General features: G+C 44.5%; 3 protein-coding genes across 7 annotated transcripts; 2 read left to right on the forward strand and 1 right to left on the reverse strand.

The window, feature by feature from the left end:
• Window positions 1-21,658: 21,658 nt before the first annotated feature.
• On the forward strand, window positions 21,659-27,168 carry LOC123044268 (U4/U6 small nuclear ribonucleoprotein PRP4-like protein). Of its 4 annotated transcripts, XR_006419908.1 has the most exons (3): window positions 21,659-23,295; window positions 24,210-24,281; window positions 25,385-25,482. XR_006419908.1 is itself a non-coding variant. In XM_044466967.1 (2 exons), the coding sequence occupies exon 1, from the start codon at window positions 21,726-21,728 to the stop codon at window positions 23,265-23,267; it is 1,542 nt and encodes a 513-aa protein (XP_044322902.1). In that variant the 5' UTR covers window positions 21,659-21,725; the 3' UTR covers window positions 23,268-23,295; window positions 26,490-27,168. The 4 variants fall into 4 exon arrangements, 3 of the variants coding, with proteins under 3 accessions (XP_044322902.1, XP_044322900.1, XP_044322901.1); XM_044466967.1 differs by lacking the exons at window positions 24,210-24,281; window positions 25,385-25,482 and adding an exon at window positions 26,490-27,168; XM_044466965.1 differs by having other exon boundaries at window positions 24,210-25,482.
• Window positions 27,169-28,705: 1,537 nt separating this feature from the next.
• Window positions 28,706-30,350, forward strand: LOC123044270 (probable 6-phosphogluconolactonase 2). The gene has a single exon (XM_044466971.1). It carries the CDS (start codon window positions 29,708-29,710, stop codon window positions 30,050-30,052), a length of 345 nt encoding a protein of 114 aa, XP_044322906.1. The 5' UTR covers window positions 28,706-29,707; the 3' UTR covers window positions 30,053-30,350.
• A 1,796-nt stretch (window positions 30,351-32,146) lies between these two features.
• Window positions 32,147-37,884, reverse strand: LOC123044269 (probable 6-phosphogluconolactonase 2). 2 transcript variants are annotated; one of them, XM_044466968.1, is made up of 4 exons: window positions 37,589-37,884; window positions 34,868-35,102; window positions 34,616-34,751; window positions 32,147-32,991 (listed from the first exon to the last, which is right to left on the reverse strand). In XM_044466968.1, exons 2-4 carry the CDS (start codon window positions 35,050-35,052, stop codon window positions 32,473-32,475), a joined length of 840 nt encoding a protein of 279 aa, XP_044322903.1. In that variant the 5' UTR covers window positions 35,053-35,102; window positions 37,589-37,884; the 3' UTR covers window positions 32,147-32,472. The 2 variants fall into 2 exon arrangements, with proteins under 2 accessions (XP_044322903.1, XP_044322904.1); XM_044466969.1 differs by lacking the exon at window positions 37,589-37,884 and adding an exon at window positions 37,280-37,559.
• Between the last annotated feature and the right edge of the window lie 34,205 nt (window positions 37,885-72,089).

Genomic DNA, 72,089 nt, shown 5'->3' on the forward strand with positions numbered 1-72,089 from the left:
CTAAGTTTCAATAAAATCCTACCGAGTGGCGAGCCAGACTCCCACTCGGGGGCTTAGCTGCAGTCCAAGTACTCGCCTAAGTTTCAATAAAATCCTACCGAGTGACGAGCCAGACTTTCACTCGGGGGCTTAGCTGCAGTCTAAGCACTCGCCTAAGTTCAAATTCAACGTGCGCTCGCAAGGAGGACGAGGTGCAGGTCGACTGCGACCCTCTCCTCTGAGCTACGCCACAAGTACAATGCGCGGTCGCAAGGAGGACGAGGTGCAGGTCGACTGCGACCCTCTCCTCTGAGCTACGCCACAAGTACAATGTGCGGTCGCAAGGAGGACGAGGTGCAGGTCGACTGCGACCCTCTCCTCTGAGCTACGCCACAAGTACAATGTGCGTCGCAAGGAGGACGAGGTGCAGGTCGACTGCGACCCTCTCCTCTGAGCTACGCCACAAGTACAATGTGCGGTCGCAAGGAGGACGAGGTGCAGGTCGACTGCGACCCTCTCCTCTGAGCTATGCCACAAGTACAATGTGCGGTCGCAAGGAGGACGAGGTGCAGGTCGACTGCGACCCTCTCCTCTGAGCTACGCCACAAGTACAATGTGCGGTCGCAAGGAGGACGAGGTGCAGGTCGACTGCGACCCTCTCCTCTGAGCTACGCCACAAGTACAATGTGAAAATCCTACCGAGTGGAGAGCAAACCTCCCACTCGGGGGCTTAGCTGCAGCCCAGTGCTCGCCTAAGTTATAAAAATCCTACCGAGTGGAGAGCAAACCTCCCACTCGGGGGCTTAGCTGCAGCCCAGTGCTCGCCTAAGTTATAAAAATCCTAACCGAGTGGAGAGCAAACCTCCCACTCGGGGGCTTAGCTGCAGCCCAGTGCTCGCCTAAGTTATAAAAATCCTAACCGAGTGGAGAGCAAACCTCCCACTCGGGGGCTTAGCTGCAGCCCAGTGCTCGCCTAAGTTACAAAAAATCCTACCGAGTGGAGAGCAGACCTCTCACTCGGGGGCTTAGCTGCAGCCCAGTGCTCGCCTAAGTTTTTGAAAATCCTACCGAGTGGAGAGCATGTTTCCCACTCGGAGGCTTAGCCGCAGCCCAGTGCCTGCCTAAGTGAATTGAGGAACAAGTCGATTGCAATGAGCACCTTGCTTTAACCTGCAAAAGTCATCTCAAGCCAAATGCAAGCATATTCAAACGTCGAATCCAAGTTCAGATGGATACCTAACGGAACCAAAAGTGCTCAGGCGCTAAGCCTGTTAAGGTTTATCGGTTACAAAATCACTCGGCATACCGAGGCAAATTTAAAGTGTTGATCTCAAGAAGTTTTTTACCCCTCCTGTGGAGGGCTGGAAGGTGCAACAAACTCATCAAGGTCGATCCATCTGCGATCCGAGTGGCAGCGGCGATGAAAGTCTCCATGAAGGACCGAAATCATGCTTCTTGGTGTTAGCCACCCGAAGGGCCGCCAACTTATCTTCACGCGCATCCTTGCAATGGACTCGGGCCAGACACAGAGCGACGTCTGCACCACACCTGGCAGAAGACTTCTTCCACTCTTGCACTCGACCAGGGACTGTGTTTAGTCGAGTCATCAGAGACTCGAGGTCATTTTGGAGCGTCTGCTTGGGCCAGAGCATAGAGTCAATACGGGAAGTGGCGACCTTCAGCCGTGCAAGATAATCAGTGACAGCAGCAACACGAGACTCAAGCCGGAGCATGTTCATGGTGACTTCATCATTCACCGGAGAGTTGATGGGGTCCAGGTTTGGCTCCAGTCGACCAGTCTCCTCTTCAAAGTTTTGGCAAAATTCTGCAAACACAACCACCGAGTCAAGACAACAGTCGAATGGAAAGAACACTGTAAAAATACTTGCTTGGTGCAAAGGTTTACCTTCGAGCATGAGGAACAGCTTCTTGGCGAGTCCGCCCAGATAAGCCTCCAAATCTTTCTTCTTCCCAACCAGCTCACTGGCTTTGTCGTTCAGGGCAATCTTGTCGCTTTTCAGTCGACTCACTTCTTTGTTGGCAATATCAAGGGCAGCTTTCAGATTGGTGTTTTCTTCTTCAAGCCTGGTGACCGAAGCCAACTTCTCGTCTGCGAGCTTGGTCTTCTCTAAGGCTGTCTTCTGCATCTCAGCTAGCTCAAGGTCTTTCTTCTTCTGGGCCTCCTTCACTTTGCCTGCAAAGTTACAGCAAGGTCAGACTTTGAAACAAACAAGGGGCAAAAGCAGTCGTCGAGTCCTCACCAAACATACCTTTGGTCTCCTCCTTTGCCTTCGCCAAGTTCTCCTGGACCAGCTTCAGATCAAGCTCAAGTTGGATATGTTTGTTCTCCAACTCTGTGTAACAAGCCGCCAGGTCACAGGATTTCTACGAAGAACCAATCGACAAAATGTCAAAGATAATTCACTTCCGAGTGACCGAGGAAAAATCATACGTTTCTAAGACTACAGCCGAATACAAACATTCGACCGTAGTCTCGGGGACTACACCCAGTGGGTGCACTCAGCGTTCCCCCACTAGTTCTATCGAGATAGAGTCGACCAGTCGACCAACAAAAAAAATAGGACATATTCTTCAAACTGTAGCCAACTGCCAGCAGTCGACCACAGTCTCGGGGACTGCACCCAGTGGGTGCACTCAGCGTTCCCCACCGGTTTGAGAAATCCATTCGACCTAGTTGAATGAAGGAAGAACTTAACTTATAAAGCCTATGGTCGACTGCCAGCAGTCCACCATAGCCTTGGGGACTACACCCAGTGGGTGCACTCAGCGTGCCCCCACTAAACTGGGATTTTAATCGACACACCCAGTGGGTGTAGGACAACTACAGGTTTCGGAAAGAAGAAATTTCAAAGATCATATCCTAACAGAACATGCAATGACCGACTGACCTGAACGTTGCTTTGAAGAGCGGAACTGGCGTCATAGGCTGCCTGGCTAGCCTCTCGGATGGCTTTCACCTGCTCCATCATGACTCCCGCCTGGCGTATCGCTTCTTTTGTAGCGCTGGCTTGGTCCTCTGGGACGTAGCGGGTCGAGAAGAGTGAAGGTTGTGCGGCACTCGACGATGCGGGTTGAGCACTCGTTAACGGCACCATGAAAGATACGGTGTGTCGAGTGGTGTTCTCCCCCTCCGCGACCAATGTCTCGGGTGCTGGCACGTCCTGAGTCATCCTCCCAGTGGACGCTTTCCTGCTCCTCCTATGCTTCAGCGGTTCCTCATCGTCGTCGTCGTCAGGAAGGGTGATAACGACATTGGATGGAGCTGTAGAAAAGAATCAGGATTATAGACCAAGAGCCAATCGACTAAAAGACGGAATTACGAGTCATACCGGGTTTTGAAGTGGCAGCGTCTTCCATCTCATGATTGTCAGCCTTAGCTGAGGTGTCAGAAGTAGCAGCACTGCGATTCCAAAAGACAGTCGGTTGATTTATGAGTCGACCAAAGATAAGTTCATGGGGAACGGAAAAACTCAAGCAACATCATTACCCTGAAATAGTGGGGATCGACACCTTCATCTTCGGCAAGACCTTCGCCGGCTTCGATGGCGCCATTCGAGACTGCTTCGGAGCCTTCTCAGTCGGCGCCGGAGAAGTGGTCTGAGGGCGCTTGGTCGACTGCGCGACAACCGCAACCCCCTTGCCTCGTTCAGTCGCAGGGTCATGGGCAAGCTTCGATCGCCTTTCCGAGCGAGGCGGTGCAACTTCCTCCTCTTCCTCCTCTTCTTCCTCCCCATCAGAATCATCATCATCATCGTCGTCAGCAGCATCCAAGTCCCAGTCCTCCTGGCTTTCACCCCCACTACCTTCTCCCTCATCAGTCGGCGTCTGAGCTCCATTGGGCATCGAGTATAGTTCAGTGAGGGCCTGACAGACAGCAAAATAAAGATCAATCGACCAATTTACAGCGAAAGCAAAATGAGGATTGCACGATTACGATTGGAAATAAAGTGGGCATACCTTGTCTGGAATGCTGGAATGGTCGAGTGGTGGAATCCTTCTAGATCCTCGAGGGTTGTCTTTGTTCCCTGTGACCGCGGCCATCCACCTCTCCAGCGTGGCGTCGTCGACTGCTTCTGGATGGACCCGAGTCTCATCCTCAGTTCCACAGTACAGCCACATACAATGGCCTCGATACTGAAGTGGTTGGATGCGCCGCCTAAGGAAGACCTCCAGAAGGTCCATACCCGTCACTCCTTCCCGAACTAACTGGACTACGCGCTCCATCAACATCTTCACTTGGGCTTTCTCCTCCGGGAGCACCTTCAGAGAAGAAGGCTTGTTTGCTCGGTCCATGGTAAACGGAGGGAGACCACTCGACTGCCCCGGCGTCGACTCATTCTGGCAGTAGAACCAAGTCGACTGCCATCCTCTGACCGACTCAGGAAGGGTCATGGCCGGAAAAGTACTCTTGCTTCTCATCTGGATCCCAAGACCCCCGCACATCTGGATAATCTTAGTTCTATCGTCATCGGGACTCACCTTTTTCACTGTCTGAGAACGACAAGTGAATATGTGTTTGAACAGACCCCAGTGCGGTCGACAGCCCAGGAAGTTCTCACACATGGACACGAAGGCAGCTAGATACGCGATGGAATTTGGGTTGAAGTGGTGGAGTTGCGCCCCAAAGAACTTCAAGAAACCCCGAGAAAAGACACTCGGAGGCAGAGAGAACCCACGATCGACGTGGGTAGCCAGAAGAACACACTCACCCTCTTCCGGTTGTGGTTGCCACTCGTCCCCCGGGAGCCTTGCTGCCCCGTGGGGGATCAAACCCTCGTTGGCCATCTCCGTGAGATCTTTCTCGGTGATGGTCGACCGGATCCAATCTCCTTGGACCCAGCCGTGCGGCAGACGGGATCTTGACAAAGATCCGCCCCGACTGGTCGCTCTCCCTTTCGCCTTCCCCTTCGCCGTCGCCTTCTTCGCACGCTCCAGAGAGGACAGGGGGGAGAATGGAGAGATACTGTTCAAAAACCCTCGCCGGGCGCCTTTATAAGAACACTTCCGAGTGGATGACAGGTGGGCCCATGCGATCCAATCACATCCCGAAATAGTCGCGCGTACGCGATACGTGGCGAAAAAGGTGGCGCGGGAATCGAGGCGTCTATGCTCTATCCCATTCGAGCGCCGCGGTCCGCTCCGCTTCGCGCGCTTCCCCAATATTCGGATCCCACAAAATCCGCGAACGGCAGATCAATCTGTCAGACGAGAGATTTCCTGCGATCCGTCGCTCAGAGATTGTTAAGTTCAAAAGTTCACTCGACGAAAGAAAAGAATGGATCAAGGCGACTGAAGAGAGAAGTTGCTGGTATCCACAAAGAGATTATTGGTTCAAGATGATACATGTCAGAACACAAAAGCAGGTCGGAAATATTGTCAACTCCTTCCTCACTCAAACCTCGATCCATTCGGGGGCTAATGATGAAGTCATGTACCTAGGGTAGGGTCATAGACCTGATCAAAGTACCCTACCCAAGGACACCCTCAAAAGAAACTACCTTCCAGTCGACCAAGAGAGACTTCACTCGACGGACTCGAAGGACTCGACCATGAAGACTCGCTCGACCACCAGAAGGTCAAGAACCACTCTGCATCGTAACGGTCTGTAATTAAGTAGTCTTTATGGCATTTAGGACACTTTATGTAAGGCATTACCAGTAACGCCTAGACTTAATGTACTTTAAACCCGACATTACTGAGGGCCGGAGGGGTCTGGCAAACACTATATAAGCCACCCCCTCCTCAGTGTAAAGGGTTCGCACCCCTGTAATCCAGACACATATAATCCACTCGACCGCCTCCGGGCTCCGAGACGTAGGGCTGTTACTTCCTCCGAGAAGGGCCTGAACTCGTACATCCTTGGTGTTTACAACTGCTCCATAGCTAGGACCTTGCCTCTCCATACCTACCCCACTCTACTGTCAGACTTAGAACCACGACACCCGCTGCATGGCCCATGCAATGATCGACGTGACGATCAGCAGAAGCAGGTCTGAGCATCTCCTGTTCGGCAACGAGCTCCAGGCGAGCGCCATGCCCCGTTCCTGCATCGTGGTTAGGTAATAGCACAGGCGAATATGCAACATCCTCAAGTTGATCAGGCAAAACACGAGAAATATTAGTGGGTGATGACAACCTGGGAGAAGATGGCATATGCGAAAAAGGAAACAGATTTTCGTCAAACACGACATCACGGGAGATATAGACTCTATTTGTTGGAACATGGAGACATTTGTAGCCTTTGTGGAGAGCACTATACCCAAGAAAGACGCACTTTTTGGAGCGAAACTCAAGCTTGCGACTGTTGTAGGGCCGAAGATGCGGCCAACAAGCACAGCCAAAAACCTTGAGGAAAGTATAGCCAGGGAGTTCATTAAACAACAGTTCAAGTGGTGTCTTCATTTTTAATACTCGAGTAGGAGTTCAATTAATCAAGAAACAAGCAGTGGTAAAGGCATCACTCCAAAACCGGAACGGCACGGAGGCATGAGCAAGAAGTGTAAGGCCAGCTTCAACTATGTGACGGTGCTTGCGCTCAACCGCACCGTTCTGCTGATGTGTATGTGGGCAAGAAACACGATGAGATATCCCAAGCTTATTAAAGAAAGAATTGAGGTTGCGGTATTCACCCCCCAATCAGACTGAACATGAATGATCTTATGCTGTAGGAGTCTCTCAACATGCAATTGAAATTGTAAGAACACATTAAACACATCAGCTTTGCTTTTGAGAAGATAAAGCCACGTAAAGCAACTGTAGGCATCAATGAAACTGACATAATATTTATGACCACTGACAGAAGTTTGGGCAGGGCCCCATACGTCCGAAAACACAAGTTCTAATGGAGTAGTAGCAACTCGAGATGAAGACACAAACGGTAACTGATGACTTTTTCCCTGTTGACAAGCATCACAAACTGACAAATTTTTGGAACTAGACGACGTAGGAAGTTCATGTCGATGCAAAACATGACTAACTATGGGTGACGCAGGATGTCCAAGCCGGGCATGCCAATGAGACGGCGACGTGCGAACGGCGGTGAAGGCCTCCGGAAGAGATGGCGCCTCCAACGCATACAAGCCCTGATGGATGCGACCTCTAAGTAGAACCTCCCGTGTGGCTCGATCCTTAACGAAGAGATGAAACGGATGAAATTCACAGAAGACATCATTATCATAAGTAAACTTACGAACAGATAGCAATGGACGAGTGACATGTGGAACGTGAAGGACATTACGAAGGCGAAGGCGACGAGAGGAACTAGACAAGAGGGAGGCCTGACCAACATGAGTAATGGGCATACCTGAACCATCAGTGGTGCGAACCTTGTCACGCCCACGGTAGGGCTCCTGCGCCTGGAGATGACCAGCCTCATTGGTCATGTGCTCTGTGGCGCCCGTGTCGAAGTACCAGGCGGGATCGATCGGATACGACGGGGTGTACCCACCTCCGCCACCAGGATGGGTACCGCCGAGAGGAGCAGCAGAACTCTGTTCGGCGATGGCGGCTTGCTTCTCGTTTCCGCGCCCGTCGTTGCCAATGCCAAGAAAATCCCGTTTGAAGCAGTGGTGGCATTTGGAGGCATAGTGCCCGTGGATGCCACACAGCTGGCAATCAATGTTGGGCCGACCGTGGCGATCCGTGGTGACAGGAGGGCCACGGGGTTGCTGTGGTGGAGGAGGCTGACGACCACCACCGCCCATGTTCGGGCCAGCAGGGGGGCGAGGTTGGCGATGACCGCCATTGGCAGCACCGCGATATGCAGCATGTGCCTGGGGATCGTTCAGCTTCATGGCGGCATGGCGGGCGTCAATGCGTTGCTCAGTGGAGAGGAGGCGCGCATACAAGTCCCGGGAGGACAGAGGCATCTCACGCCCCCGCACCGCTTCAACCAGAGTGTCGTAGTCTTGGTCAAGGCCCCGAAGAACGAAGTCAGTGAACTCCGTATTGCGAAGCGGCTCCCCAATCGTGGACAGGGTGTCGGCGATCGTCTTAATCTTGTTGAAGTAGACATGCGCGGAGGAGTCGAGCTTCTTGCACTCTTGAAGTTGCTGACGAAGGGCCGACGCGCGAGCCGAGGAGTGAGCCGGGAAGCTATCCGCCATTGTCGCCCAGACGTCGAGGGACGTTGCGGCGAACACCACGAGGCCGGCAACTCCTTCCGTCAGGGAGGACTGAAGCGCGGACAGGATGGCCTGGTCCTGTGCGACCCAGGCTCGGTACGCCGGATTCTCGGCGGAGACACGGGCTCCGGCGGCCGTGACCGCAGGGATGAGGCGGGGCGGGCACGGCAGGCTTCCGTCGACGTAGCCTTCAAGATGGCGGCTGCGAAGGAGCGGTAGGATCTGTGCCCGCCAGTACAGGTAGTTGTCTTGCGTGAGACGCACCGTGATCAGGTGCGTAAGCTGGTAGGGACCATGACCCGGGCCGTTGGCAGCCGGGGATCCTGCAGGTGCGACGAAGTCGACCGCTGTGTCGTGGACGTGCGGCGTCGTGATCTCAGACGACGAGGCATAGGGCGCGGAGGGGGCCGGGGTTGGCGCCGCGCCAATCGGCACGAGCGACGCCGAGGCAGGGGACGGCATTGGAGGGAAAAACCCAGGAGCAAACTACGAGGAGCCAAGGTACAGTGGGCGCGACGTGGTTGACGCAGCCATGTGGCTAGTGGTGCTCGCGGCGAGGATCGCGGCAAGCTGTGGCGGGATGAAGGGCGACGCCGCAGGGGCGGTGGCAGAGAGGGCAGCGGAAGAGGATGAGGTGGCGGCAGAGGAGCTCATGGTGGTGGCGATCTTGGTGGCGGCGCGGCAACAGAGAGAGGCGGCGGCGGCGGCACCAAGGACAGGGGCGGCGGCTAGGGTTTTGCGAAAACCTAGTCTGATACCATGTTAAACTGTGGTTTGGTGGAAACTGGCTCAACGCATCTGGCCTATCTCTTTATATAAGGTACCAAGAGGTACAATACAGATACAAATACAGTTGTCGTACAATATACAGTCTAACAGGATGTAGTACATTTATTTCAAAAGGAAGTAAGCTACTACGGAGTAGGATATAAGCATTAACAATAGATTCATTATTCCCGGACTACACAAACTGAAGATGCATACAAAATTACAACACCAGGTGTATTATTTCAAAACGATAATGACCATGTTCATTACCAATTCAACAATGCTCATCAAACATTTTTAGCACAATCATATTCATGTACTACCAGCACTGACATTCCCGCAAACAGTTGGTCTTTAAGAACCATTCACACACCCGCAAAAAAAAATAAGAACCATTCACAAGCATGTCATCGTCAACTTCATAAAGCTTGAAAGTTGTAACAAAACAAGCACTGGTCATCAAGAGGACCATTCAAAGGTCTGCACACAACAGAACTTCTACTCCCTCCGTCCCATAATATAAGAACGTTTTTTATACTAGTGTAGTGTCAAAAATGTTCTTATATTATGGGTCAGAGGGAGTACCATACTTGGTGCAAAGAAACATCACTTTAGCTAGATTTCACTAATTTACTCTCTTAGAAAACATTATTTGTTTCATTATGTTTAGTTTTTAATTCATTTCCTGTTTTTAAGGATGAAACCAATGCCACTAATTTTGTTCCTTGTTTAAAAACTTTGTTTTTATGTAAAACTCACTATTATATGTTTATTCTTACATCTTAAAAGGTGCAATTTATGTTTAAATTGTGTGCAAATTGTATCATTATTATTTTTACTTTCTTTCTACTTAAAGGGCGTGGTACCAATGCCACTATACTTAATTTCTTCTTAGAGAAATTTTTATTTTTATTTTTGTGTTTGTAAGTAAGTATGCACGCAAGTATGGTATACCATGTGTGTTAATTATAGTAGAGAGCAAAAATTGCACTGTGTATCCATATTTTTGCATACTACAAAAGTGCAATTTCAGAGCATACTTCTGTGCAAGTTATTTTTTAATTATCTTTCTTCTTAAAGGGTTTCATTTTCCCCTAGAAAACTCCATTATTTTGTTTTTGTTTTTGTTTTTATATGTTTTTTCTTCTTAAAGGGTTTCATTCTTACATAGAAAACTTCATTATTTGGTTTTAGTTTTAGTTTTTGTATTTTTCTTTCTTAAAGGGTTTCATTATTCCATAGAAAACTTCATTATTTTGTTTTATTTTTTTCTCTTTCTTCTTAAAGGGTTTCATTCTTCCGTACAAATTTTTTATTATTTTGTTATAATTTTAGTTTTTGTATTTTAGTTCTTCTTGAAGGGTTTCATTATAGCATAGAAAACTTCATTATTTTGTTTTAGTTTTTTCTCTTAAAGGGTTTCATTCTTCCCTAGAAAACTTCATTATTTTTTTATTTTTTATTTCCTTCTTCTTAAAGGGTTTCAATCTTTCCTAGAAAATTTCATTATTTTGTTTTAATTTATTATTTTCTTTCTTCGTAAAGGGTTTTATTATTCCCTAAAAAAATTCATCATTTTGTTTCATTTTATTTTTTATTTTATTTTATTTTCTTTCTTTAGCGGTAATTCCAATTTCGTTCCTCTATTATATGGTTATCCTTTTGCATTATAAAAAGCACAATTTCTATGTAAAATGTGTGCAATTTTTTTTTGTGAAACCCTTATGTGTAAGTTTTGTCAATATTTGATTTATTTTTTATATTTTTCTTTCTTTTTAATGATAAGACCGATTCCACTAAATCATTCCTTCTTAGGAAACTTCTTTTTCGTGAAAATTTCACGATTATATACTTATTATTGCATATTAGAAAAAATGCAATTTCTGGATAAATTATATGCAAAATTTACCAATATTTTATTTTTATATTATGTATATATTCATTTCTTTCTCTAGAATACTACAATATTTTTATTTTGTTTCAGTTTTTATTTCATTATGTTTCTTCCTTAAGGAAATACTAATGCCATTAATTCATTTCTTCCTAGAAAACTATTTTTTGCGAAAAATGCATTAGTATATGCTTATTCTTGCATATTATAAAAAGCATAATTTGTGTATAAACTATGTGCAATTTTTTTTATTTCTCTTTTAAGGGCAATACCAATGACACTAATTCATTTCATCTTACAAATCTTTTCTTTTTGCAAAAGTTGCATTTTTACTTGCATATTATAAAAAGACGCAAATTCTATGTAAATAATGTGCAAATTTGGTTATTATTATTGGGGAACGTAGTAATTTCAAAAAAAATTCTTACGCACACGCAAGATCATGGTGATGGCATAGCAACGAGAGGGGAGAATATTGTCCATGTACCCTCGTAGACCGTAAGTGGAAGCGTTATGACAACGCGGTTGATGTAGTCGTACGTCTTCACGATCCGACCGATCCAAGTACCGAACGTACGGCACCTCCGAGTTCAGCACACGTTCAGCTCGATGACGATCCCCGGGCTCCGATCCAGCAAAGCGTCGGGGATGAGTTCCGTCAGCACGACGGCGTGGTGACGATGATGATGTTCTACCGGCGCAGGGCTTCGCCTAACCTCCGCGACGATATGACTGAGGTGGAATTGGTGGAGGGGGCACCGCACACGGCTAAGAAATGATCCGTAGATCAACTTGTGTCTCATGGGGTGCCCTCCTGCCCCCGTATATTAAGGAGCAAGGGGAAGGGGGCGGCCGGCCAAGGGAGGAGTCCTACTCTCACCGGGAGTAGGACTCCCTCCTTTCCTAGTCCAACTAGGAGAGGGGAAGGAAGGGAAGGAGAAGGAGAAGGAAGGAGAGGGAGGAAGAGTAGGAAAGGGGGGCCGCCCCCCTAGTCCAATTCGGTTTGGGCTAGGGGAGCGCGCGCCCTGCCTCCTCTCTTCCACCACTTGGCCCATGAGGCCCATTGCTTCTTCCTCGTATTCCCGTAACTCCCCGGTACCCCCGAAAATACCCGAATCACTCGGAACCCTTCCGATGTCCGAATATAGTCATCCAATGTATCGATCTTTACGTCTCGACCATTTCGAGACTCCTCGTCATGTCCCCGATCTCATCCGGGACTCCGAACTCCTTCGGTACATCAAAACTCATAAACTCATAATATAACTGTCATCGGAACCTTAAGCGTGCGGACCCTACGGGTTCGAGAACTATGTAGACATGACCTAGAACTATTCTCTATCAATAACCAATAGCAGAAACAGGATGCTCATATTGGCTCCTACATATTCTACGAAGATCTTTATCGGTCAAACCGCACAACAACATACGTTGTTCCCTTTGTCATCTGTATGTTACTTGCCCGAGATTCGATCGTCGGTATCCAATACCTAGTTCAATCTCATTACCGGCAAGTCTCTTTACTCGTTACGTAATGCATCATTCCGTAACTAACTCATTAGCTACATTGCTTGCAAGGCTTATAGTGATGTGCATTACCGAGAGGGCCCAGAGATACCTCTCCGACAATCGGAGTGACAAAAACTAATCTCAAAATATGCCAACCCAACATGTACCTTCGGAGACACCTGTAGTACTCGTTTATAATCACCCAGTTATGTTGTGACGTTTGGTAGCACCCAAAGTGTTCCTCCGGTAAACGGGAGTTGCATAATCTCATAGTTACAGGAACATGTATAAGTCATGAAGAAAGCAATAGCAACATACTAAACGATCAAGTGCTAGGCTAACGGAATGGGTCATGTCAATCACATCATTCTCCTAATGATGTGATCCCGTTAATCAAATGACAACTCTTTTGTCCATGGCTAGTAAACATAACCATCTTTGATAAACGAGCTAGTCAAGTAGAGGCATACTAGTGACACTATGTGTGTCTATGTATTCACACATGTATTATGTTTCCGGTTAATACAATTCTAGCATGAATAATAAACATTTATCATGAAATAAGGAAATAAATAATAACTTTATTATTGCCTCTTGGGCATATTTCCTTCACTCTCCCACTTGCACTAGAGTCAATAATCTAGTTCACATCACCATGTGATTTAACACCAATATACACATCTGTATGTGATTAATATCAATAGTTCACATCGTCATGTGATCAACACCCAAAGGGTTTTACTAGAGTCAATAATCTAGTTCACATCGCTATGTGATTAACACCCAAAGAGTACTAAGGTGTGATCATGTTTTGCTCGTGAGAGAAGCTTAGTCAACGGGTCTGTCATATTCAGAGCCGTATGTATTTTGCAAATATACTATGTCTACAATGCTCTGCACGGAGCTACTATAGCTAATTGCTCCCACTTTCAATATGTATCCAGATTGAGACTTAGAGTCATCTGGATTGGTGTAAAAGCTTGTATTGCTGTAACTTTTTACGACGGGCTCTTTTATCACCTCCATAATCGAGAAACATATCCTTAGTCCTCACTAAGGATATTCTTGACCGCTGTCCATTGATCTACTCTTAGATCAAAATTGTATTCCTTTGTCAAACTCAGAGCAAGGTATACAGTAGGTCTGGTTCACCGCATAGCATACTTTATAGAACCTATGACTGAGGCATAGGGAATGACTTTTCATTCTCTTTCTATTTTCTGCCATGGTCGGGTCTTGAGTCTTACTCAACTTCACACCTTTGCATCACAGGCAAGAACTCCTTCTTTGACTGTTCCATTTTGAACTATTCAAAAATTTATCAAGGTATGTACTCATTGAAAAATCTTATCAAGCGTCTTGATCTATCTATATAGATCTTGATGCTCAATATGTAAGCAGCTTCACCGAGGTCTTTCTTTGAAAAACTCCTCTCAAACACTCCTTTATGCTTTGCAGAATAATTCTACATTATTTCCGATCAACAATATGTCATTTACATATACTTATCAGAAATGCTGTAGTGCTCCCACTCACTTTATTGTAAATACAGGCTTCACCGCAAGTCTGTATAAGACTATATGCTTTGATCAACTTATCAAAGCGTATATTCCAACTCTGAGATGCTTGCACCAGTCCATAGATGGATCACTGGAGCTTGCACATTTTGTTAGCACCTTTAGGATTGACAAAACCTTCTGGTTGCATCATATACAACTCTTCTTTAAGAAAACCATTAAGGAATGCAGTTTTGACATCCATTTGCCAGATTTCATGAAATGTGGCAATTGCTAACATGATTCGAACAGACTTAAGCATCGCTACAGTTGAGAAAATCTCATTGTAGTCAAGACCTTGAACTTGTCAAAAACCTTTTTGCGACAAGTCGAGCTATGTAGATAGTAATACTACTGTCAACGTCCGTCTTCCTCTTGAAGATCCATTTATTTTCTATGGCTTGCCGATCATCGGGCAAGTCCACCAAAGTCCACACTTTGTTCTCATACATGGATCCTATCTCAGATTTCATGGCCTCTAGCCATTTTGCGGAATCTGGGCTCATCATCGCTTCCTCATAGTTCGTAGGTTTATCATGGTCTAGTAACATGACTTTCAGAACAGGATTAGCGTACCACTCTGGTGCGGACCGTACTCTGGAAGACCTACGAGGTTCTGTAGTAACTTGATCTGAAGTTTCATGATCATCATCATTAGCTTCCTCACTAATTGGTGTAGGAATCACTGGAACTGATTTCAGTGATGAACTATTTTCCAATTCGGGAGAAGGTACAGTTACCTCATCAAGTTCTACTTTCCTCCCACTTACTTCTTCGAGAGAAACTCCTTCTCTAGAAAGGATCCATTTTTAACAACGAATATCTTGCCTTCGGATCTGTGATAGAAGGTGTACCCAACAATTTCCTTTGGGTATTCTATGAAGACGCACTTCTCCGATTTGGGTTTGAGCTTATCAGGATGAAACTTTTTCACACAAGCATTGCAGACCCAAACTTTAAGAAATGACAACTTGGGTTTCTTGCTAAACCACAGTTCATATGGTGCCGTTTCAACGGATTTAGATGGTGCCCTTTTAACATGAATGCAACTGTCTCTAATGCATAACCCCAAAACAATAGTGGTAAATCAGTAAGAGACATCATAGATCGTACCATATCCAATAAAGTGCGGTTACGACGTTCGGACACACCATAACGTTGTGGTGTTCCAGGTGGCGTGAGCTGTGAAACTATTCCACATTGTTTTTAATTGAAGACCAAACTCGTAACTCAAATATTCGTCTCCACGATCAGATCGTAGAAACTTTATTTTCTTGTTATGATGATTCTCCACTTCACTCTGAAATTCTTTGAACCTTTTCAACTATTTCAGACTTATGTTTCATCAAGTAGATATACCCATATCTGCTCAAATCATCTTGTGAAGGTCAGAAAATAAGATACTTGCCACGAGCATCAACACTCATTGGATCGCATACATCGGTATGTATTATTTCCAATAAGTCAGTAGCTTGTTCCATTGTTCCGGAGAACGGAGTTTTAGTCATCTTGCCCAAAAGGCACGGTTCGCAAGCATCAAATGATTCATAACCAAGTGATTCCAAAAATCCATCTTTATGGAGTTTCTTCATGCGCTTTACACCGATATGACCCAAACGGCAGTGCCACAAATAAGTTGCACTATCATTATTAACTTTGCATCTTTTGGCATCAATATTATGAATATGTGTATCACCACGATCGAGATCCAACAAACTATTTTTATTGGGTGTATAACCATCGAAGGTCTTATTCATGTAAACAGAATAACAATTATTCTTTAACTTCAAATGAATAACCGTATCGCAATAACATGATCTTATCATATTTATGCTCAACGCAAACACCAAATAACATTTATTTAGGTTTAACACTAATCTCGAAAATATAGGGAGTGTGTGATGATGATCATATCAATCTTGGAACTACTTCCAACACTCATCATCACTTCCCCTTCAACTAGTCTCTGTTTATTCTGTAACTCCTGTTTCGAGTTACTAATCTTAGCAACCGAACAAGTATCAAATACTCAGGGGCTATTATAAACACTAGTAAGGCAAACATCAATAATCTGTATATCAAATATACCCTTGTTCACTTTGCCATCCCTCTTATCCACCAAATATTCAGGGCATTTCCGCTTCCAGTGACCATTTCCTTTGCAGTGTAATCACTCAGTTTCAGGCTTTGGTCCAGCTTTGGTCTTCTTTACGGGAGTGACAACTTGTTTGCCATTCTACTTGAAGTTTCCCTTTCTTTCCCTTTGCCCTTTTCTTGAAACTAGTGGTCTTGTCAATCATCAACACTTGATGCTCTTTCTTGATTTCTACCTTCGTCGATTTCAACATCACGAAGAGCTCGGGAATCATTTTCGTCATCCCTTGCATACTATAGTTCATCACGAAGTTCTAGTAACTTAGTGATGGTGACTAGAGAATTCTGTCAATCACTATCTTATCTGGAAGATTAACTCCCACTTGATTCAAGCGATTGAAGTACCCAGACAATCTGAGCACATGCTCACTAGTTGAGCGATTCTCCTCCATCTTTTAGCTATAGAACTTGTTGGAGACTTCATATCTCTCAACTCGGGTATTTGCTGGAAATATTAACTTCAACTCCTGGAACATCTCATATGGTCCATGACGTTCAAAACGTCTTTGAAGTCCCGATTCTAAGCCGTTAAGCATGGTGCACTAAACTATCAAGTAGTCATCATATTGAGCTAGCCAAACGTTCATAACGTCTGCATCTGCTCCTGCAATAGGTTTGTCACCTAGCGGTGCATCAAGGACATAATTCTTCTGCGCAGCAATGAGGATAAACCTCAGATCACAGATCCAATCCGCATCATTGCTACTAACATCTTTCAACACAGTTTTCTCTAGGAACATATCAAAATAAACATATGAAAGCAACAACGCGAGCTATTGATCTACAACATAATTTGCAAAATACTACCAGGACTAAGTTCATGATAAATTTAAGTTCAATTAATCATATTACTTAAGAACTCCCACTTAGACAGACATCTCTCTAATCCTCTAAGTGATTACGTGATCCAAATCAACTAAACCATAACCGATCATCGCGTGAGATGGAGTAGTTTTCAATGGTGAACATCACTATGTTGATCATATCTACTATATGATTCACACTCGACCTTTCGGTCTCCGTGTTCCGAGGCCATATCTGCATATGCTAGGCTCGTCAAGTTTAACCTGAGTATTCCGCGTGTGCAAAACTGGCTTGCACCCGTTGTAGATGGACGTAGAGCTTATCACACCCGATCATCACGTGGTGTCTGGGCACGACGAACTTTGGCAACGGTGCATACTCAGGGAGAACACTTCTTGATAATTAGTGAGAGATCATCTTAAAATGCTACCGTCAATCAAAGCAAGATAAAATGCATAAAGGATAAACATCACATGCAATCAATATAAGTGATATGATATGGCCATCATCATCTTGTGCTTGTGATCTCCATCTCCGAAGCACCGTCGTGATCACCATCGTCACCGGCGCGACACCTTGATCTCCATCGTAGCATCGTTGTCGTCTACGCCATCTATTGCTACTACGACTATCGCTACCGCTTAGTGATAAAGTAAAGCAATTACAAGGCGTTTGCATTTCATACAATAAAGCGACAACCATATGGCTCCTGCCAGTTGCCGATAACTTCGGTTACAAAACATGATCATCTCATACAATAAAATATAGCATCACGTCTTGACCATATCACATCACAACATGCCCCGCAAAAACAAGTTAGACGTCCTCTACTTTGTTGTTGCAAATTTTACATGGCTGCTACGGGCTTAGCAAGAACCGTTCTTACCTACGCATCAAAACCACAACGATAGTTCGTCAAGTTAGTGCTGTTTTAACCTTCGCAAGGACCGGGCATAGCCACACTCGGTTCAACTAAAGTGAGAGAGACAGACACCCGCCAGCCACCTTTAAGCACGAGTGCTCGTAATGGTGAAACCAGTCTCGCGTAAGCGTACGCATAATGTCGGTCCGGGCCGCTTCATCTCACAATACCGCTAAACAAAAGTATGACATGCTGGTAAGCAGTATGACCTGTATCGCCCACAACTCACTTGTGTTCTACTCGTGCATATGACATCTACGCATAAAACCAAGCTCGGATGCCACTATTGGGGAACGTAGTAATTTCAAAAAAAATTCTTACGCACACGCAAGATCATGGTGATGGCATACCAACGAGAGGGGAGAGTATTGTCCACGTACCCTCGTAGACCATAAGCGGAAGCGTTATGACAACGCGGTTGATGTAGTCGTACGTCTTCACGATCCGACTGATCCAAGTATAGAACGTACGGCACCTCCGAGTTCAGCACACGTTCAGCTCGATGACGATCCCCGGGCTCCGATCTAGCAAAGCGACGGGGATGAGCTCCGTCAGCACGACGGCGTGGTGACGATGATGATGTTCTACCGGCGCAGGGCTTCGCCTAAACTCCGCGACGATATGACCGAGGTGGAATATGGTGGAGGGGGGCACCGCACACGGCTAAGAAACGATCCGTAGATCAACTTGTGTCTCATGGGGTGCCCTTTTGCCCCCGTATATAAAGGAGCAAGGGGAAGGGGGCGACCGGCCAAGGGAGGGCGCGCCAGGGAGGAGTCCTACTCTCACCGGGAGTAGGACTCCCTCCTTTCCTAGTCCAACTAGGAAAGGGGAAGGAAGGGAAGGAGAAGGAGAAGGAAGGAGAGGGAGGAAGAGTAGGAAAGGGGGGCCGGCCCCCTAGTCCAATTCGGTTTGGGCTAGGGGGGGCGCGCGCCCTGCCTCCTCTCTTCCACCACTTGGCCCATGAGGCCCATTGCTTCTTCCTTGTATTCCCGTAACTCCCTGGTACCCTCGAAAATACCCGAATCACTCGGAACCCTTCCGATGTCCGAATATAGTCATCCAATATATCGATCTTTACGTCTCGACCATTTCGAGACTCCTCGTCATGTCCCCGATCTCATCCATGACTCCAAACTCCTTCGGTACATAAAAACTCATAAACTCATAATATAACAGTCATCGAAACCTTAAGCGTGCGGACCCTACGGGTTCGAGAACTATGTAGACATGACCTAGAACTATTCTCTGCCAATAACCAATAGCGGAAACTGGATGCTCATATTGGCTCCTACATATTCTACGAAGATCTTTATCGGTCAAACCGCACAACAACATACGTTGTTCCCTTTGTCATCGGTATGTTACTTGCCCGAGATTCGATCGTCGGTATCCAATACCTAGTTCAATCTTGTTACCGGCAAGTCTCTTTACTCGTTACGTAATGCATCATTCCGTAACTAACTCATTAGCTACATTGCTTGCAAGGCTTATAGTGATGCGCATTACCGAGAGGGCCCAGAGATACCTCTCCGACAATCGGAGTGACAAAACCTAATCTCGAAATATGCCAACCCAACATGTACCTTCGGAGACACCTGTAGTACTCGTTTATAATCACCCAGTTACGTTGTGACGTTTGGTAGCACCCAAAGTGTTCCTCCGGTAAACGGGAGTTGCATAATCTCATAGTTACAGGAACATGTATAAGTCATGAAGAAAGCAATAGCAACATACTAAACGATCAAGTGCTAGGCTAACGGAATGGGTCATGTCAATCACATCATTCTCCTAATGATGTGATCTCATTAATCAAATGACAACTCTTTTGTCCATGGCTAGGAAACATAACCATCTTTGATAAACGAGCTAGTCAAGTAGAGGCATACTAGTGACACTATGTTTGTCTATGTATTCACACATGTATTATGTTTCCGGTTAATACAATTCTAGCATGAATAATAAACATTTATCATGAAATAAGGAAATAAATAATAACTTTATTATTGCCCTAGGGCATATTTCCTTCAATTATATCTTTGAGTTTCCTTTGCATCTTCTTCTTCTTGGAGGGTAATACCAATGCTAATTCATTTTTACTTAAGAAACGTCATTATTTTGATTTTGTTTGAGTTTTTATTTCATTTTCTTTCTTCATTACGGGTAGAACCAATGCTAGTAATTCTTTACTTGTTTGGAATTTTTTGTTTGAGAAATTTCACTATTATATGCTTATTCTGCTATATTATAAAAGAGTGTAATTTTCCGTGCACATTGTGTGTAAAATCTGTCATTATTATTTTTTGATTGTTTTCATTTCCTTTTTTCTTAAGGATAATACCAATGATTACCTTCCAAAAAAATTGTTCCAAAAAATGTAGTACTAATGGCACTTATCCATTTCATTTTAAAAAACTTTTCTTTGCAAAAAAGTCCACTATTACATGCTTATTTTTGCATTTATAAAAATGCGCAATTTCGGTGTAAATAGTGTGCATTTTTTGTCATTATTTGTTTTAGTTGTCTCTTATTTTTCATCTTTATTAAGGTTATTCCCAATGCCACTAATTCATTGTTAGAAAACCTATTTTTTCTCCAAAATTCCACTAGTATATAATTATTCCTGCATATTTCAAAAAAGTGCATTTTCTGAATAAATTGTGTGCAAATCTTGTCATTATTTTTCAATTTTTTTGTCTTCTTAAAGTGTAATACTGAAGACATGAATGTATTCTTTAAAAAAACTTCTTTATGGGTGATACTAATGAAACCAATTCGTTCCGTCTTAGAGAACTTTCATTTTGCAAAATACTCCTCTATTATATGCGTACTAGCAATTTTCCATTTTTGTAACCATGTCTTATCAGTCGGGCTCATCTCATCTCATCTCATCTTACACACGCATAGGACAACTCACCGCTTGCTTATGAAACAGTATGAGATTAAAGAATTCGGTGACTCAGCTTTACTATTAGTTGGTAAAGGACAAGCATGCATCGGCCGGTCCACTACTACCCAAGGGAAGCTAGTACATAGATCGACTGAAACAAATTGTGGTCAGCCAACTGACCCAAATATTGTTTTCAGTCAACTGTCATCTAGCCGCTCGCAGGAAACATACCTCCCTCCCTGCCTCCGCCGTCCGCGTCTCCTTCCCCTTCCATAGGGTGGTAGCGCCGATAGTCGTGTTGCACGTATTGAGCCTCTGTTGCCACGGCCTCGCCCATGGCCATGCTCACGGTCTCCTCTACCAAGTTGCTTTCACTGCCAATGCCACCGACTGCCTCCACCTATCGCCCAACACCATCGCTCTTCACTGCATCCCCCCCCTCCCTCTGATCCATATGTCGATGACGCCACATCATTCGGATGTGTCCTGGTCGCCGGAGACAACACCAATGACCACGAGTTCGAGCTCCCTCAGACCGCAAGTCGATGGAGCAACGCCTCACCCCCTCCCCGACCGTCCATGACAAGAAGAGAGAGCGTCGGGTTGCCAGAGACTTCACCAATGCGCACGCGGTCAAGCCTCATCCGGGCGCTGGTCGATGGAGGGGCGCCTCGCCCCCTCCTCCGCCCCCCATGCCAAACGACGACATGCAACTTGCACACCCCCGAAAGGATGCAGCGTTTGTGCTGCCGCCTCGCTCGAATCACGTCGCCGCCAGCGGCAGAGAGAGAAGAGGAAAGAGAGTGGCGCGGGGTTGTGGCCTAGGTTTCGTGTAGTGGCTGTGAGGTTTACTTATGTTTTTTTTTGTGTGTGTGTGGCGCGGGGGTATGTGTGTTTTGCGGACGGGCTTGGCCAGATCCCAAATTCAAATGCAGGCCGAATCTTTCGGGCGGTCGGTATTCTGAATAGCGACCGGAAAGGCAGGAAACAGGACCGACTTCGAACTCTATTTCGGCAATAAAAACCTTGGTCACAGATCGCCGCTACCACCACCGCCGCCGCCGCCTCGCCGCTCAAAACCCTACCCAAACCCCGGCTAGTGTCGTCCATGGAGAACCCCAGGCCCCTGCCCCCTGCCATCACCCCTCCCATGGCTCCCCTCCCCGTCCACCCACCCATCGCCCCCGTCCCCGCCCCACCCCGCGCCCCCGCCCCCACATCCGCCGCTGCCGGAGGCGGAGACGATGACGAGGTCGGCTACGAGGTCTCCGACGACCACCGCGCCGCGCGGGAGCGCCACGAGCGCGCCGTACAGGAGCTCCTGCAGCGCCGCCGCGCCTACGTCATGGCCGTGCCCACCAACGACTCCGCCGTGCGCGCGCGCCTCCGCCGCCTCGGTGAGCCCATCGCGCTCTTCGGCGAGGGCGCGATGGAGCGCCGCGACCGCCTACGCGCGCTCATGGCCCGCCTCGAGGCCGAGGGCCAGTTCGACCGCCTCCTCCGCGCGCAGGAGGACGAACAGGGAGCCCCGGGCGACGACGACGAGGGCACGGAGCAGATCAAGTACCCGTTCTTCACCGAGGGGACCAACCAACTGCTCCAGGCGCGCGTTGACATCGCCATGTACTCACTGCCCCGCGCCAAGGCCAGGATCGAGAGGGCCAAGCGACGCCTCGCCGACCCCGACGAGGACCCCGAGGCAGAGGCCGCCCTTGCTGTGAAACAGGCGGCGGACTTCGCGCTTGAGCGCAGCGAGATTGGAGATGACCGCCCGCTCACCGGCTGCTCCTTCTCCCGCGATGCCTCAATGCTCGCCACAAGCTCCTGGAGTGGGATCGTCAAAGTGTGGAGCATGCCACAGATAACCAAAATTGCAACCCTGAAAGGCCATACAGAACGTGCAACCGATGTTGCCTTCTCCCCAGTCGATAACTGCTTAGCGACAGCCTCAGCTGATAAAACTGCCAAATTGTGGAACAGCGATGGGTCACTTCTGATGTCTTTTGATGGTCACCTGGATCGTCTTGCGCGCCTTGCTTTTCATCCATCTGGAAAGTACCTTGGTACAGCTAGCTTTGACAAGACCTGGAGATTGTGGGACATCAACACTGGAACTGAACTTCTACTCCAGGAGGGACATAGCAGAAGTGTATATGGTGTCAGCTTTCACCCAGACGGTTCTTTAGCTGCATCTTGTGGGTTTGATGCTAGTGCTCGAGTTTGGGATTTAAGGTCAGGAAGATTGTACTGTACCCTCATTGGACATGTCAAACCTGTCCTAGGAGTCAGCTTCTCACCTAATGGTCATCTGGTTGCAACCGCAAGTGAAGACAATTTCTGTCGAATATGGGATTTGAGGACCAGACAAATGCTATATTCTATACCAGCACATAAGAGTCTCATCTCGCATGTGAAATTTGAACCACAGGAGGGTTATTATTTAGCGACATCTTCCTATGACACTAAAGCAGCGCTATGGTCAACTCGGGATTACAAACCAATTAAAAGCTTGTCAGGCCATGAGTCAAACGTTACTAGTCTGGATATTAGTGGAGATGGACAACAGATTGCGACTGTTTCACTTGATAGAACGATAAAGATCTGGTCATGCAGAGGCAGCGCGCGGGATGATGAGATGGAGTTGGATTAAGCATTGATTCCACCGTTGCTGGAAACAGGTTGTGCTAGTCTGTCCTTTTGCTGATCTGTCGTTCCAAGCTCTTTACATTTGATGATGCTATTTTATTGCGTCTATAACCCTTGGCCTTTGAAATACTAGATTACCTGTTGCGCCAAAATATTTGTATTTGTTAGTAACTTTAGGTTTAGGGTACGAATTGTAATCCTTTTATATGAAAAATTAAGAAAGACTTATATTTCAAAATATATATTTGAGCATGCATAATTAGTTATGTTATTCGGGTAACATGCAGCGCCAAATGGCGCAAGGTCCCATTTAAAACCCAGAGTGCTTTGAAAAGGATGGTCTTTCTTGGTAACATTAGGTTTTAGCAACCACTTAGGGCATCAATTGAAACCCTTGGATGAAAATTTAATGAGGATTTCTCTTTGTAAAATATATACTTGAGTGTGCGCAATTTGGAATCGATCACATTTGGAAACATGGGGTTGAAATAGCTGTAACATAGTTAATAAGATAATCAACGGTACCCTTCTTCCATAAGGATTCACTTCATTACATGGAAACATAGAGCCAATAAAATATTTCTTCACCAGGAAGTGTCTTTGATTTGCTCTTCATTTGCTATTGAAGCGGCTGGAACAATGCTCTCCTTGCAGCTCTTTGCCCAGACATCTTTGGTATTGGAAAATGAAGTAGTCATTACTTCAGCTGGTGGTATGTTCAGCCTTTTTCTGTTAAATGGAAGAGCTGCCTCCGACGATGCCACTAATTGTTCATTTGGTTCCTGAAGAGAAAAGTTCTCTCAACAAAGCATCCGACAGAAATAACCATAAGAGAAACACAAGCAGTCCATAAGCCAAATAAAAAACAAATGGCCCATCCCACTATAAATGTACCACAATGTGCACAACTTATTGATGCTTTCAGGCTAACACATGTTTTTCACAGCTAACTTGGCAGCACGTATAAACACAGAGTTGCAGACTGGGAGAACTGCAGATCGAAAAGCATATCTGATAGGTATGTTTGCCAGGCATGTCATACATTTTCTATAGTACCTTAGTGGAAATTCCACCAAAAATCATTGGAAAAGATTGCGAGTTTTCAGTTAACATTATATCAGTACAGAAGATGTAAGTATTTAGACAAACATAATTGAATGAGCAGCAGTGCACACTGATCTTTAGACGTAACGTCGTACAGAGAAGCTGGATTGATTCATGTAGCAGAAGTTATGTATCATCTGGAAACAGAAGGGTGGAAATACATAGTAATTACCGGAATGGTATAATTTTGATACATCCCACTGTCTCACGTATCATCCTAGCATAGTTGCCAGTCTAGGAATGCGTCCTGATCTTGTGTATGTGTTTTTCTCTAAACGCATGCCTGTAGACATGCCTACCCGCCACCTCTTAAATGTTGACAGGGGTTGTTCATAATCTCATCATCCACAACGTTTTTCCTGAAGGACAAATTAATTGCAGTCATGTTCGTTTTTTTGCTCAGAAAAGGTATTAATATATTCAACTGCAAGTTACCACCACCTGGCCTTTATTTTGGCTGCAATTATTCTCATGTGACAGCAATATAGAACAGCATCAGAATCTTGACAGTATATATCTTGACTTAATAGATGTACTCCCTCCGATTCATATTAGTTGACGCACACTTGGTACAACTTTGTATTAAAGTTGTACTAAGTGTGTGTCAATTAATTTGGATCGGAGGGAGTATGACACTTTCAAACCAAAGATTCCTAGCTGCTTTTTCAAATTATGTCAGTGTAAGTGTTCAATAGGGAATTTACTACTGGTGTTGGACCGTCAAACAAGGAAACCTTAATTACTGTGGTATCTCTCCGTTTGTATTTACATAGAAAATAATTCCCTTGGAAAAAGTGGGGAATCCATAAACAAAGAGGAAATCATTTCTAGATTCCTAATTAACCAATGAACTAAAAATCAAGAGGGGTTGACTGGCTGTACCCGTGTACTAAATTGGCAGCCTGTACGCATGTGTTTCTCTAAATTTTATTCCTATCTTCTGAATACGAATACAATTTTGGATTTAGCTACAATTGTAAAAAACTTGATGGCGAGAACTAAGTAGCAACCTTGCAGATCCTATATCCTAATGGTAACCATGGTAAACAACAACCTAGTCGACAAACAAAGGAGTAGCACCAAGCAGAATGTACCTCAACCGCAGCAGAGGCTGATGAACAGAGGGAACAACAACCACACAGGTACATGTTATTTCCTTGTTTATAGTTGTTAACCTTCCATCACCTGCAAGATAAAGCTGCAACCACAGTAAAACACCTTGCAGATTCATTATTTCACAATTCGTCAAAACTATCAAGTTTTAAATACAATCTCTCCTTGACCCATTGCATGGCTACTGCCAGTGCCAAACTATCAAACTGCCTTTTTCAGCTCCGCAGCATAAAGAAATCCATTTACCCCAAACACCTAGATTCACAATACAGCAACACCAATGGGCCAACTGAGTGGTGTCACCAGCAACGTAACCTACACTCCAAAAAGTAAAATATGATGCCACCAGCTAGATTGCTGAACAAACAAACTACTTGATTCTAATGAATAATGACTGGGTGCATCCTAAGCTCATACAGCATGATTTATGAACATAGTTTTTTTTAAAGCATATATGAAATAAATTAACTAACTAATTTGACCAACCGCTGTCGCCATCTTCTGAACTTAATCACAGGAAATGGCTGCATAGAGCAAAAATCCAAATCACATCAGCAAAGAAAAGCTATTTCTATGAGGCGCAGTAGAAGTGGTTAAGAGAGGAAGCCGTAATATCCTCATCCCTTGTTCCCTGAGAATAATAGAAGATCAATTATATATATAGAAACTCTATTAGTGACCCAGTTATTCTTCACCCTGATCGATCGACCGGATGAGGGTCTGGGTCTGGCTAAGCCTCCACAGATGTTATGTTAGTTAATTGCTATTGAATATTTCTATTTGGTTGGACAGGATACTGCAAATTGGCTTCTGCAAACATCCAGAGTTAGTCCATGTAATTCTTTAAATTTATTATACAAGTAGTCGTTTCTGTCAACCAAGTGCCAACAAAATATGGCATCCATTTTTTTTTTTGCATGATTTGTAACCGCACTTGGTCGGTCTGCTATGTGTTATCATTGTTGTGAAACCAGCTAGTAATGGAAATATCGCTTGCCTATTTTGTTAGATTGACCCAGCCAATTGTAAGAGCGTCACTTCTGGATTTGGTAACTTTTCCTGAAAGAGCAAAGGGGCAAAGGGTTTCTTCGTATTGCACTTTGATCTATCTGGCTGGTTCTGCTTCAGCTGAGGCTATCGCCGATGTTGCCCTCTGCTCTATGGAGCCATGGAGGTTGTAAAGGTCCGTGTTCAAACACAACCTGCCTTTTTGCAAGAGGTTTGTCTGATGGCCTCCGTAAGTTTGTGAAGGCTGAAGGATATGCTGGGTAAGTTGAGGCAAGTGACTGAAATATTGAAATCTATTCTTCTCTGTAACTGTAATCTCGCTCTTCATAAACAACTTTTCGTATGCAGCTTGTACAAGCGAATTGTTCCGCTCTAGGGCCGACAAATTACTGTTGCTTAACTTGTAGCACGAGGGATAGAGTGTTGCTTCCGTGTACTGAGTTCAAACCTGTACGATGAACACCAAATTCAAACCTGTACGATGGCAGTGAAGTTGCGCCTCCGAATCTCTTCGCATCCTGATGTAATTAGTTCGTTAGAACTCAATTCTGTAGCAGTAATTATTTCTGAATTTCTCCTGCTGCTGGTTACCGAGTTCCAAGTGACATTCAGTTGTTCTCTAAACGAATTTTTTTTGTACTACTAGTAAAAATGATTTTTATTACATGAGATATTTTCCAGAACCATCAGTTACTCTTCAACGTGGAATCTATTTATTATATGGATTTGTTATTCCTGGGCCATGTCGTTGATTATATGATTTTATGTTTTTCCACTATTGGGAAACTGCAATCGCGAGTGTAGTGGGTGGCGGCAGCAGTTATGTTTTGCCAGTGTTGGGGAATTGTAAGCGTGAGTGTTGGTGTTATATGGATCAAATTATATTAGTAGTATTAGATCAACATGCAAAATAATACTCCTATAAACAAATATAATGGTTTTAGATAATTAGGTAGTGATCTAAAATGTCGTTTCTAAATATAAGTCTTTTTAGAGCCGTATGTAGTGCATATTGAAATCTCTAAAAAGAAAAAGACTTATATTTAGGAACGGAGGGAGTATTTGCTTATAGAGGGAGTAGTTGATAAGGAGGAGGGGGAACACTTCGGGTGTGACCCAGATTCTTTTTTAGTGGCACAATTCATGTTAAAGTAATATTTGAGGGCTAAACTGGAAATATGTCAAAGTGATAAAGCTAAGTTACGAATGGAGTAATGTTCTTCCGTTAATGGAGAACCCCTCCGCCGCTCCGCGTGTGGAGGCCGAAACAGGCTTGCGCCCCGCTATATTAATATAGCAACTGAAGCACCAACAACACAACCGCGCCCAAAAGAAAAAAGAGAGAAAGCATAAAAGGAAACAACTCGCATCTAGGGTTCATAGCGCCGCCGCCGGCTCCCCCAGCCAGCACGTAGCCGCTGCCGTCGCCGCAGTCGGAGTCCGCCGTTGTCGCCAGCCCCCTCACCCCTTCCCGACCCCTTCCTCCCCGGCCCATCCCTATGCCCCGAGCGGCGACCGTGGCGGCACCGCTCGCCCGTGCTCCTAGCGCCCATCCTCCCCGCCCCTCCTTGCCGCCGCCCGGGCGGTGTCTACGGCGTCAGGATCTCCCTTCCCCGTGTGTCCTGGCCTCCCACTCGAGGGTGAGTCCGGATGGTGGTGCTACTCGGACGGCAGGCGGTCCGGCAATCCCCGGGTGGCTTGTCCGTGGTGGTGCTGCCCCTTGGCGGTGAGGTAGTGGCCGCCGGTGAGCTGGTCCGACGCGTCGCCCCCGGCCCAGATCTGGGCCCTTGGGCCCCATCTGGGTTATAGGCGGGCCGGTTCGGTAGTGGCCGCCGGTGAGCTGGTCCGACGCGCCGCCCCCGACCCAGATTTGGGCCCTTGGGCCCCATCTGGGTTATAGGCGGGCCGATTCGGTAGTGGCAGCCGGTGAGCTGGTCCGACGTGTCGCCCCCGACCCAGATCTGGGCCCTTGGGCCCCATCTGGGTTATAGGCGGGCCGGTTCGGTAGTGGCCGCCGGTGAGCTGGTCCGACGCGTCGTCCCCGACCCAGATCTGGGCCCTTGGGCCCCATCTGGGTTATAGGCGGGCCGATTCGGTAGTGGCTGCCGGTGAGCTGGTCCGACGCGTCGCCCCCGACCCAGATCTGGGCCCTTGGGCCCCATCTGGGTTATAGGCAGGCCGGTTCGGTCCTCTGGCGCTGTCGGATGGAGATGCGCTCCTGCTCGGACGTGGAGCGCAGAACGATGGTGTGCCTGCTGCATCGCGATGGCGGGGGCTTCACGGGCCCCTCCGAGGCTTGGTCGGACCTGCGGGCCCGCGGGACTGGTGTGCTTCTGCTGCTGCGTCAGGTCGGCTACTGCCTCGATGGTGGAGGTCGGTCCCTCCCGCGTATCTACGGTGCTGCTGCTCCTGGTCTCCAGCAAAGGTGCGTCCCTTTTTTTCAAGCATTGCATATTAGCTTCGGTGAGACGGCGTCCACGATGACAAGGCCATGGTGGGGTATGTTGGTTGATGGTGTGTGTGGTGGAGGGCTTCGAAGCGTCTGATGGCGGGGTGAGGGTCGAGAGAAATCCGTGTCGAGGTTTGACGCCGACAATGGGGACGTCTGCGTGCGCCACCATCCCTTCCTGAAGGGCGTCAGTTTTTACCCCTACCCAACTCCCTCGGCGTATCAGGGGAAACCCCGGGACTTGTCCGGGCAGCAGCGTCGTCGCCGTCGCTTCCCCTCCTGAGTGTGTTGCTTGTTTCGCGTGGTTCGAAGCACTAGGAGCGTGGTGGGACAACTTTCACATCGCGTGTCTTCTTCGTTTTGTTGATCCGCCTTGTCGGCGTTGTTTTGTTTTCCGCGTGCGGAGGCAGCCATTGGCCACCGCCGGGATGCGTCGCGCGCTGGGGTTGCCGCGCCAGGGCCGGGAGATGAGGGCCTTGTGCCTCTCGTGGCGCTGCCTCCTAATTTGTACTGAGGCCAATAGTCGTGGTCGCGCCAGGAGCATCATCGGGCCGAGGGCTGCCGCGTGACGCAGCGGCCACGCCATCGCCTCGCATTGTGCATTGTGTGGCGCCTCCGTGTGGGCTGGGGAACCGGACCTGACCGCGGGCTGCCGCGGGAGGTTGCCTCCGCGTCGTGCGGCTTGGAGGGAGGGGCTCTCCGCGATTCCGCGCCTTGAGAGGGTGTGGTCGAGCCGTCATTTGGAGGAACAGCCTCCATCTACCTGGGGGATGCGGCCGTCGTTCCACGGCTCGGCATCGTGGACGTCATCTCCGCAATGGCTGGTGCTCGCCGGTGACTCCCCGCGGCCTCCACCCGAAAGAATCGCCTTCGCCCTCCATGTAATAAACTCGGCATCAAACATAGCGATCCTGGCGACGGGCGTAGACAAGGCAAAGGCCGTGCATTTGGCCGTGTCTGACAGCAGCGACGGTCCAGACGCCCCCGCGTCCCTGCCTGCCAAGATGGTCCAGCCAACGCACGGGAAGCCGGTGTGGTTTCTGGACAAGGCGGCAGCCTCATCACCCGAGGCGCTGCCTGACGATGCGTACGAGCAGCAGCATCGTGAGTACTAGCTAACTGAGAACAAAGCGGGGATTCCTTTGCTTTGAAAAATGGAGGTGTGTAGGTACTTAGGTGCGTGGATCATGTGATGGAACAAGGTTTGCTTCGTCCGACGCCTTTAGTCCTCTTCGTGTTAGTCCGACGCATGGTTCCTTCCATGGAATCGGAAGGGCCGTCAGTTCTGGCGGACGACGGAGATGGTTTCGTGCGGCATTGATGTTTATGCGCGCGTTGTGGCCTCAGAGTTGAGAACATTAAAACCTGAATTGTGGCCAGTTTTTATGGTATTGTGAACCCCATTCTATCTAGCTAAGGTTAGATTCTTCCGCAGGCATGTTTTTCTTTGTATGTACTCCCTCCGTTCCAAATTAGTCTTCGTAGTTTTAGTTCAAATATGAACTAAAACCACGACGAGTAATTTGAAACGGAGGGAGTAGCTGGTATGGTCCTGTGCGTTGTTTGGAGCACCACCTAGAACCAGGGCTATAGATTCGTCTCGTTTTACCTGATGTGGGTTCTGTGTTTTTCTGCCGTGACATTTCTCGCGATTTCTTGTCTTTGCCAGATAGAATTTGGTTCGATGTAATTTTGGTGAATTGCTGCCCAAAAGGTTCTGATCGTTCTTCAAATAGGTGGCTGTACAATGCATTGCCATTATCCGCATTGTTTTTTGCCACTTTGCATACTTGTCCCAGGTCAGTCTGGTTGAGATAATATAGGCAAAAAACCAACATCTACATGATGATTGGTTGTGTGCATACTCTTAAACACTCTGATGCGGCTATTTTTGTAACCCGCCACTTGTTCATCGCATGCTTCCCATAAACTGTAAACCCTCGGAACTCTTCCTCGAAACACCACATACCACTTGTCCTAATATGGCAGAAGAGCAAACAATTCAAGCAGTAAGCATGCATGATCATACAACACAACAAGTTCATCCTATCACTAGTATGGTGTGATCCTACTATCAAATCCAAAAAATGGTGTCATCCTACTACCGCTAATTCGTCATCGGCATGAGGGTTACTATACTACCTCATAGAAAATATGCAGGCCAACATCAAGAGTTTATCAATCCCTTTTCAAATTCATGTTCTTTTTAAAATTCATGATTTTTTTATAAAAATAGAATATTTTAAAATCAATTAAGAAAATAAAATTGGTGAACTTTTTTTATCTTCGTGAACTTTTTCCAAATAAACAGTCATTTTCTAAATTTTGATTCTTTTTAAATTCGTAATCTTCTTGCAAACTTTCACCAAATTCATGATTTTTTTCTCTAATTTGTGATCTTTTTTCAAATTCATGAACTTTTTAAAATTCGTGACTTCTCTAAACCTACATCAAGCAATGAACTTTTTAAAATTCATTTTATGGGGGATTGATAAACTCTAGATGTTGGCCTGTATATTTTTTATGAGGTAGTATAATAACCCTCATGGCGATGACCAATTAGCGGTAGTAGGATAACGCCATCTTTTGGATTTGATGGTAGGATGACACTATAATAGTGGTAGGATGAACTTGTTGTGTTGTATGATCATGCATGCTTACTTATATTTCATGTCTAGTGTGCTCCATTGCTTGATGCTTGAATTGTTTGCTCTTTTGCCATATTAGAACAAGTGGTATGTGGTGTTCCGAGGGAGAGTTCTGAGGGTGAGTTCGGAGGGTTTACAATTTACGGGAAGTATGCGATGGACAAGTGGCAGGCTACAAAAATATCTGCTTCAAAATATTTAAGAGTATGCAGGCAACCAATCAACATGCAGATGTTGGTTTTTTGTCTGTATTATCTCAACCAGGCTGACATGGGACAAGTATGCAAAGTGGCAAAAAACGGTGCGGATAATGGCAATGCACATGCTTGTACAGCCACCTATTTCAAGAATGAAATTTCAGAACCTTTCCTTTTGGGCAGCAATTCAGCAAAATTACGTCGAACCAAATTCCATCTCGCAAACACAAGAAATCACGAGAAATATGACGGCAGAAAATCACTGAACCCACATCAGGTAAAACCAGACGAATCTATAGCTCTGGGTTCCAGGCAGCGCTTCAAATAACAGACAGGATCAGCCACACACAAGAAAAAACACGCCTGCAAACGAATCCAATCTTAGCTAGATAGAATGGAGTTCCCAATACCATAAAAACTGGCCACAATTCAGGTCTTAATGTTCTCAACTCTGAGGCCACAACGCCCGCATAAACATCAACGCCGCACAAAACCATCTCCGTCGTCTGCCGAAACTGACGGCGCTTCCGATTTCCCGCAACAAACCATCCGTCGGACTAACACGAAGAGGACTAAAGGCGTCGAACGAAGCAAACCTTGTTCCATCATATGATCCACCCACCTAACTACTTACACGCCTTAATTTTTCACAGCAAAGGAATCTCCACTCTGTTCTCACTAAGCTAGTACTCACAGATGCTGCTGCTGGTAGGCATCGTCAGACAGCGCCTCGAGTGATGAGGCGGCCGCCTTGTCCAGAAACCACACCAGCTTCCCGTCCGTTGGCTGGACCATCCTGGCAGGCAGCGGGGCGGCGGCGTCTAGGCCGTCGCTGCTGTCAGACACGGCTGAATGCACAGCGTTTGCCTTGTCGACGCCCGTCGCGAGGATCGCGATGTTTGACGCCGAGTTTATCACAGGGAGGGTGAAGGTGATTCTCTCGGGTGGAGGCTGCGGGGAGTCCGTGATGTAGGTGACCCAGTCGTCCTTCAGCTCGAGGGCTTGGTGGTTAGGGAACAATGAGGCCACATGTCCGTCGGAGCCCATGCTGAGGAGGATGAGATCAAACTTGGGGCAGTCGTTGCTCTCTGAGACTCCTATAGTGCGGATCTTGACCAGCTGCCTGATGACAAATTCGTAGTCCGTTGCTGCGTCCTCCACCGTGGCGCCGTCATTTATGGAGTAGACATGGCCACTCAGAATAGGTACCTAGAAAAAATTTAGATACAGCAGATGGTTAACTTGGTGCAAACAAATGAATTCAGTATCACGGCGGAACACCATATTCTTGTACTACTAAATAATGTCTGCATCTTTTTTGCTTGTTGGTGCAAGATAATAAACCAAATAAAGTGAAATCATGGAATCTATGTAACATAAAATGGCAAGGGCACTGGTATGCAGGGGAAAATACACATGATCAAAGACTTTGCACAAGAACTGATTTCACCTGTCTCATGGGAAAAAAAAAGATGCAGACTTTGCCTTAAACTCCTTCAACTACATAAATCATGTGGTTGGTGCAACTTAAGACAGGTGTGCCAGAGGCAATCATCATGTTCCAATCAAGAGTACTCATTTGGATAAGCTCTTAGTCTGACAATAAAGACTGGAGATGACCCTGAGAGAAGATAGGGTGTGGTTGGTGGTGGGGGTTGCAAGAGTAGTTGGAAGTTGGAACTACTGAAGTAGCTGTTAGGAAGTCTTAATCTGGTTCCCATGGTTGCCAAATGATACCGAACAATCTGAACATAGCAGACTACCAGGAAATGGTATAGCAAAATGGCCTACCTGACTCACAAGCTACCAGAACAACCACTTGTATCTAATATGCAGAATGTACAGAAGGGTGATATTCTTAACTTACATAATAATAATATTGCATATTTGTGTCTTTCACCATGTTAAAATACCAGTATGAAAGCACAACGAACAGTATTCGGGCAAGTAAAATGTACTACTCCCTCCGTTCCTAAATATTTGTCTTTCTAGAGATTTCAACAAGTGACTACATACGAAGTAAAATGAGTGAATATACATTCTAAAATATGTCTACATACATCCGTATCTTGTAGTCCATTTGAATGTCTAGAAAGACAAATATTTAGGAACGGAGGGAGTATATGCCAAATGAGAAAAAAGACATGAGACTGCAATACAACTCTGAGCCAAGGCATGTTATATTTTCCAACTCTAAACCTGGTCTTTCTTTGAACTTTTTTTATTGTAATAGAGAACATGAAATATTTGATTATTAATATATTATTGTAGCCCATCGGTTGGTCCTTACTACTGAATTCTTCTGGCCAACACTTACACTTTTGACTACTGAAATTAACTCTCAAAAGTCCAACAACTTGGACATTTATCAAGCACCAAATACTCAGAACATTCGGCGAACAATAATAGTACGAAGTCACAGGTCCATCGTACAATCAATTGGATTGACAGGCAGGATAATCTACTAACAGTGGACACCAATAATAATACTCCATTACACATGGCACTTGATTTGAGATATCTACAGTGTAACAATTTCAAATATACCCACTTCAGCTCTTTTCCCTCATAGCTGATACGCAAATTGTAATCTAACACCATATGCAGTACAGAAAAGGAAAAGGAAAAGGAAAACCCTGAATGACCCATCTGGGAACTGCTATTGGCTATTTGACTTGATATACTGAAGAAAAGTACTATGCATGATGGATCTCATGCAAGGTATAAATAGCATCTCATAAGCACAATGTAAAATGAAACTCAGGCAACAAATACCCAGAAACTAATATATGCTCTAGGTTATACAGCAAAATTTCTCCTAAAGTCCACATACCTTTGATAGAAATTCTTCTTTTGTTAACTTATAGTTACTGTCTGCATGGTTCTTTGCTACAGCACGTTCGTCAGACCAGAAAATGTACCATTTAGACCAATCCAGGGTCTTGTTGTATGGCACTTCACAAAGTTTCCTTTTCATAAATTAAAAACAAGATATTTCAGATGCAATAATGCAAACTGTATTGAAAATTCTTGCACAGAAACATATATAGCATATTAGCTAACAAAGAATAGCAAAATTCATTACCTCAAAAAACTGACAAGGGGCCCTCCAGATAGGGCAATAGCGAAGTATCCCCTTTCTTTAACAGAGATTTCTGAAACTTGGGAGATATACTCAGCTAGATCTGTTACTATCTCATCTGAACTCTCAAAAATCCTTATTTCACTGTTTAGTTTTGGCTCATATGAGGCAGCCATTTCCCTCTCCATTGTTTGCTTCAGCCTAGAACTCTACCGAGTTATTACCACACCAAATAATCCTGCACAAAAAGCACCAATATATTATCAACAAGGAGGTCCAGCAGAAGTGATCCAACTCGTGCACAGAACATCAGAATTTAAGAAAACTGCAACATAGTTACATAATCTAGCTTTCAGCAAGGCACCAAAATCTTGAAAAGCAAAATAAAATCTATCCTGCAAAATATCATGTACAGAACATCAGAACTTAAGAAAACTTCAAAGTTCAATCATGGAAACAGTTCTTAAGTTCCTAATAGTTTCATGTTGAAAAAGAGAGATAATCTCTAATAGCTTCAGCCAGAAAGATGCCAAAACGGTGAACAGAGGCATGTGATCAATCCTATACAATATCATCACCTAATCCCATACACCCTGTTATCCTATATAGTGCATATCACCATCATAGCAGCGCTTTCCTTATTAACTGGGATGTCACAATTGACAATTGGCAGTGAAAGATAACCTCCATCAACCAATATTAAAACATGCATCAGCAAGGCTATTTTGTCACTTTTATGTTAACTGACTATACAATTAGAAATATCATGCATAACCTCAAATGTGTAAAATAAACCTGCGGTAGAATATTACAACATGGGGCCACCTTCTAGAACACAGAAGAGTGACAATCGAGGAAACTGGAAAAGCAAGTAGATAACATGTTCATTTTTTTAATATGGCATCCTTCTACAAGCTATGTTTGGACTTTCAGATAGCATAACAGGACAAATTGCCAACTTGCAGGGGAAATGGTTAGAGAACTACTACTGTGTTTGTAGAGCTTGACCAGAAGGAAATAGTTTTAAAGAAAAGAGTTTGCACACAACATCAAAACACCTAAAAAAAATGAACATAAACGCCTTTCACGTCAACCTGAGGAAGCATAGATTTGCTGTATAATATGATGTGACAGCAAATCTAATTCAATTTGCTAATATACATGAGATGATAGATCTACCATTGATCTAAATCATTCTACTAATCTACTTTGGCATTCCCTGTAAATTTTGGAACAGCTGGAACTCACTGTCAACCCACGGTTGGCAGAGTAAAACAGAGCACTGCACATGAACATGTCGCCAAAACGACAGATCCGAAATTCAGATGCAAATGATCTCTTGTGAACTAATACACGTGGCCCTAGGTTCCCAAACCAATTAAGATAAAATGACATAAATCCAAAGCATCGTAGTATAGGCGTAATCACCAAAACTGAACCTCCAACGATATTACTCTGAAATAAGAAAAGGCATAGCAGCATGAGTAATCTCAGCTTTACACACAAGAGTATCACACAATTAGTAACACTGGTCTAGAGAAGTAGAGAGCATAAATACTGGAGTACCTCCGTCCCGAATTATAAGATGTTTTGGATATTTCAATATGGACTACCAACAGACTAAAATGAGTGAACAAACACACTGAAACGCGTCTATATACATCCAATTCAAAAAAAAAAAGTTAGAACAGCTTATAGTTTCAAACGAGGAAGCAGGTCATTAAAAGATAATACGCTGGCTTCTACTGGTGCTAACTGCTAAGCTTAACTCAACTCTGTAAACAGCATTGGGGAAGAAAAACTAGCAAGGGAAAGTGCAGCTGCAAGGTTTAGCGGACACCATTTGAGCCGAGACGAGTTGAAAGATTCCAAAGCATTGTTGCTGTGGAGTCGCAACAAAAGCGCACCAGTGAAAGAAAAGAGAAGAAAAAGGCAGGAACGCCGCAGTGAAACCCGCTCTAGATGCCAGGCTGAAAAAGGCGCCGCTTCCTTTGGCCCGTTCCGCCCTTATCCCGCTGGGAAAAAGAAACCCGGAGGAACTCGGATGACGCCACACCATTGCCCGTCAGATGGAAGAAAGCAGCCAGATCAAGAACTGACCCTCCACCCGTAATTCAGCAGTTCGTCTCCAAATCGAGCTTCCGGTTCCACGGCTGCACCGCACCCCGTCTAAAACCCCGCTGCGGCGGAACGAGCCAATCGGCCGTCATTCCTCCGCGCGGCGACGTTCTAAGGGCTGCTCGAGAATTTCGAGCCACGATCCGTTCGAGAAGAGCAGGGAGAATTGCGGTCCATGGCCGCTAGCTGCCTGGCGCTGCTCCGGGCCATCTCCGCCGAAAATCAAGAACCAGCCCAACACCCAGGTGAAGAAGGAGGAGGAAAAGGAGCCCTAGCGCCCGGATCCAAAGGACTCACCAGCGCTGCGCATTTGCTTCCCCCTCCTCCTGCTGCTGCTGCTCTCTTCATGTCCTCCCACCCAAAGCCGCAGGGAAACAGAGGAGGGGTATAAAAGGAGAGGGCGGGGCGAGCCTACTGTACGCACATACGCATGGAGCAGACGAAGAAGATGGCCTCTTTTTTCTTTCTTTCTTTCTCGGCGCATATAAAATTATTACTCCCTCCGTATCCGTAAAGAAATACAAGAGCGTTTAAATCACTGAAATATCAGAGGAGAAAAAGGGGTCGACGACGTCTGCGTCAGAGAGAGGGGAGAGGGATATAAACCTTTGCTTTGATCTGAATTCTCTGCGGTCGTGCTTCCTTCCCCTCCGGCGTCTCCCTCCCTCCTCGCTCTTCTTTCCTTTCCTTCTGCTCCTCCGCTCTGCTCTGCTCTGTGGCGTCTCCGCTCTACGAGTGGCTTTATCACACTCTCCTGTTTGTTGGCATGGATGCTTCCATTAAATTTCAGTTGGGTCCATCTGTCGAGCCGCAGGGCACGTGCGGCTGCCCTCATCCTTATCTCCCCGCCTCGCTTGTCGCCTACCTCGGCGCGCTGATTACCGCTCGCGCTCACGCTTCCGCCCAAAACCCATTTACTTTCTCTCTAAGCAGCGTGCACTCCATCCATCCGTTTCTAAATATAAGTTTTTTTAAAGATTTTAATATGAATCACATGCCGATGTATATAGACGTAGTTTGGAGTGTAGGTTCACTCATTTTGTTCATATGTATCTCCGTCCAAAACCCATTACTTCCTCTAAATGTGTACTCCATCCACCCGTTTCTGAATATAAGTTTTTTAGAGATTTTTTAATATAAACCACATGCGGATATGTATGTAGACGTAGCTTATAGTGTAGGTTTACTCATTTTGTACGTAAGAACTTTATTTAGAAACGGAGCGAGTATTTCCAAAACACGACGTTATTACAAAGAGCCGTAGACAGCTCTACTGCGTCACGAGGACTAGAGCCGAGCCAAGTGAAAGGGCATCACGACACCCGATGCTGAACGTCACCGAGCAGCTGGTTTTGCAAATCGATGTGCCATGGACATAGTTTTTTTTTAAGTAGTAACGTTGTGATTGTGTGCACATTATCCTGTTTCTTTTTGTCTAGCTTTTTATGTGTTCCATTTCATTTTTTGGGTCAAGTATCTGCAGTATTTTTTATTTTTTTTGGAGTTGCCATATTGTTGATGCAAGTTGAAGGGAACTTGCTGTCCCGCTCATCTTTTTGGGGAAAACGATGCAGCCCCTGTCTACATCCCCAACTGATTAAGGAGGATGCTTGGTTAAACGGGCTCCTTGAATTAGACATCCATTTGCTCCGTGCATGTTCGTTTGAGTCACCGCGCACAGAAAAATGGGTCCAATGTGCCGACCCAAATTAACGCGCGTCTGGTTTTTGTCTGCCTGCCGATCCATTTCTGGCCCAAATTTAGGTCTCATTTGCGTCGGTGCAGACACAAAGCAGAGGCGGGCGACGCGCGGCTACTCCTCCCCCTGGCCCATCAGTCGGTGTCACATTGGCCATTCCCTTCCACCCCTATCGACAGCAAGCCCTTGCTGCTCCACCCGTCGCCGTCGCCGCCTAGTTCCGACGTCCCTGCCAACAGTCCACGCCCACACACCTCCCCCGCACCCCGCCACCTCCCACGTCACCACCGTGACTGCATCGTTGCTGGGCCACTGCAGCTTCCCACCCCCACCTCGACATCGCCGCAAGCACGAAGTTGCCCCCCGCGGCCCCGACCAGCTCCTTCATCTGATGCCGCCGTGCTCGCCTGACACCGCCACGCTCGTCGGACGCCGCCGGGCCAGCTACCTGGTCCAGGGGAGGCGTGCATCTCTTCGCCGACCAGCTTCTTCGACGACGCCGACAAGTTGTTCGATAGTTTGCCCCCAAGGTACAAATGGACTCCGCCGACGAGTTCTTTTTCCATAATTTTCTCTACGACTCCGACGATTCCTCATACGGTGATGAGGAGATTGTTGGGAAACGTAGCATGCAATTTCAAAAATTTCCTACGCTCATGCAAGATCTATCTAGGAGATGCATAACAACGAGAGGGGGAGAGTGTGTCCACGTACCCTCGTAGACCGAAAGGGAAGCGTTTGACAACGCGGTTGATGCAGTCGAACTTCTTCTCGTTCCGATCGATCAAGCACCGAACGTACGGCACCTCCGAGTTCTGCACACATTCAGCTCGATGACGTCCCTCGAACTCTTGATCCAGCAAAGTGTCGAGGGAGAGTTTCGTCAGCACGACGGCGTGGTGACGGTGATGGTGAAGTGATCCGCGCAGGGCTTCGCCTAAGCACTACGACAATATGGCCGGAGGCGTAAACTGTGGAGGGGGCACCGCACGCCGCTAATAGATGTTTGTGTGTTCTCTAGGCGCCCCCTCCCCACATATATATAGGTTGGAGGAGGGAAGAGGCAGCCGGGGGGCGCCCAAGTAAGCCGAGTCCTACTTGGGCTCCCACCCCAATTGGGCCCCCCTTCCTTGTTTTGGCACTAGGAGAAGGAAGGAGGAGGTGCCCCCCTTTCCCTTTCTCCCTTGAGAAGGGGAAGGAAAGAGGGGCTATCCCTCCTTCCTTGCCTTCCCTAGGGCTGGCCGGCCTGGTGGAGGGGTGCACCAGCCCCCTCTGGGCTGGTTTGTCCCTCCGTAGGCCCATTAAGCCCCTATAGCTTGTCGGGGGTTGCCCGGAACCCCTTCCGGTGACCCAATTTGTACCCGGTACCCCAGGAACACTTCCAGTGTCCAAAAACTATCGTCCTATATATGAATCTTTACCTCTTAACCATTTCGAGACTCCTCGTCATGTCTGTGATCTCATCCGGGATTTCGAACAACATTCGGTCACCAAATCACATAACTCATATAATACAAAATCGTCATCGAACGTTAAGCGTGCAGACCCTATGGGTTCGAGAACTATGTAGACATGACCGAGACTCCTCTTTGGTCAATAACCAATAGCGGAACCTGGATGCTCATATTGGCTCCCACATATTCTATGAAGATCTTTATCGGTCGAACATTATGACAACATACGTTATTCCATTTGTCATCGGTCTGTTACTTGCCCGAGATTCGTTCATCGGTATCTCCTTGCCTAGTTCAATCTCGTTACCGGCAAGTCTCTTTACTCGTTCCGTAATGCATCATCCCGCAACTAACTCATTAGTCACATTGCTTGCAAGGCTTATTATGATGTGCACTACTGAGAGGGCCCAAAGATACCTCTCCGATACTTGGAGTGACAAATCATAATCCCGATCTATGCCAACCCAACAAAAACCTTTGGAGATACCTGTAGAGCATATTTATAATCACCCAGTTACGTTGTGATGTTTAATTGCACAGAAGGCATTCCTCGGTGTCCGGGAGTTGCATAATCTCATAGTCAGAGGAATATGTATTTGACATGAAGAAAGCAGTAGCAATAAAACTGAACAATCATTATACTAAGCTAACGGATGGGTCTTGTCCATCACATAATTCTCCTAATGATGTGATCTCGTTCATCAAATGACAACACATATCCATGGCTAGGAAACTGAACCATTTTTGATCAACAAGCTAGTCTAGTAGAGGCATACTAGGGACATGGTGTTTTGTCTATGTATTCACACATGTATCAAGTTTCCGGTTAATACAATTCTAGCATGAATAATAAACATTTATCATGATAACAACTTTATTATTGCCTCTAGCGCATATTTCCTTCAGTCTCCCACTTGGACTTGAGTCAATAATCTAGTTCACATCGTCATGTGATTACACATTAATAGTTCACATCGTCATGTGATTAACACCCATAGTTCACATCGCCATGTGACCGACACCCAAAGGGTTTACTAGAGTCAATAATCTAGTTCACATCGCCATGCGATTAACACCCAAGAGTACTAAGGTGTGACCATGTTTTGCTTTTGAGAGAAGTTTAGTCAACGTGTCTGCCACATTCAGATCCGTATGTATTTTGCAAATTCCTATGTCTACAATGCTCTGCACGGAGCTACTCTAGCTAATTGCTCCCACTTTCAATATGTATCCAGATTGAGACTCAGAGTCATCCGGATCAGTGTCAAAGCTTGCATCAACGTAACTCTTTACGACAAACTCTTTATCACCTCCATAACTGAGAAATATTTCCTTACTCCTCTTAGGTAACTAAGGATAACTTTGACCGATGTCCAGTGATCCACTCCTGGATCACTATCGTACCCCCTTGCCAAACTCATGGCAAGGTACACAATAGGTCTGGTACACAACATAGTATATTTTATGGAACCTATGGCTGAGGCATAGGGAATGACTTTCATTCTCTTTCTATTTTCTGCAGTGGTCGGGCATTGAGTCTGACTCAACTTCACACCTTCTAATACAGGCAAGAACCCTTTCTTTGACTGATCCATTTTGAACTTCTTCAAAACTTTATCAAGGTATATGCTTTGTGAAAGTCCAATTAAGCGTCTTGATCTATCTCTATAGATCTTGATGCCCAATATATAAGTAGCTTCACCGAGGTCTTTCATTGAAAAATATTTATTCAAGTATCTTTTTATGCTATCCAGAAATTCTATATCATTTCCAATCAACAATATGTCATTCACATATAATATTAGAAATGCTACAGAGCTCCTACTCATTTTCTTGTAAATACAGGCTTCTCCGAAAGTCTGTATAAAACCATATGCTTTGATCACCACATCAAAGAATATATTCCAACTCCGAGATGCTTGCACCAGTCCATAGATGGATTGCTGGAGCTTGCACATTTTGTTAACACCTTTAGGATCAACAAAACCTTCTGGTTGCGTCATATACAACTCTCCTTTAAGAAATTCATTAAGGAATGCAGTTTTGACGTCCATTTGCCAGATTTCATAAGATGCGGCAATTGCTTACATGATTCGGACAGACTTAAGCATCGCTACGAGTGAGAAAATCTAATCGTAGTCAACACCTTGAACTTGTTGAAAAACTTTTGAGACAATGAGCTTTGTAGATAGTAACACTACCATTAGAGTCCATCTTCCTCTTGAAGGTCCATTTATTCTCTCTAGGTCACCGATCATCGGCAAATCCATCAAAGTCCACACTTTGTTCTCATACATGGATCCTATCTCAGATTTCATGGCCTCAGCCATTTATAGGAATATGGGCTCATCATAGCTTCTTCATAGTTTGTTGGTTCATTATGGTCAAGTAACATGACTTCCAGAACAGGATTGCCGTACCACTCTGGTGCGGATCGTGCTCTGGTTGACCTACGAGGTTCTGTAGCAACTTGACCTGAAGTTTCATGATCATTATCATTAGTTTCCTCTCCAGTTGGTGTAGGCATCATGGGAACGGATTTCTTGGACGAGCTACTTTCCAAATTGAGAGAAGGTACAATTACCTCATCAAGTTCTACGTTCCTCCCACTCACTTCTTTCGAGAGAAACTCCTTCTCTAGAAAGGTTCCATTCTTGGCAACAAAGATCTTGCCTTCAGATCTGTGGTAGAAGGTGTACCCAATTGTTTCCTTAGGGTATCCTATGAAGATGCACTTCTCCGATTTGGGTTTGAGCTTATTAGTCTGAAGCCTTTTGACATAAGCATCGCATCCCCAAACTTTAAGAAACGACAACTTAGGTTTATTGCCAAACCACAGTTCATACGGTGTTGTCTCATCAGATTTTGACGGTGCCCTGTTTAACGTGAATGCAGTTGTCTCTAATGCATAACCCCAAAACAATAGTGGTAAATCAATAAGAGACATCATAGATCGCACCATATCTAATAAAGTGCAATTACGACATTCAGACACACCATTACGCTGTGGTGTTACAGGTGGCGTGAGTTGTGAAACTATTCCACATTGTTTTAAATGCAGGCCAAACTCGTAACTCAAATATTCACCTCCGCGATCAGATCATAGAAAATTTATTTTCTTGTTTACGATGATTCTCCACTTCACTCTGAAATTCTTTGAACTTTTCAAATGTTTAAGACTTGTGTTTCATCAAGTAGATATACCCATATCTGCTCAAATCATCTGTAAAGTCAGAAAATAATGATACCCGCCGCGCGCCTCAACACTCATCGGACCACATAAATCGGTATGTATTATTTCCAATAAGTCAATGCCTCGCTCCATTGTTCCGGAGAACGGAGTCTTAGTCATCTTGCCCATAAGGCATGGTTCGCAAGCATCAAATGATTCGTAATCAAGTGATTCCAAGTCCATCTGCATGGAGCTTCTTCATGCGTTTTACACCAATATGACCTAAACGGCAGTGCCACAAATATGTTGCACTATCATTATCAACTTTGCATCTTTTGGTATCAATATTATGAATATGTGCATCACTACGATCGAGATTCAATAAACCATTTACATTGGGTGTATGACCATAGATGGTTTTATTCATGTAAATAGAACAACAATTATTCTCTGTCTTAAATGAATAACCGTATTGAAATAAACATGATCCAATCATATTCATGCTCAACACAAACACCAAATAACATTTATTTAGGTTCAACACTAATCCCGAAGGTAGAGGGAGTGTGCGATGGTGATCTTATCAACCTTGGAATCACTTCCAACACACATCGTCACCTCGCCCTTAACTAGTCTCTGTTTGTTCTGTAACTCCTGTTTCGAGTTACTAATCTTAGCAACTGAACTAGTATCAAATACACTAGTAAGGCACACAATAATCTGTATATCAAATGTACCTTTGTTCACTTTGACATCCTTCTTATCCGCCAAATGTTTGGGGCAGTTCCACTTCTGTAGCGACTAGACCTCAAACAGTCCGATCTCTGTGCATCAGTGTCATCCCTGGATCAGTAATGCTGACACGCACATTACTTGAAGGATTTATAACAGAGTGGCAATCACACACTTATTACATCGAATGTCTCAAAAGAGAACTTATTACAATAAATATGGCTTAAGGCCATCTAAATATGATAACAGCGGAAGGCTTGGAAGATAAAGTGAGTCCATCAACTCCAATGGCATCACTGAGTGAAAGATCACGACCTAAGGCACCTTACCCGTCGTCTGAAAAGTCTGCAACATGAACGTTGCAGCCCGGAAACAGGTCAGCACATGGAATATGCTGGCAATGTAACACATAGAGAGTAATGAATAGAATAAGGCTATCACTACATGCATATATGGCTGGTGGAATAGCTCTATGGTTACAGTTTTGCATAAAGCCAATTTTTCCCTACAACAATGGAATAAATTTTATTTAACTACCATGGTGGTTGTTAAACATTGAGAAGGTTCACCCAACTCAATCCCAATTAAGCATCATCATTAAACCCAACAAATTAAATTAAGTAACATGATGAGATTCACATGATAATCCAAGTACTAGATACTCAAAACGTCCATAACCGGGGACACGGCTAACCATGATCAGTTTAAACACTCTGCAGAGGTTTGTGCACTTTTCCCCACAAGACTCGATCTCCTCCGTTGGATTCTCGCACTACATGTTGTTTGAGAGATGATATGTCTCCAACGTATCTACTTTTCCATACACTTTTGCCCTTGTTTTGGACTCTAACTTGCATGATTTGAATGAAACTAACCCGGACTGACGCTGTTTTCAGCAGAACTGCCATGATGTTGTTTTATGTGTAGAAAACAAAAGTTCTCGGAATGTCCTGAAAATCCACGGAGATAAGTTTTGGAAAATATAAAAAATACTGGCGAAAGAATCAAGACCAGGGGGCCCACACCCTGTCCACAAGGGTGGGGGGCGCGCCCTCCCCCTGGGCATGCCCCCCCTGCCTCGTGCGCCCCCTGATGCTCCACCGACCTCAACTCCAACTCCATATATTCCGTTTTGCAAAGAAAAAAATCAGAGAGAAAAGTTTCATTGTGTTTTACGACTAGGAGCCGCCGCCAAGCCCTAATCTCTCTCGGGAGGGCTGATCTGGAGTCCGTTCGGGGCTCAGGAGAGGGGGATTCATCGCAGTCGTCATCATCAACCATCCTCCATCGCCAATTTCATGATGCTCACCGCCGTGCGTGAGTAATTCCATCGTAGGCTTGCTGGACGGTGATGGGTTCGATGAGATTTACCATGTAATCAAGTTAGTTTTTTAGGGTTTGGTCCCTAGTATCCACTATGTTCTGAGATTGATGTTGCTATGACTTTGCTATGCTTAATGCTTGTCACTAGGGCCCGAGTACCATGATTTCAGATCTGAACCTATTATGTTTTCATGAATATATGTGTGTGTTCTTGATCCTATCTTGCAAGTCTATAGTCACCTATTATGTGTTATGATCCGACAACCCTGAAGTGACAATAATCGGGATACTTCTCGACGATGTCCGTAGTTTGAGGAGTTCATGTATTAACTATGTGCTAATGCCTTAGTTTCCGCTAGGACCCCGCTGCCATGGGAGGGTAGGACAAAAGATGTCATGCAAGTTCTTTTCCATAAGCATGTATGACTATATTCGGAATACATGCCTACATTACATTGATGAATTGGAGCTAGTTCTATGTCACCCTATGTTATAGCTATTACATGAGGAATCGCATCCGACATAATTATCCATCACTGATCCAATGCCTACGAGCTTTTCACATATTGTGCTTCGCTTATTTAGTTTTCCGGTACTACTGTTACAACTACTACAAAACTATTATCTTTACTTTTGCCACTGTTAGCTTTACTATCATACCACCTTGCTACTAAATAATTTGCTGCATATACTAAGTTATCCAGGTGTGGTTGAATTGACAACTCAACTGCTAATACTTAAGAATATTCTTTGGCTTCCCTTGTGTCGAATCAATAAATTTGGGTTGAATACTCTACCCTCGAAAGCTGTTGCGATCCCCTACACTTGTGGGTTATCAAGACTAATTTCTGGCGCCGTTGCCGGGGAGCATAGCTCTATTCTTTGAGTTACTTGGGATTTATATCTGTTGATCACTATGAGGAACTTGAAAGACGAAAGAACCAAGATTTTTCCCTCAACTACGAGGGGAGGTAAGGAACCGCCATCTAGATCTGCACTAGATTCTCCTTCTGTTTTGAGTAAGCTTGCGACACCTAAACCTGCTACTGCTATGAATTCTGATATGTCGCATGTTATTGATGATGCCACTTCTGCTATGCATGATACTTATGATGAAACTACTTCTGTGCGTGATACTACTTTGCCATTAGGTGAATTTCTTGATGAACAACTTGCTAAGGTTAGAGAGAATGAAATATTGAAGATGCTATTATTGATGATAGTGATAATGAAAGTTCTCCCCCGGATTATGAATTACCTGTTGTTCCTGAGGGTTATGTTATGGATGAGGAAGCTGCTAGAGCTATCTTTGCTCGCAAAGATAGATATGATCTTAAAAAGTTATTAGCTAAATAGAAGCAGCAATCTCTTAATGCTAGAATGAAACCTGACCCTGCTTTTGCTACTTCACCTATCTGTGTTACTGATAAGGATTATGAATTCTCAGTTGATCCTGAAATAATTACTTTAGTTGAATATGATCATTTTTATGGCCTTGAATCTTAAACTATTGTGGCACATCTTACCAAGTTGAATGATATAGCCACCCTGTTTACTAATGATGAGAAGTCTCACTATTATTATATCCTTAAGATATTTCCGTTCTCATTAAAGGGTGATGCTAAGACTTGGTTTAATTCTCTTGCTCCTAGTTGTGTGCGTAATCCCCAGGATATGATTTATTACTTCTCTGCTAAATATTTCCTTGCCCATAAGAAACAAGCTGCCTTGCAGGAAATATATAATTTTGTGCAAATCAAAGAAGAGAGTCTCCCACAAGCTTGGGAGAGGCTTCTCCGATTACTTAATGCTTTGCCTGATCATCCTCTTAAGAAAAATGAAATACTTGCTATCTTTTATAATGGACTAACCGATGCTTCCAAGGACTACTTGGATAGTTGTGCTGGTTGTGTTTTCAGGGAAAGAACAGTCGACGAAGCTGAATTACTATTGAATAATATATTGACTAATGAAAATAATTGGACTCTTCCTGAGCCAATTCCTGAGGCAATTCCTGAACCAATTGAGCTGACTCCTGAGCCTATTCCTAAACAGACTCCGAAGAAGAGAGGTGTTCTATTTCTCAGTCCTGAAGATATGCAAGAGGCAAAGAAATCAATGAAAGAAAAAGGTATAAAAGCTGAAGATGTTAAGAATTTACCACCTATTGAAGAAATACATGGTCTTAATATACCGCCTGTTGATGAACCACATTGTCTTGATAACCCGACATAGATAGTAAAGGTAAATTCTATCTATAGATATGATAAAGTTGAAATTCCCTCTACTAAATTTCATAGCCCATGCTTAGATGAATTTGATGACTTTATGGCTAGACAAGAAAATTTTAATGCTTATGTTGGTAGAGAATTAAAGAATAATGCTTTCGAGATAGGACGCTTGAGTGGTTATATGGCTAGAGTTAAAGGTGAACTTAAACTCATTAGCAAATATGCTTTTATGGTTGCTACTCAAGATGAGCAAGTACTTAAAGCTCAAAATGATTTGCTTGATGAATTAAATAATAAAAATGACTTTGCTGTTAGAGTGGCTACTAGAACTGGTAGAATGACTCAGGAACCTTTGTATCCTGAAGGCCACCCTAAGAGAACCGGGCAGGATTCTCAAAGAAATAATTTAGAGGCTCCTAGTTCTTCCAAAAAGAAGAATAAGAAAAACGATAGGACTTTGCATGCTTCTAGTGAACCTGTTGTAGACACACCTGAGAATCCCAATGGTATTTCTATTTCTGATGCTGAAACTCAATCAGGTGATGAACATGAACCTAGTGATAATGTTAATGATAATGATCATGTTGATGCTCAACCTAGCAAAAATAATGAAGTAGAAATTGAACCTGCTATTGATCTTGATAACCCACAATCAAAGAATCAACATTATGATAAGAGAGACTTTGTTGCTAGGAAGCACGGTAAAGAAAGAGAACCATGGGTTCAGAAAACCCATGCCCTTTCCCCCTAAACCATCCAAGACAAAGGATTATGAGGATTTTGAGCGCTCTGCTGAAATGATTAGACCTATCTTCTTACGTATGCGTTTAACTGATATGCTTAAATTAAATTCCTATGCTAAGTATATGAAGGATATCATTACAAATAAAAGAAAGATACCGGAAGCTGAAATTTCCACCATGCTTGCTAATTACATTTTTAAGGGTGGAATACCAAAGAAACTTGAAGATCCCGGGGTACCAACTATACCATGCTCCATTAAAAGAAATTATGTTAAAACTACTTTATGTGATCTTGGAGCCGGTGTTAGTGTTATGCCTCTCTCTTTATATCGTAGACTTGACTTGAATAAGTTGACTCCTACTGAAATATCTTTGCAAATGGCTGAGAAATCAACTGCTATACCTGTCGGTATTTGTGAGGATGTGCCTGTTGTGGTTGCAAACATCACTATCTTAATAGACTTTGTTATTCTTGATATTCCCGAGGACGATAGTATGTAGATTATCCTTGGTAGACCCTTTTTGAATACTATAGGGGCTATTATTGATTGCAACAAAGGCAATGTCACTTTTCATGTTAATGGTAATGAGCATACGATACACTTTCCGGGGAAACAATCTCAAGTTCATAGCATCAATTCTATTGGAAAAGTTCCAACTATCATTATTGGAGGTTTTGAATTTCCTCTTCCTACTATCAAGAAAAATATTATATTCTTATTGTTGGGGATGTTCATATCCTCGTTGAGGTAACTTAGTGTTATTCAAAATTTCTCCGGTTCCGTGTTATTCAGAATGAGTTTGTTAACAAGACTTGATCAACCTTGTTAGTGGATTCATTTTGATGATCATGAGATGGATGAAACTAGAAGGCACAACCTTCTGTACCCTCTTTTTACTTTCTGTTATTTAGAATAAATAAAGCAAAAATAGTATTATCCGTCTGTTTTCTGAATTATCTGTGCAATAAAAAATATCCCAAAAATAAAAGTGCTCCAAATGCCCTGCAAATTTAGTATGATTTTTTATGGATTATTTGAGGATTTTAGGCACTGAAAACACTGCAGAGGGGGCAAGCACCTGGCCACGAGGGTGGAGGGCGCGCCCACACCCCCTGGGCGCGCCCCCTGTCTCGTGGGCCCATGGTGGTCCCCCTCCCCTTATTCCTGCACCCACACATTCCATCTTCTTCCCAAAAAAATCCTCATCCAGCTCAAGCACGAGGTCTAGCTCATTTTGCTGCGATTTTCAATCTCCTTGCTCAAAGCTCCATTCACAAAACTGCTTTGGGAGATTGTTACTTGGTATGTGACTCCTCCATTGGTCCAATTGGTTTTTGTTCTAGTGCTTTATTCATTGCAAATTTTTGCTGCATAGGTGACCATGTTCTTGAGCTTGCATGTTAAATTTATGAGGTCCCAAGTAATGCTAATGCATGATATAGGCTCTAGGCACTTGTAGGAGTAGTTGCTACCAAGCTTGTTTAGTTTTATCCACTTTTATTTTGAAGTTAATAAAATATCAGAAATTTTTCAGAAAAAGAAATATGTCTAGGAGAATGTATCAAGGTGGTTCCTCAATAAAGAAAGGACCCAGGATTGCTATGCGTAAGCAAGACGATGAACTACCGAGGGACGCAGAAGTGCGAGCTTGTGAGTGGCCATCAGACGATTTTATGGTCAAGGCAGGCTTTAAGGAGGAATTTGACACATATGTGCGCAATGCCGATCTTGAGGACTTCTTACAAGATAAGTGTCCTCAGTACTATCTATTGACTGATTCATTTGTGAGAAGGTTTAAATATAAATGTTCATGTAATTCTCAGAGTGTCCTGTTTGATATTTATGATAGATCTTATACCATGGACTTAGAGGATTTGACGACTGCTTGCAAACTTCCGTAGTGGGGCAATGTTAATGATCCCCACAAATCTGAATTTAGAGACTTTCTTGCTAGTATTACTATGGGAGAATCTAGGGATATAGCACAAGCTACCATAGGGAGCATTCACTTTCCTGCTATAGATTATTTTGCTCTCTTTATTGGTAGATGCATTAATGGTAAAGATGAAGCTTGTCATATGCGTGTCCCGGATCTTTGTGTCCTCAAGAGTGTCGTGTTAGGTTATACATTATAACTTGGGGGCAATAGTTGCACGTAGGTTGCATAATAATGGTAGGGCTGGAGATTTATTTGGAGGAATTTATGCAACCCGCATGGCTAATTGTCTTGGTATAGCCCCACGAGAGGGGGATATGGTGTTGCCTCCTGCTTATTTAGATTATGACGCTATGGTCAAACATCATTTTCTTAGGAGGAATGAATAATTCCTCCAGTATCGACTAATCTTTGACAGACATAGCTCTGTCCATGTTACTCTTTCTGCTCCTTTCCTTTTTGATTACCAGGCAAAAGGAAGATATGTTGTTACCAGGGAGGAAGCAGCTGCACACGAGGGGAGAGCGGAGGCGGCTCACCAACATGCCGCAGCTCAGGAGGCATTTGCTGCTGCAGCTCAGTACGACCCCAGTTACAACTACGGATATCAGCCAGGCTACCCTTGGCCTTAGACCAACTTAGGCAAAAGCCTAAGCTTGGGGGAGTACGTATTTCTCACCGACTTTACATTCATGTTCACACACTATTCTAGTCATCGGTGCTCATACTCTTTCATTGTATTATCCATGCTAGTTTAATTTTCTTTTTCTAGCTTTCTTCTTGTGTGTTTGATAAACCTTAAGAAAAACAAAAAAAATTAGTTAGTTTAATTTCCATGCTTGTAGTAGACTTAAAATGAAAACCCAAAAAGATTTCTTGTTCTTCTTCTTACTTGTTGGGAGCTTTCCTGTGTAAATAGTTTTATTTTCTTTTCCTTCCCTTAGGGGTCGAGAGTAGAAGACCATTTTGAAATTGTTTAGTGGCTCTCATATGCATGATTGTTTACTTAACTCAGATCCCACATTACTTTGTCTTCTCTCTTGAGTTGAATGCTTGCAGATTCCAGCTTAGTCCAATGCACGTGCACTATTATTATTATACACATCGTTCGGTCGTGCAAGTGAAAGGCAATAATGAAGATATATGATGGATTGATTGAGATGAGAGAAGCTGGTATGAGCTCGATCTCTCTTGTTTTTGTAAATATGATGAGTTCATCGTTCCTGATTTAGCTTATTATGAAGTAAACACATTTGCAATGACATTTAGAGATTATAGTTGCTTGTGAGTTATAATGGTTTGCCTTGCGTGCCAACATGCTATTAAAATGATTGTAATGTGGTATGATGGGTTGGTATCCTCCTTTGAATGAATTGAGTGACTTGACTTGGCACATGTTCACGCATGTAGTTGAAACAAATCAACATAGCCTTCATGATATTTATGTTCATGGTAGATTATATCCTACTCATGCTTGTACTCGGTGTGAATTAATTTTAATGCATGTTCATGACTGTTGTCGCTCTCTCAGTTGGTTGCTTTCCAGTCTTTTGCTAGCCTTCACCTGTACTAAGCGGGAATACTGCTTGTGCATCAAAACTCCTTAAACCCCAAAGTTATTCCATATGAGTCCACCATACCTTCCTATATGCGGTATCTACCTGCTGTTCCAAGTAAATTTGTATGTGCCAAACTCCAAATCTTCAAATGAAATTCTGTTTTGTATGCTCGAGCAGCTCATGTTTTAACTAGGGCTGCCTATATCTTCCATGCTAGGTGGGTTATTCTCAAGAGGAGTGGACTCCACTCCTCATTCACGAGAAAGGGCCAGTAACCGGGATGCCCAGTCCCATGATCCAAAAAGATCAAAGCAAATCAAAATAATTAAACAAAACTCCCCCAGGGCTATTGTTAGTTGGAGGCACTCGTTGTTTCTAGCAAGCCATGGATTGATGCTTGTTGGTGGTGGGGGAGTATAAACTTCTACCATTCTGTTTGGGAACTGCCTATAATGCATGTAGTATGGAAGATATCGCCATCTCATAGTTGTTGCGTTGACAGTGAAAGTATGCCGCCAAAATGTTATTCATCTCTATTTTAAAATCGGGCTCTGGCACCTCTGCAGATCCCTGCTTCCCTCTGCGAAGGGCCTATCTATTTACTTTTATGTTGAGTCATCACCTTCTTATTAAAAAGCACCCGCTGGAAAGCACACTATCATTTGCATTCATTATTATTGATTTATATTGAGTATGACTTGACTGGATCTCTTTTACCATGAATTACAATGTTTAGTCAGTCTTTGATCTTTAAAGGTGCTCTGCATTTATGTTTTGCAATCTCAGAAAGGGCTAGCGAGATACCGTTTTGTTATATCATATTATGATTGTTTTGAGAAAGTGTTGTCATCTGAGTTTTATTATTATGGCTCGCTAGATGATTATGCCATTGCACTACTAAGGAAAACCTTATACACATAAATGTAGCAATAGCGCGGGTCAAAAAACTGCGCTAGTGCTATATAGCAGTAGCGAGCAAATAAAAACCACGCTACAGACACAAACTTAGCAGTAGCGCTTGTGGTAAAGAAAGCGCTACTACTAATATTCCCATTGGCAGAATGCTAGGCTACGCATAGCAGTAGCGATCTTCTAAGAAACGCGCTACTGCTAGAGCACAGTTAGCAGCGCGTTTCTGGGAAGAGCGCTACTACTAACGAAAATAAAATAAGATGAAAAACAAATAGAAATTTAAATGAAAATGAAAGAAATAGAAAAAGGAGAAAGGGAAAAATAAAATGTAAAGCAAAATAAACGAAAAAGCGAAAAATCGGAGGAAGGCATAGCAGCAACGTTTGTTTGTAAGAGGCGCTATAGCTAACCTAGCTGTATCGCGTGTCCTAGACCCCCGCTATAGAAACAGAATAGGAAATTAAAAAAAGGAAGAAATTTACATAGCTATAGCAGCAGCGCGTTTTGAAGAAAGCGCTATAGCTATCTTAGCTATAGCGCGTTTTGCGAAACGCGCTACCGCTAAGTTTGACTTAGCCAAAAAACCGTTTCCCCCCGGCCACCACTTCCCCCAAATCGTCCCTCAAACCCACCCCGCGCGCGCGCCGCCATCTCCCCGATTCCTCGCCCCACTTCGCCGCCGCCGCCGACGCCACCAGAGCCGTGCGCCGTCGACGACACCGGAGCCGCCCCCAATGCCACGGAGCCGCGCGGCCTCGTCAACGCCACCGGAGCCGCCGTCGACGCCACCTTCCTCGCCGTCACCGGAGACGCCCCTGCCTCCCTCGCCGTCACCAGAGACGCCCCTGCCTCCCTCGCCACCACTGCCTCCGTCGCCACCACCGGAGCCATATCATCTGTAAGCCCCCACCCCTCCTCTCTCTCATGCATAGGTTAGCCAGTTTAATTAGGTTAATTATCTAGGTTAGGGCAAAAATTTAGTTAGGGCATTGACAGAGAAGTAGTTAGGTTAACTAGTTTAATTAGGTTAATTATCTAGGTTAGTGCAAAAACTTAGTTAGGGCTTTGACAGAGAACTAGTCAGGTTAACTAGTTTAATTAGGTTAATTATCCATGTTAATTAGTGCAAAAATTTATTTTAGGCTTTGACAGAGAACTAGCTGCGTTAACTAGTTTAATTAGGGTTAATTATCTAGGTAAACTAGATTAACTAACTAGGTTAAATAGGTAGGTTAATTAGGTTCGTTGGATTAACAAGCTAGGTTAAGTAGATTGGCAAAGGTTTTTGATTTTTGAAAAGACCACTATTTTTCAAGGAAAAGAATTTAGGCAAATTTTATTTTTCATTGAAGTGGTCATGTTATATCTTTTCATTGAAGTTGTTCGATTGTGCCCAAGTGGCTTTGTTGTTTCCAGGGAATGATGCTGAGTGGCCTATGTTTTGCCGGAATGTTGATTCATTTCTGTTCCGGCAAATTTCAGGTTCTCGATTTGTCCACTTTTTAGCAAAGGTCATGCCGAAATTTCCCGTGAGTTTCGGCATGACTTGTGCTACAAACTAGGACATATCGAGTGCCCGGGATTTGCCGCACCAGGAAGGAGTCAACATTCCTGCAAAACAATAGTCCTTTTTATGTCATTATTCATTTTATTAGGTCTAGAATTAATTGACTAGATTTAATCATAGGAAACATGGCTAGCAACGATGAAGGACAGGGTTCTGGTGATTGCGACGACGCCTACCGGGCGGCAGACGAATTTTTTAGCTTTACCGACGATCAACAAATGTTGTTGCTGGGCCCACCGATGGCATCGGGGACTGAGACCGACATGCAGACCGGTGCTGAGACCGACACGCAGACCGGTGCTGAGACTGACACCGGCGCTGAGATTCAGACTGGCATCGAGACCGGCGCTGAGACCGGTGCTGCCTCGGGGAGCGGAGCCGGTGTAGAACCGAAAGCAAAGAGGCAACGGGTTCCTAACAAACTCAGGACTACTAGACTGGTGGTCACGGAGGTGGACGACGGAAATTTTGAGCCAAAGGCGCCCGAGGAAGCGCGCGCGTGCTACGGCAATCAAATAGGCTGCATCAATTGATATGAGTAATTGTGAGACCTAAGTGTTATTGTGAGTATGGTTAGTTCATAATATTTGCTGAAACCTGAATGCTGGCTTTACATGTTTACAACAACAAGAGCAAAAAGAGTTTGTAAAAGTTTTTCTTTCTCACTTTCAGTTTATCAACTGAATCGCTTGAGGACAAGCAGGTTTAAGCTTGGGGGAGTTGATACGTCTCCAACGTATCTACTTTTCCAAACACTTTTGCCCTTTTGGACTCTAACTTGCATGATTTGAATGAAACTAACCCGGACTGGCGCTGTTTTCAGCAGAACTGCCATGATGTTGTTTTATGTGTAGGAAACAAAAGTTCTCGGAATGTCCTGAAAATCCACGGAGATAAGTTTTGGAAAATATAAAAATACTGGCGAAAGAATCAAGACCAGGGGGCCCACACCCTGTCCACGAGGGTGGGGGCGCGCCCTCCCCCTGGGCGCGCCCCCTGTCTCGTGGGCCCCCTGACGCTCCACTGACCTCAACTCCAACTCCATATATTCCTTTTCGCGGAGAAAAAAATCAGAGAGAAAAGTTTCATCGCGTTTATGATACGAAGCCACCGCCAAGCCCTAATCTCTCTCGGGAGGGCTAATCTGGAGTCCGTTCGGGGCTCCGGGGAGGGGGATTCGTCGCCGTCGTCATCATCAACCATCCTCCATCACCAATTTCGTGATGCTCATCGCCGTGCGTGAGTAATTCCATCATACGCTTGCTGGACGGTGATGGGTTGGATGGGATTTACCATGTAATCAAGTTAGTTTTGTTAGGGTTTGATCCCTAGTATCCACTATGTTCTGAGATTGATGTTGCTATGACTTTGCTATGCTTAATGCTTGTCACTAGGGCCCGAGTGCCATGATTTCAGATCTGAACCTATTATGTTTCATGAATATATGTGTGTTCTTGATCCTATCTTGCAAGTCTATAGTCACCTATTATGTGTTATGATCTGACAACCCCAAAGTGACAGTAATCGGGATACTTCTCGGTGATGACCGTAGTTTGAGGAGTTCATGTATTCACTATGTGCTAATGCTTTGTTCCAGTTCTCTATTAAAAGGAGGCCTTAATATCTCTTAGTTTCCGCTAGGACCCCGCTGCCACGGGAGGGTAGGACAAAAGATGTCATGCAAGTTATTTTCCATAAGCACGTATGACTATATTCGGAATACATGCCTACATTACATTGATGAATTGGAGATAGTTCTATGTCACTCTATGTTATAGCTATTACATGAGGAATCACATCCGACATAATTATCCATCACTGATCCAATGCCTACGAGCTTTTCACATATTGTTCTTCGCTTATTTACTTTTCCGTTGCTACTGTTACAACTACTACAAAACTATTATCTTTACTTTTGCCACTGTTACCTTTACTATCATACCACTTTGCTACTAAATACTTTGCTGTAGATACTAAGTTATCCAGGTGTGGTTGAATTGACAACTCAACTGCTAATACTTCAGAATATTGTTTGGCTCCCCTTGTGTCAAATCAATAAATTTGGGTTGAATACTCTACCATCGAAAGTTGTTGCGATCCCCTACACTTGTGGGTTATCAAGAGACGGATGATCGAGACATAGTCTTTCAGAAGCATTAGCACCTTACGATGTGTAGACAGTACGACCTACATCCCCTAAATCTGCTAGTCTACCACTGTAAGAGTTCACATGACTTAATCAACTATGCTAGAGCCCATAGTAGCTTGCGGCTGCACACGAAAGTTTCTAGCATGAAAAATCTCATGATCCCTTTGAGCCTGGGTGGCGGTTCGTAGGAGAATCACACGGTACCCCAGGATTTCCAAAAATACAGGCAACACTGGGTTCCCCAGGTGCCTCAATCCACCCAGATGTGAATTAAAGTTGCCACCTTAAGTTAACCATTAATTAACAATACTCACATCTATCATGGATACACTCACCCAATCCACGTCTACAAGCATAGCATAGCAATATAAGCAAACGTAGAAGTAACTCCCAAAGGTTTGATAATAAACAGGGTAATAGGTACTACCTCATCTACTTCCCAAAACCCACATATTAATCAGATCCTAACCATGCAATTGTTTGAGGATTGATCTAATGAATTAAAACTGGGTAGTAAAGAGGTATGATCAAAGTGTTACTTGCCTTGCTGATGATCCGTGAAACCTAGAGACTCGTAGTAGCACGCTGCGCACTCCGGGTACTCTATCGCAAACAAACAAGCATACAATAAGCACTCATCTAAAGCAAGGGTAAAACTCAAATAAGAGATCTAACCAGAAAGTTCAACTTAAGAACTCCGGTTTGCAAAAAGAATCAAATCAAACGAAGGAACGGAACTCAAACGGCGAAAGAAACAAGCTTCGTCTACTAATCTGGACCTAAGTCAAATTTTACAGTAGCAAAAACTTGTTTGAGTTGGTTAAACAGAAATAGGGTTTCGAGACGAAACTCTAGGCGCTTGAATCGCCTGATTCCGATAAACGAGCGAAAAGATAAACTAAAACGAAAGTCAGGGCAGAAATCGCGATCGAAAATAATCGCGGAAAACCCTGGAAAAAGAAAAACTGACGAAAAGGCTAACGAACGAACGTTCGCTGTCTGCGGCTAAATGGTGAAAACCGTTTGTTAAAACGAACGTACGGACGAACGCCCACTATATAAACTAAACCGAGAAAAACCGACGAACCGATCTAAAAAAAATAAACCATGGTTTCCTAAAAAAACCGACGGTTTTCTCTCAAAAACCGCGGCGGCGGCGGGGTCCGGCGAGGTGGTCGGCGGCGTCGGTGGTGGGGCGAGGGGACGTCCGCGTCGGGCGGCGGGGTCGGCGGCGGCGGCGTGGGGCAACGGCGGCGGCGGCTAGGGTTAGGGTTCGGGGGCGGCTGGGGTGGCTGGGCTGTCGGGGCACTGGGGTCACGGCTTATAAAGGCCGGCCCGAGGTGTCCTGGCCGGGTACGACCCGAAGTCGGTTTCCCCTTTTTTTATAAATAATTCCGACATGCAGAAAAGAAAGAAAAGAAATACTAAACGGACTCCAAAAATCCTGAAATAAAATTTCCCTGTCCTCTAAAAATACGCCGGACAAGGTGAACATTTATTTGGGCCTAAAATGCAATTTTGAAAAACGCTCATTTTTCCTAATTCAAATAAAATAGCGACAAAACTCCGAAATAAAATCTTATTTGATTTTATCATTAGATCTCCAATATTTCTTTATTTTGGGAAAGTCATTTTATTCCCTCTCTTTTATTTTTATAAAAGAACGAAGATACAATAATTAAAATCAAACAATCCTCTTTTCAAAATTTGAGAAAAACTCAAATATGAAAATAACGAAATCCCCAACTCTCTCCGTGGGTCCTTGAGTTGCGTAGAATTTCTAGGATCAAACCAAAATGCAATGAAATATGATATGCATTGATGATCTAATGATAACATTCCAAATTGAAAATTTGGGATGTTACAAACCTACCCCCCTTAAGATGAATCTCGCCCTCGAGATTCGGGTTGGCTAGAAAATAGGTGAGGGTGGTCCTTCCGTAGGTCTTCCTCTCGCTCCCAGGTGGCTTCATCCTTGGTATTATGGCTCCACTGAACTTTGCAGAACTTGATAACCTTGCTGCGTGTGACTCAGCTGGCAAACTCGAGAATCTTGACTGGTTTCTCTTCGTTGGTCAAATCGCTATCCAACTGAATCGCTTCTAGTGGCACTATATCTCTCAGAGGAATATCAGCCATCTCTGCGTGGCACTTCTTCAATTGGGAAACGTGGAACACATCGTGAACTCCTGACAATCCTTCAGGCAACTCCAGCTTGTAAGCAACTTCTCCCACACGTTCCAAAACTTTGTATGGTCCCACAAAACGTGGTGCTAACTTTCCCTTAACTCCAAAACGCTTAACTCCTCGAAGTGGGGATACACGAAGATAAACTTTGTCTCTGACTTCGTAAACTGTCTCCTTGCGTTTAGAATCCGCATAGCTCTTCTATCTGGACTGGGCTACCTTGAGTCTATCACGAATCAGCTTAACCTTCTCTTTAGACTCCTTAATCAAATCTGGTCCAAACAACTGACGGTCTCCAACTTCATCCCACAACAACGGTGTCCTGCACCTCCTTCCGTACAGAGCTTCGAAAGGGGCCATCTTCAAACTGGATTGATAACTGTTGTTGTAAAAGAACTCTGCATATGGTAAATTGTCGTCCCAACTAAATCCATAATCTAGCGCACAAGCTCTCAACATGTCCTCCAGAATCTGGTTGACTCTCTCGATCTATCGATCTGTCTGTGGATGAAAGGTTGTACTGAACTCTAGCCTGGTACCCAAAGTTTCATGCAACTGATTCCAGAACTTTGAGGTAAACTGGGTTCCTCTATCTGATACAATGGTCCTCGGAACTCCATGCAGACATACGATCTTGGTCATGTATATCTTGTGCACTGGTGTAAGTGGTCTTCACTCGGATGAAATGAGCTACCTTTGTCAAACGATCAACTACAACCCATATCGAGTCATAGCCAGAACGTGTCCTGGGCAATCCCGTGATAAAATCCATGCCTAGCTTATCCCACTTCCTTTCGGGTATCAGCAATGGTTGTAGCAATCCTGCTGGCTTCTGATGCTTTGCCTTCACTCTCTGACATACATCACAAAATGCTACATACTCCGCAATATCCTTCTTCATTCCGGTCCACCAGAAAGTGTCCTTCAAATCTAGATACATCTTGGTATTTCCTGGGTGAATCGAATACGACGAATCATGGGCCTCCTGCAGAATCAACTTCCTGATCTCCGGGTCATTGGGCACATAAATGCGGTCCTCAAACCATAAGGTATTGTGCTCATCCTCATGAAATCCTTTAGCTTTTCCTTTGCTCATCTTCTCCTTTATCCCGGCAATCTCCTTGTCGGTCTTCTGAGCTTCTCTGATCTTATCCTTCAACATAGACTGAATCTCTAAAGCTGCTACATAGCCTCTCGGAACTATCTCCAAACATAGCTCGCAAAGATCTTCGACTAACTCCTTGGGTAACTCTCCGGTCATGAGGGTGTTGACATGGCTCTTGCGGTTCAACGCATCGGCTACTACGTTAGCCTTTTCTGGGTGATAATGCAATTTCATATCATAATCCTTAATGAGCTCCAACCATCTCCTTTGCCTGAGATTCAACTCCTTCTGTGTGAAGATGTACTTCAAACTCTTGTGATCCGTGTACACCTCACAATGGTTTCCGATGAGAAAATGTCTCCATGTCTTCAACGCATGCACTACGACTGCTAACTCCAAATCATGTGTAGCATAATTCAACTCATGGGGCTTAAGTTGTCGTGAGGCATACGAAACAACTCTTCCCTCTTGCATAAGCACTGCTCCAAGTCCTCGACGAGAAGCATCGCAATAAACTTCATAATCCTTGCGCTGATCTGGCAGAATCAACACCGGTGATGTAACCAAATGTTTCTTCAACTCCTGGAAACTGGCCTCACATTCCTCAGTCCATTTGAATTTGGTGTCCTTCTTCAACAACTCCGTCATGGGTTTTGCAATCTTCGAGAAATTCTCAATGAACCTCCGGTAGTATCCTGCGAGTCCAAGAAAACTCCGGATCTCTCCAAATGATGTGGGGGCTTCCCAATTTGTCATAGTGACAACTTTGGTGGGGTCTACTGCTATTCCTTCTCCGGATATAACATGTCCGAGGAATCCAACTTCCTTCAATCAAAACTCACACTTGCTGAACTTGGCATATAACTGATGTTCTCTGAGCTTCCCAAGTACCAAACGCAAATGCTCCTTATGCTCCTCTTCATTCTTCGAGTAGACCAAAATATCATCAATGAACACCACGACGAACTTATCCAGAAACTACATAAACACCTTGTTCACCATGTTCATAAAATAGGCAGGTGCGTTAGTCAGAACAAATGACATAACGGTATACTCATATAGCCCGTACCTAGTGGTAAAAGCTGTCTTAGGTATATCCTGCTCTCGAATCTTCAGCTGGTGGTATCCTGATCGCAGATCGATCTGGGAAAATACCTTAGCTCCTTGCAACTGGTCAAACAGATCATTGATCATCGGCAGTGGGTACTTGTTCTTGATTGTCACTTCATTCAACCCTCGATAATCAACAACCATCCTCGATGATCCATCCTTCTTCTCCACTAGAAGCACTGGCGATCTCTAAGGCGAAGAACTTGGGCGTATATAGCCTTTATCCTGTAACTCCTTAATCTGCTTCTTAATTTCCTCCAAATCTTTTGCAGGCATCCTATACGGTCTCTTAGATATTGGCCCTATGCCTGGGAAAAGCTCAATCAAAAAATCAATGTCTCTATCCGGTGGCATGCCTGGCAACTCTTCTGGAAATACATCGGGGAAATCCTTCACCACTGGTACTTCCTCCTGTATAACTCCTGATAAGGAATTCACTTGAGTCCTCTTCGGCACATGCCGGGATACATACTTGATCCTTCTTCCTTCTAGGGTGGTAAGCAAGATCGACTTACTGGCACATTCAATGTTCCCTCCATACTTCGATAACCAAATCCATGCCTAATATCACATCTAGTCCTTGTGACTCCAATACTATTAGGTCTGAGGGAAACACATAGTTACCAATCCTTAATGGTAACCGATCACACCATAGACTAGCCATATACTCTGCTCCTGGCGAGGTTACTAACATGGGTGACCTAAGGGCTTGGGTTGGCAGTTTATACTTATCCACAAATCCCCTTGATATGTACGAATGCGATGCACCAGTATCAAAAAGAACGATTGCAGTAAATGACTTAACCAACTTACCTATTACTGCATCTGGTTGGGCTTCAACCTCCTCCACGTTAACGTGGTTCACCTGTCCCCTGTTGAAAGGGTTCGGCTTCTTCCCAGAGCTTCCATTGCCATTTCCATTCTTAGCTTTAGGACATTCATTGGCATAATGTCCAGTCTTGTGGTACTTGTAGCAAGTGACGTGGCTCAAATCCTTCTTGGCTGGGGTTGCTGGGTTGGTATGGTTCTGACCGCTGATTCCTCCATTCCCATTGCCATTCTTGGTGCCACTATGGTTGTGCAAACTCCCTCCATTATGATTGTGGCCTCCATGGGTATGCTGAAAAGGTCCTCCTGAGTTCAGGGTAAAACGAGGCTTCTGCTGAGCTCCAAAATTGTACTTCCCTTGTCCATACTTCCTCTTGCGGCTGTCAATCTACTTTTGCTTCCCTTCAATCATGAGAGCTCTATCTACCAACTCCTGGTAGTTGTTGAAGGTTTCCACCATCAACTGCATGCTCAGCTCATCATTCAGTCCTTCCAGAAACTTCTCCTGCTTAGCTGCATCTGTAGCAACGTCATCTGGGGCATAACGTGCGAACTTACTAAAATCATCCACGTACTGGCCAACGGTACGTCCTCCTTGGCGCAAGTTGAGAAACTCACGCTTCTTCATGGCCATAGCTCCTGCTGAAACATGGGTAGTACGGAAAGCTTGCTGAAACTGGTCCCATGTGACAGTGTTGATGGGGTAAGTGGCTGTGAAATTCTCCCACCATGATGCTGTGGGTCCATCAAGCTGATGTGCGGCAAAACGCACTCTCTCCGCATCTGTGCATCCTGCAGTGGTCAACTCCCTTCCAATCTTACGGATCCAATCATTTGCAACTATCGGCTCAGTGCTACTAGAGAACACCGGCAGATTAAGCCTCAAGAAACGGGCTAAGTGATCAATATGTGGTGGTGGTGGTGGGTTGTTGTTGTTGTTGTTGTTGTTGTTGTTCCCCTGATTCTGATTCTGGACTAGTATCTGCATCAATGCATTCTACTGCTGGATCAACTGAGTGAGCTCTAGTGGGAAAGTAAATCCATTGTCACATCTCGGAGGCATCCGAGGATTTAGAAAAGATGAGAAAATAGAATAGAATGAGGTCTAGAGAGAAAACACTACCCATATGCACATGAGACAAACACAAACATATCACTTCAATCAATTCAAACAAGGGCATACAACGGTCTAACTATCATTACAAAAGTGCTTGGACTATACTATATACATGGGGGAATACTACTACTGTTATGGTGGTCGACTAGAAAAATTGATCGGTCGAAGACTCCATGATATCTGCTCCAGCTTCATCAACAAAGTGATCATCGCTATCATCGGGGTCTGAGTCGGTGTCATCGATGATGATGTCGTTCTCCAGGCAAGTGGAATCGTCGTCATCTCCTCTTGGCGCGGGGTATCCCATGAATACTTTTAGCTTCTTCTTCATGTCATCATTCTTCTCCACGAGTGTCGTCATTTCCTCCTCATATCCATCGCGTGTAGACTTTAGTTCTTCCTCCAGCTCGGTGATCTTGGTCATTGCCTTCTTCAAATCTATCAGGCCTGCGCACATCTGGTTCTCCTAGCGACGAATGTGCTGGTTTAACTCCTGGATGAAAGCTGTGATAGATCTATCCTTCCTGGTGCTGATCATCTCCCATTGCTCATCTCGGCACCCACAAATCTGGTAGAGAGTATCCTTAAGATCCTTGTGGTACACTTCTCCAATGCGTCCCATGGTGATGTGGGCTGCCATGCTCTTTCCTAGACTCCAGGCTGGTGCATCAAAAGAAAACTCTATGGACTCAGTGACTGGCATGAACATTCTTCCTGGAACTTGAACTTGAATCATCCAACGCTCCTCTTCTGGTAAAGTGGCGATGTAGGTCCCGATGAAGCTTGATACTCCAATTTTCAGGTATCTAGTGAGTTCCTTCAAGTGGCGTCCGAAAGGTGTATCTTCATCTAGTTGCGTGAACTTGTTCCTAGTATCCGCCATCCTAAAGAGTAGAAAAGGGAGAGGAGTTAGAAATGAGAAGAGAGTAGTGATCTAGGGCTTTAGCTTAGTGGTCGTGTCCTACAGTTAGCGTGTGCTCTGATACCATATTGTAGTGACCAGACCTCAGACAGTCCAACCTCTATGCATCAGTGTCATCCCTGGATCGGTAATGCTGACATGCACAGTACTTGAAGGATTTATAATAGAGTGGCAATCGCACACTTATTACATCGAATGTCTCAAAAGAGAACTTATTACAATAAATATGGATTAATGCCATCTAAATACGGTAATAGCAGAAGGCTTGGAAGATAAAGTGAGTCCATCAACTCCAGCGGCATCACTGAGTGAAAGATCACGACCTAAGGCACCTTACTCGTCGTCTGAAAAGTCTGCAACATGAACGTTGCAGCTCGGAAACAGGTCAGCACATGGAATATGCTGGCAATATAACACATAGAGAGTAATGAACAGAATAAGGATATCACTACATGCATATATGGCTGGTGGAATAGCTCTATGGTTACAGTTTTGCATAAAGCCAATTTTTCCCTACAATAATGGAATAAATTTTATTTAACTATCATGGGGGTTGTTAAACATTGATAAGGTTCACCCAACTCAATCCCAATTAAGCATCATCACTAAACCCAACAAATTAAATTAAATAACATGATGAGATTCACATGATAATCCAAGTACTAGATACTCAAAACGTCCATAATCGGGGACACGGCTAACCATGATTAGTTTATATACTCTGCAGAGGTTTGTGCACTTTTCCCCACAAGACTCGATCTCCTCCGTTGGATTCTCGCACTACATGTTGCTTGAGAGACGGATGACCGAGACATAGTCTTTCAGAAGCGTTAGCACCTTACGATGTGTAGACAGTACCACCTACATCCCCTACATCTGCTAGTCTACCATTGTAAGAGTTCACATGACTTAATCAACTATGCTAGAGCCCATAGTAGCTTGCGGCTGCACAAGGAAGTTTCTAGCATGAAAAATCTCATGATCCCTTTGAGCCTGGGTGGCGGTCCATAGGAGAATCACACGGTACCCCGGGATTTCCAAAAATACAGGCAACACTAGGTTCCCCAGGTGCCTCAATCCACCCAGATGTGAATTAAAGTTGCCACCTTAAGTTAACCATTAATTAACAATACTCACATCTATCATGGATACACTCACTCAATCCACGTCTACAAGCATAGCATAGCAATATAAGCAAACATAGAAGTAACTCCCAAAGGTTTGATAATAAATAGGGCAATAGGTACTACCTCATCTACTTCCCAAAACCCACATATTAATCAGATCCTAACCATGCAATTGTTTGAGGATTGATCTAATGCATTAAAACCGGGTATTAAAGAGGTATGATCAAAGTGTTACTTGCCTTGCTGATGATCCGTGAAACCTAGAGACTCGTAGAAGCACGCTGCGCACTCCGGGTACTCTATTGCAAACAAACAAGCATACAATAAGCACTCATCTAAAGCACGGGTAAAACTCAAATAAGAGATCTAACCAGAAAGTTCAACTTAAGAACTCCGGCTTGCAAAAAGAATCAAATCAAACGAAGCAACAGAACTCAAACGGCGAAAGAAACAAGCTTCGTCTACTAATCTGGACCTAAGTCAAATTTTATAGTAGCAAAAACTTGTTTGAGTTGACTAAACAGAAATAGGGTTTCGATACGAAACTCTAGGCGCTTGAATCGCCTGATTCCGATAAACGAGCGAAAAGATAAACTAAAATGAAAATCAGGGCAGAAATCATTATCGAAAATAATCGCGGAAAACCATGGAAAAAGAAAAACTAACGAACAAGCTAATGAACGAACGTTCGCTGTCTGCGGCTAAACGGTGAAAACCGTTTGTTAAAATGAACATACGGACGAACGACCGCTAAATAAACTAAACCGAGAAAAACCGACGAACCGATCTAAAAATAAAATAAACCGGGGTTTCCTAAAAAAACAACGATTTTCTCTCAAAAACCATGGTGGCGGCAGGGCTACCTCCGGCGGGTCCGGCGGGGTCCGGCGAGGTGGACGGCGGCGTCGGGCGGCGGGGCGAGGCGACGGCGGCGTCGGGCGGCGGGGTCGGCGACGGCGGTGTCTGGGCAGCGGCGTGGGTTAGGGTTCGGGGGCGGTTGGGGTGGCTGGGCTGTCGGGGCACCGGGGTCGCGGCTTATAAAGGCCGGCCTGAGGTGTCCTGGCCGGGTAGGGCCCGAAGTCGGTTTCCCTTTTATTCTTATAAATTATTCCGACGTGCAGAAAAAGAAAGAAAAGAAATACTAAACAGACTCCAAAAATCCTGAAATAAATTTTCCCCATCCTCTAAAAATATGCCGGACAAGGTGAACATTTATCGGGCCTAAAATGCATTTTTAAAAAACGCTCATTTTTCCTAATTCAAATAAAATAGCGACAAAACTCAGAAATAAAATCTTATTTGATTTTATCATTAAATCTCCAATATTTCTTTATTTTGGGAGAGTCATTTTATTCCCTCTCTTTTATTTTTATAAAAGAAATATACAAAGATAAAATAATTAAAATCAAACGATCCTCTTTTCAAAATTTGAGAAAAACTCAAATATGAAAATAACGAAATCCCCAATTCTCTCCGTGGGTCCTTGAGGTGCGTAGAATTTCTAGGATCAAACCAAAATGCAATGAAATATGATATGCATTGTGATGATCTAATGTATAACATTCCAAATTGAAAATTTGGGATGTTACAACTTCCAGTGACCATTTCCTTTGAAGTATAAGCACTCAGTTTCAGGCTTGGGTCCAGCTTTGGGCTTCTTCACGTGAGTGGCAACTTTCTTGCCATTCTTCTTGAAGTTCCCTTTTCTTTCCCTTGTCCTTTTACTTGAATCTAGTGGTCTTATCAACCATCAACACTTGATGCTCTTTCTTGATTTCTACCTTCACTGATTTTAGCATCGCGAAGTACTCGGGGATCGTTTTCGTCGTCCCCTTGCATATTATAGTTCATCACGAAGTTCTAGTAGCTTGGTGATAGTGACTAGAGAACTTTGTCAATCACTATCTTATCTGGAAGATTAACTCCCACTTGATTGAAGCGATTGTACTACCAAGACATTCTAAGTACATGCTCACTAGCTGAGCCATTATCCTCCATCTTGTAGGCAAAGGACTTGTCAGAGGTCTCATACCTCTCGACATGGGCATGAGTCTGAAATAGCAATTTCAACTCTTGGAACATCCCATATGCTCCGTGGCATTCAAAACATTTTTGAAGTCCCGTTTCTAAGCCGTAGAGCATGGTTCACTAAACTATCAAGTAGTCATCATACCGAGCTTGTCAAACATTCATAATGTCTGCATCAGCTTCTGCAATAGGTCTATCACCTACTGGTGCATCAAGGACATAATTCTTCTGGCAGCAACAAAGATAATCCTCATATCACAGACCCAGTCCGCATCATTGCTACTACTCCCTCCGTCCGGAAATACTTGTCATCAAAATGAATAAAAGGGGATGTATCTAGATGTATTTTAGTTCTAGATACATTCTTTTTTGTCCATTTTGATGATAAGTATTTTTGGACGGAGGGAGTATCATCTTTCAACTTTTCTCTAGGAACATATCAAAAATATATAGGAGCTATATCGCGAGCTATTGATCTACAACATAGATATGCAAATACTACCATGACTAAGTTCATGATAAATTAAGTTCAATTAATCATATTACTTAAGAACTCCCACTTAGATAGACATCCCTCGAGTCATCTAAATGATCACGTGATCCAAATGAACTAAACCATGTCCGATCATCATGTGAGATGGAGTAGTTTTCAATGGTGAACATCTCTATGTTGATCATATCTACTATATGATTCACGCTCGACCTTTCGGTCTCCACTGTTCCGAGGCCATGTCTGTACATGCTAGGCTCGTCAAGTTTAACCCGAGTATTCCGCATGTGCAAAACTGTCTTGCATCCGTTGTATGTGAACGTAGAACTTATCACACTCGATCATCACGCGGTGTCTCAACACGATGAACTGTCGCAACGGTGCATACTCAGGGAGAACACTTATACCTTGAAATTTTAGTAAGGTATCATCTTATAATGCTACCGCCGTACTAAGCAAAATAAGATGCATAAAAGATAAACATCACATGCAATCAAAATATGTGACATGATATGGCCATCATCATCTTGTGCCTTTGATCTCCATCTCCAAAGCACCATTATGATCTCCATCGTCACTAGCTTGACACCTTGATCTCCATCGTAGCGTCGTGGTCGTCTCGCCAACTATTGCTTCTATGACTATCGCTACCGATTAGTGATAAAGTAAAGCAATTACATGGCATTTGTATTTCATACAATAAAGTGACAACCATAAGGCTCCTGCCAGTTGCCGATAACCTTAACAAAACATGATCATCTCATACAACAACGTATATCACATCATGTCTTGACCATATCACATCACAAAAAGCCCTGCAAAAACAAGTTAGACGTCCTCTACTTTGTTGTTGCAAGTTTTACGTGGCTGCTACGGGCTTCTAGCAAGAATCGTTCTTACCTACAGCACAAAACCACAATGGTGATTTATTCACGTTGGCTGTTTTAACCTTCACAAGGACCGGCCGTAGTGAAATTCGATTCAACTAAAGTAGGAGAAACAGACACTCGCCAGCCTCCTTTATGCAAAACTAGTTGCATGTCTGTCGGTGGAACCAGTCTCATGAACGTGGTCATGTAAGGTTGGTCTGTGCCGCTTCATCCAACAATACCGCCGAATCAAAATAAGATATTGGTGGTAAGCAGTATGACGATCACCACCCACAACTCTTTGTGTTCTACTTGTGCATATCATCTATGCATAGACCTAGCTCGGATGCCACTGTTGGGAAACGTAGCATGCAATTTCAAAATTTTCCTATGCTCACACAAGATCTATCTAGGAGATGGATAGCAACAAGAGGGGAGAGTGTGCCCACGTACCCTCGTAGACCGAAAGCGGAAGCATTTGACAACGCGGTTGATGTAGTCGAACTTCTTCTCGTTCTGACCGATCAAGCACCGAACGTACGACACCTCCGAGTTCTGCGCACGTTCAGCTCGATGACGTCCCTCGAATTCTTGATCTAGCAAAGTGTCGAGGGAGAGTTTCGTCAGCACGACGGCGTGGTGATGGTGATGGTGAAGTGATCCGCGTAGGGCTTCGCCTAAGCACTACGACAATATGACCGGAGGCATAAACTATGGAGGGGGGTGCCGCACGCAGCTAATAGATGTTTGTGTGTTCTCTAGGCGCCCCCCTCCCCACATATATATAGGTTGGATGTGGGAAGAGGCAGCCAGGGGCGCCCAAGTAGGCCGAGTCCTACTTGGGCTCCCACCCCAATTCGGCCCCCTTCCTTGTTTTCGCGGTAGGAGAAGGAAGGAGGAGGTGGTGCCCCCCTTTCCTTTCTCCCTTGAGAAGGGGAAGGAAAGAGAGGCTAGCTGTAGGATCGAAAGTATGTCTAGACGGGGGGGGGGGGTGATTAGACTACTTGACCAAATAAAAACTTAACCTTTTCCCAATTTTAATTCTTGGCAGATTTTAGCAATTTAGCACAAGTCAAGCAACCACAATACAATTCAACCAAGCATGCAAAGAGTATATGAGCAGCGGAAAGTAAAGCATGCAACTTGCAAGAATGTAAATGGGAGGAGTTTTGAGGGAGCAAACACAATGTTGACATGGAGATTTTTGGCGTGGTTCCGATAGGTGCTGCTATCGTACATCAACGTTGATGGAGACTTCAACCCACAAAGGGTAACGGTTGCGCGAGTCCATGGAGGGCTCCATCCACGAAGGGTCCACAAAGAAGCAACCTTGTCTATCCCACCATGGCCATCACCCACGAAGGACTTGCCTCACTTGGGTAGATCTTCACGAAGTAGGCAATCTCCTTGCCCTTACAAACTCCTTAGTTAAACTCCACAATCTTGACGGAGGCTCCCAAGTGACACCTAACCAATCTAGGAGACACCACTCTCCAAAAGGTAATAGATGGTGTGTTGATGATGAACTCCTTGATCTTGTGATTCAAATGATAGTCTCCCCAAAACTCAACTCTCTCTCACAAATTTGGCTATGGTGGAAAGATGATTTGTGTGGAAAGCAACTTGGGGAAGGCTAGACATCAAGATTCTTGTGGTTGGAGTGGAATGTCTAGGTCTCAACACATAAGTAGGTGGTTCTCTCTCAGAAAATGAGTAGTGGAAGTGTAGGCACGATCTGATAGCTCTCTCCATGAATGAAGAATGGGTGGAGGGGTTTATATAGCCTCCAGACAAAATCTAACCATTACACACAGATTCCCAAACTCGGTGAGACCGAATGGTAAAACTGGGTCAGACCGATTCGGGTCAAAATATGAACGTTGGGGTTTTTGGTGGGATCGATGCGCTAGGGTTGGGGCATAACGTAATCTCGGTGTGACCAATCACATGAACTCGGTGGGACCGATTTCAGTAATAGGCACATAGAGAGTCGGTCAGGCAAACTCGGTGGGACCGATTTGCTCATCTCGGTGAGACCGAAATGTTACAAAAAGGAAACAGGGAGTTTGCATTGCAAACTCGGTGGGACCGATTCGCTCATTTCGGTGAGACCGAAACGTTACGAAAAGGAAACAGGGAGTTTGCAATCCCATCTCAGTGAGACCGAGATCCTTATCGGTGAAACCGAAGTGACTAGGGTTTGTGGCAGTGGCTATGTCAAATGAACTCGGTTGCACCGGATAGATCAAATCGGTGGGGACGAGTTTGACTTTTAGGTTCAGGACATATGTGGATATGAGAAAGTGGTTGAGGATTTTGGAGCATATCACTAAGCATTTTGAGCAAGTAAGCCATTAAGAAACACCTCACCCCCTTTTAATAGTATTGGCTTTCCTATGGACTCAATGTGATCTTGGATCACTTAAATAAAAATGTAGAGTCTTGAGCTTGTTGCCAATATGTGTCCTTAGCATTTTGAGGGGTCCACATCTCTAGTCCATGCCATGCCAATCATTGAACTTTCTAAAATGATCATCTTGAAAGAGCATTAGTTCAATGAGCTATATGTTGTTAAGAATTACCAAAACCACCCAGGGATTAGTTGCACTTTCACTAGCCCTCCTGCCTTGCCTTCTCTAGGGATGAACGGCCTGGTGGAGGGCGCACCAGCCCCCTATGTGCCGGTCTGTCCCTCCCTAGGCTCATTAAGCCCATATAGCTTGCCGGGGTTGCCCGGAACCCCTTCCGGTGACCCGATTCATACTCGGTACCCCAGGAACACTTCTGGTGTCCAAATACTATCGTCCTATATATGAATATTTGCCTCTCAACCATTTCAAGACTCCTCGTCGTGTACGTGATCTCATCCAGGAATCCGAACAACATTTGGTCACCAAATCACGTAACTCATATAATACAAAATCATCATCGAACGTTAAGTGTGCGAACCCTATGGGTTCAAGAACTATGTATACATGACCGAGACTCCTCTCTGGTCAATAACCAATAGTAGAACCTGGATGCTCATATTGGCTCCCACATGTTCTACGAAGATCTTTATCGGTCGAACCGTTATGACAACATACATTATTCCCTTTGTCATCAGTATGTTACTTGCCCGAGATTCGATCATCTGTATCTCCATACCTAGTTCAATCTCTTTACCGGCAAGTCTCTTTACTCGTTCTGTAATGCATCACCCCGCAACTAACTCATTAGTCACATTGCTTGCAAGGATTATTATTATGTGCACTACCGAGAGGGCCTAGAGATACCTCTCCGATACTCGAAGTGACAAATCCTAATCTTGATCTATGCCAACCCAACAAACACCTTTGGAGATACCTATAGAGCATATTTATAATCACCCAGTTATGTTGTGACGTCTGATAGCACACAAGGCATTCCTACGATGTCCGGGAGTTTCATAATCTCATAGTCGGAGGAATATGTATTTGACATGAAGAAAGCAGTAGCAATAAAACTGAACGATCATTATGCTAAGCTAACAGATGGGTCTTGTCCATCACATCATTCTCCTAATGATGTGATCCCGTTCATCAAATGACAACACATGTCCATGGCTAGGAAACTTAACCATCTTTGATCAACGAGCTAGTCTAGTAGAGGCATACTAGGGACACAGTGTTTTGTCTATGTATTCACACATGTATCAAGTTTCCGATTAATAAACATTTATCATGATATAAGGAAATATAAAATAACAACTTTATTATTGCCTCTAGGGCATATTTCCTTCAGAGATGGTGGTTGCTGTGTTGGTCCATGACCACCTTAATATGCAGCGGCCGTTGTTCTGAAGCTCGATCCCGAGGCACACTCTA

This window comes from Triticum aestivum, chromosome 2B (genome assembly GCF_018294505.1).
Source record: "Triticum aestivum cultivar Chinese Spring chromosome 2B, IWGSC CS RefSeq v2.1, whole genome shotgun sequence".
Classification (NCBI taxonomy): domain Eukaryota; kingdom Viridiplantae; phylum Streptophyta; class Magnoliopsida; order Poales; family Poaceae; genus Triticum; species Triticum aestivum.

Coding starts and splice junctions, on each gene's coding strand:
- LOC123044269 (XM_044466968.1), bottom strand. CDS start 35,052: ATGGAGAGGGAAATGGCTGCCTCATATGAGCCAAAACTAAACAGTGAA. Junction 34,752..34,867: donor CCCCTTGTCAGTTTTTTGAG/GTAATGAATTTT, acceptor ATTTATGAAAAG/GAAACTTTGTGAAGTGCCAT. Junction 32,992..34,615: donor AAGAAGAATTTCTATCAAAG/GTATGTGGACTT, acceptor AATTTTTTCTAG/GTACCTATTCTGAGTGGCCA.
- LOC123044268 (XM_044466967.1), top strand. CDS start 21,726: ATGGAGAACCCCAGGCCCCTGCCCCCTGCCATCACCCCTCCCATGGCT.
- LOC123044270 (XM_044466971.1), top strand. CDS start 29,708: ATGCGGCCGTCGTTCCACGGCTCGGCATCGTGGACGTCATCTCCGCAA.